The sequence below is a fragment of the Coregonus clupeaformis genome, chromosome 28 (assembly GCF_020615455.1).
Source record: "Coregonus clupeaformis isolate EN_2021a chromosome 28, ASM2061545v1, whole genome shotgun sequence".
NCBI classification, from domain to species: domain Eukaryota; kingdom Metazoa; phylum Chordata; class Actinopteri; order Salmoniformes; family Salmonidae; genus Coregonus; species Coregonus clupeaformis.
This window is the reverse complement of record NC_059219.1, coordinates 1,138,744-1,210,832: the sequence shown is the minus strand read 5'-3', so window position 1 is coordinate 1,210,832 and position 72,089 is coordinate 1,138,744. Positions and strand designations below refer to the sequence as shown.

The following is a 72,089-nucleotide window of genomic DNA, read 5'->3' as shown; positions in this document are numbered from 1 at the left end:
ATGGTGATCTTAGGCTTGTGTGCGGCTGCTCTTCCATGGAAACCCATTTCATGAAGCTCCTGATGAACAGTTATTGTGCTAACGTTGCTTCCAGAGGCAGTTTGGAACTCGGTAGTGAGTGTTGCAACCGAGGACAGACGATTGTTACGCGCGACACGCTTCAGCACTCAGTGGTCCCGTTCTGTGAACTTGTGTGGCCTACCACTTCACGGCTAAGCCGTTGTTTCTCCTAGATGTTTCCACTTCACAATAACAGCACCTACAGTTGACCGGGGCAGCTCTAGCTGGTCAGAAATGTGATGAACTGACTTCTTGGAAAGGTGACATCCTATGAGAGTGCCATGTTGAAAGTCACTGAGCTCTTCAGTAAGTCCATTCTACTGCCAATGTTTGTCTGTGGAGATTGCATTGCTGTGTGCTCGATTTTATACACGTCAGCAACGGGTGTGGCTGAAATAGCCAAATCCCCTCATTTGAAGCGGTGTCCACATACCTTTGTATATAATGTTTATATACATATAACCATATACAGGCATTCAAAGAGTCTGTATATAAACATTCATACAGTGTCTTCAGAAAGTATTCACACCCATTTACTTTTTCCACATTTTGATGTGTTAGAAAGTGGGATTATAATTGATTTAATTGTCTTTTTTTTCAAGGATCTACACAAAATACTATGTTATGGCAAAGTGGAAGAAAAATTCTAACATTTGAAAAAATAATAATGAAAAATAAAACACTAATATATTATTAAGTATTCAACCCCCTGAGTCAATACATGTTAGAATCACCTTTAGCAACGATTGCAGCTGTGAGTATTTCTGGGTAACTGTCTAAGAGCTTAACAAAACTGGATTGTACAATATTTGCACATTATTCTTAAAAAAATTATTCATGCTCTGTCAAGTTGGTTGTTGATCATTGCTAGACAACCATTTTTAAGTCTTGCCATAGATTTTCAAGCCGATTTAAGTGAAACTGTAACTAGGCCACTCCAGGAACATTCATAGGATTTTTCCTATGCTTACAGTGGGGAAAAAAAGTATTTAGTCAGCCACCAATTGTGCAAGTTCTCCCACTTAAAAAGATGAGAGAGGCCTGTAATTTTCATCATAGGTACACGTCAACTATGACAGACAAATTGAGAAAAAAAATCCAGAAAATCACATTGTAGGATTTTTTATGAATTTATTTGCAAATTATGGTGGAAAATAAGTATTCGGTCACCTACAAACAAGCAAGATTTCTGGCTCTCACAGACCTGTAACTTCTTCTTTAAGAGGCTCCTCTGTCCTCCACTCGTTACCTGTATTAATGGCACCTGTTTGAACTTGTTATCAGTATAAAAGACACCTGTCCACAACCTCAAACAGTCACACTCCAAACTCCACTATGGCCAAGACCAAAGAGCTGTCAAAGGACACCAGAAACAAAATTGTAGACCTGCACCAGGCTGGGAAGACTGAATCTGCAATAGGTAAGCAGCTTGGTTTGAAGAAATCAACTGTGGGAGCAATTATTAGGAAATGGAAGACATACAAGACCACCGATAATCTCCCTCGATCTGGGGCTCCACGCAAGATCTCACCCTGTGGGGTCAAAATTATCACAAGAACGGTGAGCAAAAATCCCAGAACCACACGGGGGGACCTAGTGAATGACCTGCAGAGAGCTGGGACCAAAGTAACAAAGCCTACCATCAGTAACACACTACGCCGCCAGGGACTCAAATCCTGCAGTGCAAGACGTGTCCCCCCTGCTTAAGCCAGTACATGTCCAGGCCCGTCTGAAGTTTGCTAGAGTGCATTTGGATGATCCAGAAGAGGATTGGGAGAATGTCATATGGTCAGATGAAACCAAAATAGAACTTTTTGGTAAAAACTCAACTCGTCGTGTTTGGAGGACAAAGAATGCTGAGTTGCATCCAAAGAACACCATACCTACTGTGAAGCATGGGGGTGGAAACATCATGCTTTGGGGCTGTTTTTCTACAAAGGGACCAGGACGACTGATCCGTGTAAAGGAAAGAATGAATGGGGCCATGTATCGTGAGATCTTGAGTGAAAACCTCCTTCCATCAGCAAGGGCATTGAAGATGAAACGTGGCTGGGTCTTTCAGCATGACAATGATCCCAAACACACCGCCGGGGCAACGAAGGAGTGGCTTCATAAGAAGCATTTCAAGGTCCTGGAGTGGCCTAGCCAGTCTCCAGATCTCAACACCATAGAAAATCTTTGGAGGGAGTTGAAAGTCCGTGTTGCCCAGCGACAGCCCCAAAACATCACTGCTCTAGAGGAGATCTGCATGGAGGAATGGGCCAAAATTACAGCAACAGTGTGTGAAAACCTTGTGAAGACTTACAGAAAACGTTTGACCTGTGTCATTGCCAACAAAGCGTATATAACAAAGTATTGAGAAACTTTTGTTATTGACCAAATACTTATTTTCCACCATAATTTGCAAATAAATTCATTAAAAATCCTACAATGTGATTTTCTTGATTTTTTTTCTCATTTTGTCTGTCATAGTTGACATGTACCTATGATGAAAATTACAGGACTCTCTCATCTTTTTAAGTGGGAGAACTTGCACAATTAGTGGCTGACTAAATACTTTTTTTCCCCACTGTAGCTCTATTCCATTTATTTTTTATCAAAAAAAAAACTCCCTTGCCAATGACAAGCATACCCGTTGCATGATGCAGCCACCACCTTGCTTGAAAATATGAAGAGTGGTACTCAGTGATATGTTGTGTTTTTTTTTTTGGGGGTGGGTTGGGTAGATCAGCTTAATATTGCAGATAGATTGTAACTTCCATCAATGTAATTGTCTGCATCACTTCCAATCCCCCATGTTTTTTATATATATACTCCTCTTTATTACTTTTTAACCCCACCATCCTTTCCCTACTTGGGGTAAATTAGTGAACAACAATGCTTAGGCCTCTACTTCCAGCTTATACTCACTATCTACATTTTTTGGACACAGTCAATTTTACAATAATTATCTTTTATTTGTTTTTGCTCCTGAACTTCTTCTACTCTCAATCTTCTATATGCCATATCTTTCTAACTGTGCTCTTTCCCAAAAGCTCCCAACATACAACCTATATACTTATTATGGACACAGTATGCTTACATTATTAGTTATCTTGTTATTATTTGTTGTTATTTGTTATTAGTCCCATCCTTCAACTCCATTCAACACCTCCCATCTATCTCTTAACACCATCCATGTAGGATTTCTATTTGCTATATACACTGCTCAAAAAAATAAAGGGAATACTTAAACAACACATCCTAGATCTGAATGAATTAAATAATCTTATTAAATACTTTTTTTTTCTTTACATAGTTGAATGTGCTGACAACAAAATCACACAAAAATGATCAATGGAAATCAAATTTATCAACCCATGGAGGTCTGGATTTGGAGTCACCCTCAAAATTAAAGTGGAAAACCACACTACAGGCTGATCCAACTTTGATGCAATGTCCTTAAAACAAGTCAAAATGAGGCTCAGTAGTGTGTGTGGCCTCCACGTGCCTGTATGACCTCCCTACAACGCCTGGGCATGCTCCTGATGAGGTGGCGGATGGTCTCCTGAGGGATCTCCTCCCAGACCTGGACTAAAGCATCCACCAACTCCTGGACAGTCTGTGGTGGATGGAGCGAGACATGATGTCCCAGATGTGCTCAATTGGATTCAGGTCTGGGGAACGGACGGGCCAGTCCATAGCATCAATGCCTTCCTCTTGCAGGAACTGCTGACACACTCCAGCCACATGAGGTCTAGCATTGTCTTGCATTAGGAGGAACCCAGGGCCAACCGCACCAGCATATGGTCTCACAAGGGGTCTGAGGATCTCATCTCGGTACCTAATGGCAGTCAGGCTACCTCTGGCGAGCACATGGAGGGCTGTGCGGCCCCCCAAAGAAATGCCACCCCACACCATGACTGACCCACCGCCAAACCGGTCATGCTGGAGGATGTTGCAGGCAGCAGAACGTTCTCCACGGCGTCTCCAGACTCTGTCACGTCTGTCACATGTGCTCAGTGTGAACCTGCTTTCATCTGTGAAGAGCACAGGGCGCCCGTGGCGAATTTGCCAATCTTGGTGTTCTCTGGCAAATGCCAAACGTCCTGCACGGTGTTGGGCTGTAAGCACAACCCCCACCTGTGGACGTCGGGCCCTCATAGAATCTGTTTCTGACCGTTTGAGCAGACACATGAGATTATCTTACTAGTTTGCTAGAGAACCAGTTCGGATTTAAGTATAATTTTTGTATGACTGAAGCTTTTAGTGATAGTTCTAATACTTTAATATTTAATCATTTCTGTCCTCCGAATTCATATTCATTATATAAATATGCCCTTTTAATTTTGTCTGGCTTGCCGTTCCAAATAAAATTGAATATTTTTTTCTCATATAATTAAAAAAACTGTTCGCTAGGCGTAGGCAAGACCATAAGCAAATAGGTAAACTGGGATAATACTAAAGAGTTAATCAGGGTGATTTTTCCACAAATTGACAGGTATTTTCCTTTCCATGGTAGTAAGATCTTATCTATTTTTGCTAACTTTCTATTAAAATGTATTGAAGTGAGATCATTTATTTCCTTTGGGATATGTATTCCGAGTATATCCACATCACCATCAGACCATTTTATTGGTAAACTACATGGTAATGTAAAAATTGTATTTTTAGTGATCCAATACGTAATATAGTACATTTGTCATAATTTGGTTGTAATCCAGAGAGGTTAGAAAATGTATCTAGATCCTCTATGAGGCTGTGGAGGGATTCTAGTTGTGGATTTAAAAGAAAACATGAATCATCAGCGTACAATGACACCTTTGTTTTTAAGCCCTGGATTTCTAATCCTCTGATATTAATATTGGATCTGATTTTAATAGCTAACATCTCGATGGCCACAATAAATAGATATGCCGATAGTGGACAACCTTCTTTCACTCCTCTTGACAGTTTAAAACTTTCTGAGAAATAGCCAGTATTTACTATTTTACACCTAGGGTTACTATACATGATTTTGACCCATTTTATAAGAGATTCTCCAAAATTGAAATGCTCCAGGCATTTATATATAAACCCCAGTCGTACTTTATCAAATGCCTTTTCGAAGTCTGCTATGAATAGCAGGCCTGGTTTCCCAGATTATCCATAGTGTTCTATTGTTTCCAATACTTGCCTTATATTATCTCCAATGTATCTTACATGTAAAAAACCTGTCTGATTAGAATGAATAATATCCGACAATACCTTTTTAATTCTATGCGCTATACATTTTGCTAGAATTTTTGCATCACAACACTGAAGTGTAAGGGGCCTCCAATTTTTTAAATATTGTTTTTCTTTATATTTTCCACTTGTATCCTGTTTCAGTAATAATGTGTTGTGTTGGTTTTGCCCCAAACATAACGCTTTTATATTCAGGACACAAAGTTCATTTATTAGCCACATTTTTTGCAGTTTTACTTTAGTGCCTTATTGCAAACAGGATGCATGTTTTGGAATACTTTTTATTCTGTACAAGCTTCCTTCTTTTCACTGTCAATTAGGTTAGTATTGTGGAGTAACTACAATGTTGTTGATCTATCCTCAGTTTTCTCCTATCACAGCCATTAAACTCTGTAACTGTTTTAAAGTCCCCATTGGCCTAATGGTGAAATCCCTGAGTGGTTTCCTGCCTCTCCGGCCACTGAGTTAGGAAGGACGCCTGTATCTTTGTAGTGACCAGGTGTATTTATACACCATCCAAAGTATAATTAATAACTTTACCATGCTCAAAGGGGTATTCAATGTCTGCTTTTGGAATTGGAAACCTCCCTGGTCTTTGTGGTTGAATCTGTGTTTGAAATTCCCTGCTTTACTGAGGGACCTTACAGATAATTGTAAGTGAGTGGTACAGAGATGAGGTAGTCATTCAAAAATCATGTTAAATACCATTATTGCACAGAGAGTGAGTTCATGCAACTTATTATGTGACTTGTTAAGCACATTTTTACTCCTGAACTTGTTTAGGCTTGCCATAACAAAGGGGTTGAATACTTATTGACTCAAGACTTTTCAGATTTTCATTTTTTAACATTTCTGAAAACGTAATTCCGCTTTGACATTATAGGGTATTGTGTATAGGCCAGTGACACACAATCTCAATTTAATCCATGATAAGTGCAGGTTGTAACACAACAAAATGGGGACAAAGTCAAGGGGTGTGAATACTTTCTGAAGGCACTGTACATGTTCACTGTCAACATGTTGAGTTTACTTTCTCTCCTCTGTGTTAAATAAGAACAGCTTCATTCTGGAACTAGAAACTTGTATTGTGCATCCTCTGTAAAGATAAGCATACAGTATAAAAGCATGCACACACAAACACACCAGACCTGGGCACATTTTCTATTTCTAACTTTAAAATACTGTAGGTAATTGAATATAGAGTTTTCAAAGGCAATACTTTTCTTTGATATTCAAATTCAGCTCTCAGAAAACCAAATAATATTTTAAGGTATTTTGAATACCTCTCAGAAAACCAAACAATATTTTAGTTATTTGAAAATAAACCAAAATATATTTATTTGTTGGCTGCCAAATATAAATTACAACAGTTAGTTGAATTAGTCCAAATACCATCAGGTCAATAGTTATTGGCACCCTTGAGCAAAAAAATCTGCAACAAAGACTGTAGAAAATAAAGAATTCAACTACTGAGCTATATTCCATGCAAAAAATGTTTTGGAAAATATATTATTGTATACTAATACAATTGCTCAGAGAAAGTAATAATAAAAAAATCTTATTGGCACCCCTGTTTTCAATACTATAGCACCTTCCCCTTGCGAGGATAATGACACTGAGCCTTTTTCTAAAGTGTTTTATGAGTTGAAGAACACATTTGGAGCGTATTTTTTTTCTGGCCAATTAACATTTTCTTTGTGGATTTGTATTAGTGTTTGGGGTTATTGTCTTGCTGGAAGATCCATTTGCTGGCAAGTTACGGCATCCTGGCAGAGGCAACCAGGTTTTTCGCTAAAATGTCAAGGTACTGGGTAAAGTTCATTATGCCGTTGACCTTAACAAGGGCCCCAGGATGAGTGGAAGCAAAATAGCCCCAAAACATCAAATATCCACCGCCGTATTTAACAGTAGGTATGGGGTGGCAGGTAGCCTAGTGGTTAAGAGCGTTAGGCCAGTAACAGAACGGTCGCTGGTTCTAATCCCCTAGGTGAAAAATCTGTTGATGTGCCATTGAGCAAGGCACTTAACCCCAATTGCTCCTGTAAATCGCTCTGGATAAGAGCGTCTGCTAAATGACTAAAATGTAATTATAAACTGGGTGTTCGAGCCCTGATTGGCTGACCGCCGTGGTATGACAAGACATTTATTTTTACTACTCTAGTTACGTTGGTAACCAGTTTATAATAGCAATAAGGCACCTCAGGGTTTTGTGATATATGGCCAATATACCATGGCTAAGGGCTGTATCCAGGCACTCCGCGTTGCATCGTGCTTAAGAACAGCCCTTGCCGTGGTATATTGGCCAAGTACTTTTCTGCATATGCTTCTGTTTTTCAACGCCAAATCCACCACTTGTGTGCTCGGCCAAAGAGCTCTAATTTTATGTCATCTGACAAAAGCACCTGTTCCAATCCAAGTGCCAATGGCATTTAGCAAACATTTTTCTAGCATTTTTTGAAAAAGGCTCAGTGTCGTTATCCTCGCAAAGTGAGGTATTGAAAGGTATTGAAAACAGGGGTGTCAATCATTTTTACCCCTACCTTTTTGAGATTTTTTGTATTACTTGTTTAAAAAATATATTTCTCTCAGCATTTATATTAGTACAATATAATATAATTTTACACATTTTGGGAGCATACAATATAGCTCAGTATTTGAAAAATATTATTTTATACAGGCATTTTTGCTCATCTTTATCAAGGGTGTCAATAATTTCAGACCCCACTGTATGTGCATAAATATATGTCAGGTGTATATCTGCGGAGAAAGTGCGGAGGCCAAGCAGGTGGTGATGGCGGTAGCCACCAAGCTGGGTTTCAGTGCCCTAGACCGGGGCTCTCTCTCAGCAGCCCGGGAGCTGGAAGACTTCCCCTTGCAGCTGTTCCCCCAGTGGAGGCTCACCCTGCGCATCACCATCGGCCTCTGTGCTGCCTTCTTCTTCTACCTGCTGATCAGAGATGTAATCTACTCATATGTCACCCAGGGCGAAGACATCTCCTTCAGAATCATGGTCTCACTGGCCAACAAGGTACTGGCCCACAGGCCCTCTGAGTGTTTGTGTTCTGTTTGTTTATGAGTGTGTTACCAGCTGTTCAAGGTGTGTGTGGGTGTTCTCTCCAGGTGTGTCCCATCGTGTCTCTGATCATGCTGTCTCTCTGTTACCTGCCTGGTGTCCTGGCTTCCTTCCTGCAGCTCTACAGAGGCACCAAGTACAGGTCAGACCTGTGTGTGTATGTGAGTGTGTTTGCATACATGTATGTTCATACAATGTTGTGTATGTACTTATGTTGATTATAAGTGTTTATGTATGTTTAACATCAGGCGCTTCCCTGATTGGCTGGACAGCTGGATGCTGTGCAGGAAACAGCTGGGTCTACTGTCGCTGGGGTTCGCCTTTCTGCACGTGCTCTATACACTGATCTTACCCATACGGTCAGTAGAGCACACACTCAAATGCACACGCATGCATGCGCACACACACACACACTGTGACATGTATCTTCCTTTAGGTTTTAGTAAAGAAACTATTGATTTTGTTCTCAGGTACTATCTGATGTTCTGGGTCACTGAAAACACTGTCTCTCTGGTAAGAACACCTACCTAGCTTTAAGGCCAAATTAAACACTTTCAAAACAGTGAACATTGAATAGACAAAAGGGTGTACAGATGTAGGATCTTAATTTGGTCATTGTTGTCGCTGAGAATTGTCCTGCGCTGCAGGATTTACCTAAATTTACACTAATACATGGCCAATTTGTAAGTCGCTCTGGATAAGAGCGTCTGCTAAATGGAAATGTTATATTAAAGAGATTCTCCTGAACTGTTGTATACATTTTAGACAGTAGTTCTGAAAGTAGCACTCACGAGCCAAAAGTGGTCCCCAAAAAACGCGTACTAAGTCACATATGTGCAGATATGTGCACCACGTCATTGGGTTCTCTCTCTCGCTCTGCTGTGGCCACTGAGCCATTGGGCCCGCCCTGCAACCTCATTGGATAATGCTGGGCAGGCCTCTTGCTAGCTGTCACTCAAATGTGAGGGGCTGAATCTCTTTGGCTAGAACTTGAATTGCTAGGGGGCTGGCCCATATTGGGGAAATGTAGGGAAAATGGTGTGGCACAGCTTCAAGAAAACAGTCGCTTTCAAACGAAGTATTCTGTGGCTAATTGAGCTAAGAAGTAATTCTACTCGTAGATTATGAATGTATGAACTACACATTGAGACATCCAGCCCAAAGTACCGGAGCATGTCCGGAGACATTTGAAACCCCACCTCTTTAAGGAATACCTGGGATAGGATAAAGTAATCCTTCTACCCCCAAAAAAAAAAAAAAAAAAAAGTGTAAAGTGGTTTTCCCACTGGCTATAGGGTGAATGCACCAATTTGTAAGTCGCTCTGGATAAGAGCGTCTGCTAAATGACGTAAATGTGCCCTTGAGCAAGGCACTTAACCCTAATTGCTCCTGTAAGTCGCTCTGGATAAGAGCGTCTGCTAAATGACTAAAATGTAAATGTAAATGTAAATGTTAACAGTATTGCACTTTTCATGTAGCCTCATTTTGGCCAGCTAATAGCCTAACCACCAATCAAGTAACATTACATTGGCGGAAATGTGTGAATGGACTAAACGTTCAAATCCTGTTGCTGCAGGATTATTTTGCTGTGACACAATACTGGTCATATTAAGACCATACATCTGTACATTGGACACACACCTACAGTATATAGCAGGATTCAGGCACTGGTTTTGATTATAAACACTGGATTATGCCTCTCCCTTGCTCTCATGCTCTCTCTCTCTCTCTCTCTCTCTCTCTCTCTCTCGCTCTTCTCTCGCTCTTCTCTCTCTCTCAGATCAGAGAGAACAGGACCACTGAGTTTGATACCACAACGGCCTGGCGTGGCGACTCCTACTTGTCCCTGGGAATTCTGGGATTTGGCCTTTACGTCCTGTTAGGAATCACATCTCTTCCCTCCGTCAGTAACGCTCTCAGCTGGAAGGAGTTCAGCTTCGTACAGGTGGGATCACAAGGACCGGTCACACTGAATGCTTAGACCAGACACAGTTGCTAGGGACATTTTCTGCCCATTTTAACTAGTGATGGGGGGAATAATTGATAGAGTTACATATCGCAATATTATTTTGGAAACATCACAGTAGAGTTGAAAAATATATGGCAAATAGAAATCCAATATGGATGGTGTTAAAAGATAGATGGGAGGTGTTGAATGGAGCTGAAGGATGGGACTAATAACAACTAACAACAACTAATAACAGCAAGATAACTAATGTAGGGCATGCTGTGTCCATAATAAGTATATAGGTTATAGGTTGAGAGCTTTTGTGAAGGAGCACAGTTGGAGAGATATGGCATATAGAAGCTAACCGGATGGACATCATGAAAATGATCGGAGAGGTTGAGGGTAGAGGAAGTTCAGGAGTAAAAACAAGCAAAATATAATTATTGTAAAATTGACTGTGTCCATAAAATGTATATAGTATGTATAAGCTGGAAGTAGAGGGCTAAGCATTGTTGTTCACTAGTTTAATCCAATTAGGGAAGGGGTGCTGGGGTTGGAAAGTAATAAAGGGAAATATATTTAAAAAAAAGGATATGTGTGTATGTGTATGTATATGTATATGTGTAAATATGTGTATGTATTTGTATGTGTGTATATATGTATGTGTGTGTATATATACAGTTGAAGTCGGACGTTTACATACACTTAGGTTGGAGTCATTAAAACTAGTTTTTCAACCACTCCACAAATGTCTTGTTAACAAACTATAGTTTTGGCAAGTCGGTTAGAACATCTACTTTGTGCATGACACAAGTAATTTTTCCAACAATTGTTTACAGACAGATTATTTCACTTATAATTCACTGTTTCACAATTCCAGTGGGTCAGAAGTTTACATACACTAAGTTGACTGTGCCTTTAAACAGCTTGGAAAATTCCAGAAAATGATGTCATGGCTTTAGAAGCTTCTGATAGGTTAATTGACATCATTTGAGTCAATTGGAGGTGTACCTGTGGATGTATTTCAAGGCCTACCTTCAAACTCAGTGCCTATTTGCTTGAAATCATGGGAAAATCTAAAGAAATCAGCCAAGACCTCAGAAAATAAATTGTAGACCTCTACAAGTCTGGTTCATCCTTGGGAGCAATTTCCAAATGCCTGAAGGTACCACGTTAATCTGTACAAACAATAGTACGCAAGTATAAACACCATGGGACCACGCAGCCGTCATACCGCTCAGGAAGGAGACGCGTTCTGTCTCCTAGAGATTAACGTACTTTGGTGCGAAAAGTGCAAATCAATCCCAGAACAACAGCAAAGGACCTTGTGAAGATGCTGGAGGAAACAGGAACAAAAGTATCTATATCCACAGTAAAACGAGTCCTATATCGACATAACCTGAAAGGCCACTCAGCAAGGAAGAAGCCACTGCTCCAAAACCGCCATAAAAAAGCCAGACTACTGTTTGCAACTGCACATGGGGACAAAGATCGTACTTTTTGGAGAAATGTCCTCTGGTCTGATGAAACAAAAATAGAACTGTTTGGCCATAATGACCATCGTTATGTTTGGAGGAAAAAAGGGGTTGCTTGCAAGCCGAAGAACACCATCCCAACCGTGAAGCACGGGGGTGGCAGCATCATGCTGTGGGGGTGCTTTACTGCAGGAGGGACTGGTGCACTTCACAAAATAGATGGCATCATGAGGAAGGAAAATGATGTGGATATATTGAAGCAACATTTTAAGACATCAGTCAGGAAGTTAAAGCTTGGTCGCAAATGGGTCTTCCAAATGGACAATGAACACAAGCATACTTCCAAAGTTGTGGCAAAATGGCTTTAGGACAACAAAGTCAAGGTATTGGAGTGGCCATCACAAAGCCCTGACCTCAATCCTATAGAAAATGTGTGGGCAGAACTGAAAAAGCGTGTGCGAGCAAGGTGGCCTACAAACCTGACTCAGTTACACCAGCTCTGTCAGGAGGAATGGGCCAAAATTCACCCAACTTATTGTGGGAAGCTTGTGGAAGACTACCCGAAACGTTTGACCCAAGTTAAACAATTTAAAGGCAATGCTACCAAATACTAATTGAGTGTATGTAAACTTCTGACCCACTGGGAATGTGATGAAAGAAATAAAAGCTGAAATACATCATTCTCGCTACTATTATTCTGACATTTCACATTCTTAAAATAAAGTGGTGATCCTTACTGACCTAAAACAGGTAATTTTTACAAGGATTAAATGTCAGGAATTGTGAAAAACTGAGTTTAAATGTATTTGGCTAAGGTGTATGTAAACTTCCGACTTCAACTGTATGTATATATACACTCCCATTCAAAAGTTTGGGGTCACTTAGAAATGTCCTTGTTTTCGAAAGAAAAGCAATTTTTTTGTCCATTAAAATAACATCAAATTGATCAGAAATACAGTGTAGACATTGTTAATGTTGTAAATGGCTATTGTAGCTAGAAACGGTTGATTGTTAATGGAATACAGAGACCCATTATCAGCAACCATCAGTCCTGTGTTCCAATGGCACTTTGTGTTTGCTAATCCAAGAAAAAGACGTATCTCAGACTGGCCAATAAAAAGAAAATATTAAGATGGGCAGTCTGAGATATGACTTTTTCTTTGCAACTCTGCCTAGAAGGTCAGCATCCCGGAGTCGCCTGTTGACGTTGAGACTGGTGTTTTGCAGGTACTATTTAATGAAGCTGCCAGTTGAGGACCTGTGAGGCGCCTGTTTCTCAAATTAGACACTAATGTATTTGTCCTCTTGCTCAGTTGTGCACCGGGGCCTCCCACTCCTATTCTGGTTAGAGCCAGTTTGCGCTGTTCTGTGAAGGGAGTAGTACACAGCGTTGTACGAGATATTCAGTTTCTTGGCAATTTCTCGCATGGAATAGCCTCAATTTCTCAGAACAAGAATAGACTGACGAGTTTCAGAAGAAAGTTATTTGTTTCTTGCCATTTTGAGCCTGTAATCGAATCCACAATTGCTGATGCTCCAGATACTCAACTAGTCTCAAGAAGGCCAGTTGTATTGATTCTTTAAATCAGCACAACAGTTTTCAGCTGTGCTAACATAATTGCAAAAGGGTTTTCTAATGATCAATTAGCCTTTTAAAATGATAAACTTGGATTAGCAAACACAATGTGCCATTGGAACACAGTACTGATGGTTGCTGATAATGGGTCTCTGTACGCCTATGTAGATATTCCATTAACAATCAGCCATTTCTAGCTACAATAGCCATTTACAACATTAACAATGTCTACACTGTATTTCTGATCAATTTGATGTTATTTTAATGGAGAAAAAAATTGATTTCTTTCGAAAACAAGGACATGTCTAAGTGACCCCAAACTTTTGAACGGTAGTGTGTGTGTATATATATACAGTGAGGGAAAAAAGTATTTGATCCCTTGCTGATTTTGTATGTTTGCCCACTGACAAAGAAATGATCAGTCTATAACTTTTATGGTAGTTTATTTGAACAGTGAGAGACAGAATAACAACAATAAATTCCAGAAAAACGCATGTAAAAAATTTAATAAATTGATTTGCATTTGAATGAGGGAAATAAGTATTTGACCCCCTCTCAATCAGAAAGATTTCTGGCTCCCAGGTGTCTTTTATACAGGTAACGAGCTGAGATTAGGAGCACACTCTTAAAGGGAGTGGTCCTAATCTCAGCTTGCTACCTGTATAAAAGACACCTGTCCACAGAAGCAATCAATCAATCAGATTCCAAACTCTCCACTATGGCCAAGACCAAAGAGCTCTCCAAGGATGTCAGGGACAAGATTGTAGACCTACACAAGGCTGGAATGAGCTACAAGACCATCGCCAAGCAGCTTGGTGAGAAGGTGACAACAGTTGGTGCGATTATTCGCAAATGGAAGAAACAAAAAAGAACTGTCAATCTCCCTCGGCCTGGGGATCCATGCAAGATCTCACCTTGTGGAGTTGCAATGATAATGAGAACGGTGAGGAATCAGCCCAGAACTACATGGGGACGATCTTGTCAATGATCTCAATGCAGCTGGGACCATAGTCACCAAGAAAACAATTGGTAACACACTACGCCGTGAAGGACTGAAATCCTGCAGCACCCGCAAGGTCCCCCTGCTCAAGAAATCACATATACAGGCCCGTCTGAAGTTTGCCAATGAACATCTGAATGATTTAGAGGAGAACTGGGTGAAAGTGTTGTGGTCAGATGAGACAAAAATCGAGCTCTTTGGCATCAACTCAACTCGCCGTGTTTGGAGGAGGAGGAATGCTGCCTATGACCCCAAGAACACCATCCCCACCGTCAAACATGGAGGTGGAAACATTATGCTTTGGGGGTGTTTTTCTGCTAAGGGGACAGGACAACTTCACCGCATCAAAGGGACGATGGACGGCGCCATGTACTGTCAAATCTTGGGTGACAGTACATGGGTCGTGGATGGGTGTTCCAGCATGACAATGACCCAAAACACACGGCCAAGGCAACAAAGGAGTGGCTCAAGAGGAAGCACATTAAAGTCCTGGAGTGGCCTAGCCAGTCTCCAGACCTTAATCCCATAGAAAATCTGTGGAGGGAGCTGAAGGTTCGAGTTGCCAAACGTCAGGCTCGAAACCTTAATGACTTGGAGAAGATCTGCAAAGAGGAGTGGGACAAAATCCCTCCTGAGATGTGTGCAAACCTGGTGGCCAACTACAAGAAACGTCTGACCTCTGTGATTGCCAACAAGGGTTTTGCCACCAAGTACTAAGTCATGTTTTGCAGAGGGGTCAAATACTTATTTCCCTCATTAAAATGCAAATCAATTCATAACAGTTTTGACATGCGTTGTTCTGGATTTTTTTGTTGTTATTCTGTCTCTCACTGTTCAAATAAACCTACCATTAAAATTATAGACTGATCATGTCTTTGTCAGTGGGCAAACGTACAAAATCAGCAGGGGATCAAATACTTTTTTCCCTCACTGTATATATATATATATATATATTTTTTATATATATATATATATATATATATACATACATATATACATATACATACATACACACACACACACACATATATATATATATATATATATATATATATATATATATATATACAGTGGGGAAAAAAAGTATTTAGTCAGCCACCAATTGTGCAAGTTCTCCCACTTAAAAAGATGAGAGAGACCTGAAATTTTCATCATAGGTACACGTCAACTATGACAGACAAATTGAGAAAAAAATCCAGAAAATCACATTGTAGGATTTTTAATGAATTTATTTGCAAATTATGGTGGAAAATAAGTATTTGGTCACCTACAAACAAGCAAGATTTCTGGCTCTCACAGACCTGTAACTTCTTCTTTAAGATGCTCCTCTGTCCTCCACTCGTTACCTGTATTAATGGCACCTGTTTGAACTCGTTATCAGTATAAAAGACACCTGTCCACAACCTCAAACAGTCACACTCCAAACTCCACTATGGCCAAGACCAAAGAGCTGTCAAAGGACACCAGAAACAAAATTGTAGACCTGCACCAGGCTGGGAAGACTGAATCTGCAATAGGTAAGCAGCTTGGTTTGAAGAAATCAACTGTGGGAGCAATTATTAGGAAATGGAAGACATACAAGACCACTGATAATCTCCCTCGATCTGGGGCTCCACGCAAGATCTCACCCTGTGGGGTCAAAATGATCACAAGAACGGTGAGCAAAAATCCCAGAACCACACGGGGGGACCTAGTGAATGACCTGCAGAGAGCTGGGACCAAAGTAACAAAGCCTACCATCAGTAACACACTACGCCGCCAGGGACTCAAATCCTGCAGTGCAAGACGTGTCCCCCTGCATAAGCCAGTACATGTCCAGGCCCGTCTGAAGTTTGCTAGAGTGCATTTGGATGATCCAGAAGAGGATTGGGAGAATGTCATATGGTCAGATGAAACCAAAATATAACTTTTTGGTAAAAACTCAACTTGTCGTGTTTGGAGGACAAAGAATGCTGAGTTGCATCCAAAGAACACCATACCTACTGTGAAGCATGGGGGTGGAAACATCATGCTTTGGGGCTGTGTTTCTGCAAAGGGACCAGGACGACTGAGCCGTGTAAAGGAAAGAATGAATGGGGCCATGTATCGTGAGATTTTGAGTGAAAACCTCCTTCCATCAGCAAGGGCATTGAAGATGAAACGTGGTTGGGTCTTTCAGCATGACAATGATCCCAAACACACCGCCCGGGCAACGAAGGAGTGGCTTCGTAAGAAGCATTTCAAGGTCCTGGAGTGGCCTAGCCAGTCTCCAGATCTCAACCCCATGGAAAATCTTTGGAGGGAGTTGAAAGTCTGTGTTGTCCAGCGACAGCCCCAAAACATCACTGCTCTAGAGGAGATCTGCATGGAGGAATGGGCCAAAATACCAGCAACAGTGTGTGAAAACCTTGTGAAGACTTACAGAAAACGTCTGACCTGTGTCATTGCCAACAAAGGGTGTATAACAAAGTATTGAGAAACTTGTATTATTGACCAAATACTTATTTTCCACCATAATTTGCAAATAAATTCATAAAAAATCCTACAATGTGATTTTCTGGATTTTTTTTCCTCATTTTGTCTGTCATAGTTGATGTGTACCTATGATGAAAATGACAGGCCTCTCTCATCTTTTTAAGTGGGAGAACTTGCACAATTCGTGGCTGACTAAATACTTTTTTTCCCCACTGTATATATTTGCGAGAGAAAGAAAACATGAGGGATTGGAAGTGATGCAGACAATTACATTGATGGAAGTTACAATCTATCTGCAATATTAAAGCTGATCTACCCCCCCCCCCCTTTGACTCCAAGTATTGATTTGTAAATTATTATTATTTTAAGATTCTTTGCTATGTAGCGTCAGCTAGCGCTAGTCGGCTGTACCGCTGGTATTTTTCATCCTATAGCTTGTTCTCCATCTTCTTTTTAAATAGTGAGCCAATGTTTTCAGCACTTATTTCCATGACTGATAAAAAAAAAACTATTTTTCTCATGCTCTCTCTTGTCTCTCTGCAGCAGACATATAGTGAACAATATGTTTGGAACATGAAATCGCAATAAAATCGAAGTATCGACTCACAATACATATAGAATCGTGAGAATTGCAATACATACCGTATCGCACCTAAGTGTCGTGATAATATCGTATCTTGAGGTCCCTGGCCATTCCAAGCCCTAATTTGTACACTTATCTCCTTCAGTGTTTCCCCTATTGACGTATTCATGTGGGTTGCAGAGCCAACATACAGGACAGAATGCAATAATACTCCAGGAAAGTAATCTGATTTTCAGCAGACAAGCCAGAGGTTATGCGCTGGGGATATGAAGCTGTATTCCGATCACTACAGGGAGCACACACACTCATTCATAAATGTAACTGGGTCAGGAGAAACTCCGGCTCATTCTCAAATTCATTCATTCCCCTCAAATTGGTGCAGTGTTTAAATGTTAAGTTATTCATCAGATATAATTTAGGAGGAATATATTAAAACAGGCCAGGAGAATTCACCTAGAGATCCTGTTAGTGTGTGTGTGTGTGTGTGTGTGTGTGTCTGTGTGTGTGTGTGTGTATGTGCAGGGGCGTCATCCGCCCCAAAAATTTGAGGGGGAACAAAGTACAGTATGTGAGGACGGCTTGGTGATGGTCCGGACGGGGCCCTGAAGTTAGAGAATTTGCCATTTTTCAGACAGATATTTCCTGTAATCTAGAACCATAATCAATATACTTAATTCTATGTAAAAAAAAAAAAATTATTTGTTTTCTCTGCGTATCTAAGCATACCTCTTGAGCTGTCTGTATCCTCCAGACTGGTGGTTATTGTTTTTAAAGAAACAATATATGTTTTTCTGCATCTCTGCTCAAATCTGGATAAAACCTTGCCAGCAGGTGTGACAGCTAAGATAGTTAGACAAGCTAGCTACACTAACTTGATTGATAGCCTGAAATAGCTTATTGGTGGCTAGTTATGAGGTTGTGAGATTGGGAACCTATCTGGGCTAGCTAAAGCCAACTTCATAAAGGGGTGGGGGAGGGGACATTTTCCAAAATAAAAAAAATAGAAATTAGCTAGTTTGATGGGCAATTCATTTATACAACAATAGAGAAAATAGACAAAAATGTTTCATTTCTCATAGGAGGGCAAAAGGGCAGGTGCTCAGGCACCCTTAGACCTATATCTGTGCACGTGCCTGGTGTGTGTGTGGTTCATGTGTTTGTGTTATTTTCTCCCCCACCAGTCCAAGCTGGGTCACCTGACTCTGCTGTTGTGTACGGCTCACACCTACCTGTATGGTTGGAACAGGTTCCTGAGTTCCTCCATCTACAAGTGGTACACCCCACCGGGCTACATGCTGTGTCTGGTCCTTCCCTCTGTGGTGCTGCTGCTCAAGCTGCTGCTCATCACCCCCTGTGTGGACCGAACCATCACCCGCATACGCCAGGGCTGGGAGAGGGGGGCAGACCAGAGGAACCCTAAAGACAGCAAACCACTGATCCCTTAGAGGACACACATACACACAGAGACACACACACAGACACAAAATAACAGTGTGATGACAGCTTTGTCATCGAGGCATGAACTCTTGTTTCTTTGTTCTGGCTATCATACCCTCAGAGGTTGGCTACCATTCAATCATCGGTTGCCATGTTTCTGGGATCAAAAACCAACAATAACATTTAATTGATATGCAGTTGTATTTCTTATTGTACACTGTAAACATTGTTGCATTTTAATACATATATTTTCAACCATACGTAAACCAGACACTAGTTCTCTCTCTTATGTAAAGATAATGGTGAAAGCTCTCTCTCTCTCTCTACTGGACCATACTGTTTAAATGTACCTTCTAATTTGTTTATGCTCAAAAATGTTTGTTTACACATTTTAAGTGTTCTGTCGATTTGTTTGATTCCCTTTCTGTTGTTTTAGCCTAATCTCCCTTTCTTTCATTATGTACTTGGTATAATGCGCTTTTTATTAATGTGTTTTGTGAGTGCTTGTAAAGTACTTAGGGTTGCAATTTTATCAATGTTATATCAAAACTTGTGACTGCCATTGTTCACCTGGATCAAATAAATGTTTATATTTTTATATTCTTCAATACATATCTACAGTGTTAATGAAAACCCTGATGTGAAATTCCCGGTTTAGGAATAATTTATTGACGAAATCTAAAAATGCTAAGATCTATTCAAGTTCAAGTTGTCTATTATACTGATGTTTCCTCTTGTGTCAGTATTTCTATGAGGAAGGGAACTGGTGAATAATAATACAGTTGAAGTCGGAAGTTTACATACACTTAGGTTGGAGTCATTAAAACTCGTTTTTCAACCACTCCACATATTTCTTGTTAACAAACTATATTTTTGGCAAGTTGGTTATGTCATCTACTTTGTGCATGACACAAGTAATTTTTCCAACAATTGTTTACAGACAGACTATTTCACCTATAATTCACTGTATCACAATTTGAGTGGGTCAGAAGTCTACATACACTAAGTTGACTGTGCCTTTAAACAGCTTGGAAAATTCCAGAAAATGATGTCATGGCTTTAGAAGCTTCTGATAGGCTAATTGACATAATTTGAGTCAATTGGAGGTGTACCTGTGGATGTATTTCAAGGCCTACCTTCAAACTCAGTGCCTCTTTGCTTGACATCATGGGAAAATCAAAAGAAATGCGTTCCGTCTCCTAGAGATTAACGTACTTTGGTGCGAAAAGTGCAAATAAATTCCAGAACAACAGCAAAGGACCTTGTGAAGATGCTGGAGGAAACAGGTACAAAAGTATCTATATCCACAGTAAAACGAGTCCTATATCGACATAACCTGAAAGGCCGCTCAGCAAGGAAGAAGCCACTGCTCCAAAACCGCCATAAAAAAGCCAGACTACGGTTTGCAACTGCACATGGGGACAAAGATTGTACTTTTTGGAGAAATGTCCTGTGGTCTGATGGTCCTCTGTAGCTCAGCTGGTAGAGCACGGTGCTTGTAACGCCAGGGTAGTGGGTTCGATCCCCGGGACCACCCATACATAAAAATGTATGCGCGCATGACTGTAAGTCGCTTTGGATAAAAGCGTCTGCTAAATGGTATATTATTATTATTATTATACAAAAATAGAACGGTTTGGCCATAATGACCATCGTTATGTTTGGAGGAAAAAGGGGGTTGCTTGCACGCCGAAGAACACCATCCCAACCGTGAAGCACAGGGGTGGCAGCATCATGCTGTGGGGGTGCTTTGCTGCAGGAGGGACTGGTGCACTTCACAAAATAGATGGCATCATGAGGAAGGAAAATGATGTGGATATATTGAAGCAACATTTTAAGAAATCAGTCAGGAAGTTAAAGCTTGGTCGCAAATGGGTTTTCCAAATGAACAATGACCCCAAGCATATGTGGTGTCAAGAACAACGATGCTGCGATGATGTGTTGATAAGAAATCCGCTGACACTGTACTTTGATTATAAAGGTTTATTATATCAAAGATTTCAGCATCAATTTAGACTCTGCAGAATCTGGAGAGCAACGAAACCAATCCCAAATATGATCACTCTCCAATTATTTTGTTAAAACATGGTATATATATCATATGCTTTATGTAACATAAGGTGGCGTGATTTGAATAGACCAATCCCTGGCCTCCACATAGCAGAATCTCCTCTGTTTTAGGGGGCCCCTATAGTAACACTTTCCAGACAGGAACATTCTCTCATGGCCCCTCTGCCCCAGGCGACCACCTAAGTACTCCAGATCAATTTATAAATCTTTATCAATGCATTTTAAGCTATGGTGCAATCGAATACACGTGAAAGCCTCAGAAAACAAAATAAAATAAAATAAAATGTCCACATTCAGGCTGGTCGACCCATCGGACCCTCCCGTGGATTCTCTCTGTCCCTGCCTAGACCCAATATCCCTAAGCGTCAAAGAAAAAAGAAAAACATCTGAGGTCCCCACATGTACCCAACAACAGAAAACATCATTCTTCAAAAAATGTATACAGAAAGAATATGACACAAATTATGTATTACACATGCAAATATGTATATATATATATCAGTGCAGACACTGGAATGTAGTCCACTACACTGCAGCTCCTCAGCAGTGTCGACTTTCAATGCAACGTCGATGATGGAATCTGAACATTTCCACACCGTCCTTGTTCAACTTCCTCCAGTCCATTCATATTGTCCTTGTTTGAGTATTTGAATCCCACTCTGCACATTCCCCATATGCTTCTGGAAGAAAAGAAAACACCAACCAGTATCTTTTGCAAAGCAACACATGAAAATTAAAACATCAATATCAAAAATAATATGTGCAAATGCAGAGTAATATCAAATACATCAAAAATAATATATAAAAATGATACATTTCCCCCTTTGATTCATAAGAAAACACTAAATATCACAACAATATGCAAAGAAATGTGAAAATTATCGCACAATCAGATATTCAAAATGGATATCTATCCATCAATACTCCATCCAGTACCACTTGTTCATCTCCATCTAGATCAGTCACGGTTAACAACGGCATCTGAGTGTTGTCTCCAGGCATCACAACTCCAACCCATCTCAATATCATAGCCTTCGCAAAAGTCAATAAAGTACAAAAGCAAAACATCGCACACAGCACTACAAGAGCTGCTACTAAAATCGGAACTACCACTGCTCCCACTGGGCCTAACTGATCTTGCAACCAAGCATTCGCTGACCATCCAGCTCCTTCAGATCGACCAAACGCATCCCTTATACTCTTCAATGCATCTATAACACTAGTGATATTATCGGAACTATCGGGGATCAAAGTATAACAATCGTCCCCCGTCAAGTTCATAGCCACACATAAGCCACCCTGTTTGGCTAAAATATAGTCAAGAGCCATGTCATGTTTCAACAGCGTCAGTCTGTGACTTCTTTGAGTATTTGACAGAAGGTTGAAACCCTCGTATCGTTTCGTTTGCAAAACCCTGCAAGGTATAGGTAATATTATCAATGTGATCTGCCAAAAATGTTACACCATACCATGGAAAAAGTCCAAGTCCCCACTCCTAGACTTATCCTCCAATGGTAGGATTCCAGATTATGAAATTGCGCCATTTCCCTTTTCACCCTATTTCCAGAACTAGAATCAGATTGAGCTGTGTCCGGTGCTTCCCATTTTTGAATGGTAAAAACCTCATATGGAAGCTTCAACGTCGACATGTAACAACATCCTGTCCATCCATAGGGTAAGAATATATAGGCCTTATCACCACAAACCCACCAAATATCTCGAAAATTCCCTATAGTCACATTGCCAGGCAAAAGCTGATCTTTTACCATCAAAGTCCTGCTCATTTTACTAAATGCAACAGAAAAAGTTACTTTATATGTCTCATCACTAACCTTACGTTCATGCTTACCTAAAGTCATCATATAATCATCACAATCTGATATTCCCATAAACATACCCGGTCCATCATATGTTTTATTTGAACAAAAACAGCTTTTAGCCCTCACGGGTTTCACCTCCAGTGCTTCAGGAATCGCTGTTAACTTATTTTCCTTCCGATCTAACAAATTCACATAGGGTAATTCATTTAACCACAAACAATTAAACCTAGGCCTAAACAAGTGCTTCGACAAAGACATCACTATATCTGTTAATGATTGTTGCTGATACAACAGCCATGATAAAGCATAAGATTGACACGCAGTTGATAGAGGTTGAGCCACCGTCTCTAAAATGTAATCCCATGTGCCTGGTGCTGGAATTCTCAACAGACATGGACCATCCAGTTTCCTAACTGATCTTACAGAATGAGAGATTCCTACCTGCCCATCCATCTGTAATTTGCAAAACAGAAGAATCAAATCCATATGCCTTCCATTTAGTTTCTCTCTTCCGTAACGAGCGGTATTGATCAGATATATCTTCTGGTGTTCCATCAAAATTAAAGAACTCATCCTGTACATCCGGGATAGTATTCTGCACTATTTCAGATGAATCTTCATCATTCTCTGCTACCATCTGCTCTCCTATTTCAACACTGTCCTTACTACCATTTACACCAATCTCCATCTGTATCGTAGACCTCTGAGTTACATTTACTACATCCTTTAATTTCAGAAAAGTTGTTGTTGGTCTCTGTGTCACATTTACGAAATTTGTTATCGCCGTCTTAACATTCATCTCTTTCAGAGTTACTGTTAAAATATTGGCTTTAGTTGATGTATTAACACTCTTAATTGTTTCCAAGGGCAAAGTGACAGATGTCCTCTGTGTATTATTTACTCTTGGAGTGACTACTGTAATATACTGCTCCTGAACTCCTTTGGTGACTGTGGAATCTTCAACAGGCTTTAAATCTTTCATCATAAGCGTCACCTTATGAGTTACATAGCCTTCTATCCAGTAATTCTTAACCGGAACAAATTTGAATGCTGGCTCTAAATAGGTACACGTATATTATCCCTGATCTTCCCATGTAGCATTACGCAAAAGAAGTGAGCAATCACTCATAACCCTTTTTCCACTTCATATCGTTGTACAAAATATATTTCCTTCGACTAGGGGGCACAGCTTCTACTTCTGGTCCTGATAACAACACTTCTTCTCCGTAATTATCTCTCCACGTGGGAGGAATGTCACCACCCCCACTCCGTCTCTCACATCTACAAGGAAGATGAGCTGTTCCACCCATCCTAACCCTAATCACAGTCTTTTCTAAAATTGGTGTTGGAGCGATCGTCCAAGGCGCCATTGTAGTCAAATGTGATACATTTATAGCTTTAGTAACTGTCAACGTTAAAAGAGTAGAATTGCTTCTCACTGTTGTTGTGTTAGGCTGAAGTGTTGATGTCATTGTTGTTGATTCTGCTATTTTCCCTACAGCTTGGAGCTCTTTACTTGTATTTCCATATATCACCAATAGTGTCACTACATTAACTCTGAGTCCCGACTCTAAACCCTCACTTTCAAACTGTGAATTATAAAAAGTACATTTACAGTGGGGAAAAAAGTATTTAGTCAGCCACCAATTGTGCAAGTTCTCCCACTTAAAAAGATGAGAGAGGCCTGTAACTTTCATCATAGGTACACGTCAACTATGACAGACAAAATGAGAAAAATAAATCCAGAAAATCACATTGTAGGATTTTTTATGAATTTATTTGCAAATTATGGTGGAAAATAAGTATTTGGTCAATAACAAAAGCTTCTCAATACTTTGTTATATACGCTTTGTTGGCAATGACACAGGTCAAATGTTTTCTGTAAGTCTTCACAAGGTTTTCACACACTGTTGCTGGTATTTTGGCCCATTCCTCCATGCAGATCTCCTCTAGAGCAGTGATGTTTTGGGGCTGTCGCTGGGCAACACGGACTTTCAACTCCTTCCAAAAATGTTCTATGGGGTTGAGATCTGGAGACTGGCTAGGCCACTCCAGGACCTTGAAATGCTTCTTACGAAGCCACTCCTTCGTTGCCCAGGCGGTGTGTTTGGGATCATTGTCATGCTGAAAGACCCAGCCACGTTTCATCTTCAATGCCCTTCCTGATTGAAGGAGGTTTTCACTCAAAATCTCACGATACATGGCCCCATTCATTCTTTCCTTTCCACGGATCAGTCGTCCTGGTCCCTTTGCAGAAAAACAGCCCCAAAGCATGATGTTTCCACCCCCGTGCTTCACAGTAGGTATGGTGTTCTTTGGATGAACTCAGCATTCTTTGTCCTCCAAACACGACGAGTTGAGTTTTTACCGAAAAGTTATATTTTGGTTTCATCTGACCATATGACATTCTCCCAATCCTCTTCTGGATCATCCAAATGCACTCTAGCAAACTTCAGACGGGCCTGGACATGTACTGGCTTAAGCAGGGGGACACGTCTCGCACTGCAGGATTTGAGTCCCTGGCGGCGTAGTGTGTTACTGATGGTAGGCTTTGTTACTTTGGTCCCAGCTCTCTGCAGGTCATTCACTAGGTCCCCCCGTGTGGTTCTGGGATTTTTGCTCACCGTTCTTGTGATCATTTTGACCCCACGGGGTGAGATCTTGCGTGGAGCCCCAGATCGAGGGAGATTATCAGTGGTCTTGTATGTCTTCCATTTCCTAATAATTGCTCCAACAGTTGATTTCTTCAAACCAAGCTGCTTACCTATTGCAGATTCAGTCTTCCCAGCCTTGTGCAGGTCTACAATTTTGTTTCTGGTGTCCTTTGACAGCTCTTTGGTCTTGGCCATAGTGGAGTTTGGAGTGTGACTGTTTGAGGTTGTGGACAGGTGTCTTTTATACTGATAACAAGTTCAAACAGGTGCCATTAATACAGGTAACGAGTGGAGGACAGAGGAGCCTCTTAAAGAAGAAGTTACAGGTCTGTGAGAGCCATAAATCTTGCTTGTTTGTAGGTGACCAAATACTAATATTTTCCACTATAATTTGCTAATAAATTCATTAAAAATCCTACAATGTGATTTTCTGGAATTTTTTTCCTCAATTTGTCTGTCATAGTTGACGTGTACCTATGATGAAAATTACAGGCCTCTCTCATCTTTTTAAGTGGAAGAACATGCACAATTGGTGGCTGACTAAATACTTTTTTCCCCCACTGTATAATCACCTTGATCCTCCTGCTGGGAATTGTACACATAGAGACTGCAATCACCTTCAATCTTCAGTCTTCTTTTATCATTCAGCAACGCATACTTTCTCAATGCAACTGCTCCTAACAGATCTAAACTCCTGCCATAGCTATCTTCCCACTGAACTCTAAATTTCCCTTCACCACTGTTCTCTCTCGTACACTGACATGGGAGCTGAGCTGACTTTCCTAGAGTTACTTCAACCCTAGTTTTCGTAACGTTTTGGTCTGACTTTTTTCCGAACTGGTCTGGGGCTACTTTGTCTAACCGAATCACCGGCTTCTCCTGTAACAGAGTTGCCCTTGGTGATCTCTGCGGTTTCACATTCCACTGAAATATGCCCTGTTGTTTCTGGGACGTATTGAAAATCAATGTCCCCAAATCTCCTTTCCTGTCCATCCATTGCAGAGTCGTGTCTGACATCATCAGAAGTGTACACATGATCATCAACGTTGTCCACAGCATGGACAATCTCTCCTTCTGCGTTTTGACTCTGGATATTGTCATGCATCTCTCCTTCTGTCTGTTCTTCCCTATCTTCATCCTGCTCTCTTGAGCCTTCAACATCTTGGCTCTCTGTGCGTGGCACCTCTTCTCTAGGCGCTTTAACACAATGTGACAAATGATACCACGTCGGAGACCCTTTAACCTGGACAGCCGTTCCAGTACTACGAACAACTTCAAATGGTCCCTCACGGCGTTCGTTATACCACTTCCTTCTAAATACCTTCACTAACACCTTGTCCCCAGGTTGCACTGTACTCCTTTTTTGCTCATCGAGCTTCTCCTGCACCTCTTATTTTCTTTGCCTGTCAGAAACATATGTGGATAACTTTTTATGAAAATTGGCCATATATGTAACATATGCTCTCATTTCATCTTCCAAAAGAGCCAAACTTGGACCCTTTCCGTTTGTTCGCAAACAAGGCGTAGGCATACTTCTTCCTGTGACTAGTTCATGGGGTGTCATACGTAGATCACGCAACTCACTTGAGCGACACACCATTAATGCTAAAGGGAGCGCCGCTATCCAGTTTAGACTCGTATGCTGGCAAATCTTGACAATGCGATTTTTCAAAACACCATTAATTTTTTCACAAATCCCTTGACTTTGTGGGTGATAAACTGCTCCTAGACGTTGCTCAATTCCCAATTTTTGCTAAATCAATTTCACTGATTTATCCACAAACTCTTTCCCATTATCTGAGGATATTCGATCAGGAAGTCCCCACCTGCTTATGACTTCTTTACACAAGAACTTGGCAAACGACTGAGCATCTTTTCGCTTGGTTGGACAGGCCTCCGGCCATCGTGAAAATCTATCCACAACCGCCAGCATGTATCTTTTCCCTTCAACTGGTTTTATCATATCAACAAAGTCGATAACCAACTCACGCATAGGACCTCTCAGTGTTGGAATGTGACCAGGAAGAACAGTCACACCCCTGCGAACATTATTTTTCAGACAGGTTGTGCACCTGCCTATGACATAGTCAACCTGTTCAAGCAAATATGGTGCCCAAAAACCATACTCCTTTGTGATCTTTCTCCTAACCTCCCCCCTTGCAACATGAGCTAACCCATGTGCTTCCTGATTCATCAGACCTAATCGGTCTAGAGGTGCTACTATCAACCCCTCATGGTTTCTCCAAAGACCCGTAGCATCTTTGACGGCACATTGGTCTAACCATAATTGTTTGTCAATCGTAGAAGCAGCTTCCTGCATCAAAATCACATCCTTAAGCGTAATTTTGTCTTCCAAGTCCACTCCATGAGTGACCAGAAAAACCTTGCCCAATCCGCTCCTGTGATGGCTTTTGCAGCTTCATCAGCAGCTTTGTTCCCTTGCGTGACTTTTGACACATCTGTTTTATGAGCTGCACACTTAGCTATCGCTATCTCTTTAGGCTTCATCATAGCATGCAACAGTTTCATTATTTGCGCATGATGTTGTATCGGAGAACCATCCGTTTTCTTAAACCCTCGACCTTTCCACACTGCTCCAAACAAATGACATACATTATGTGCATATGCAGAATCAGTATATATCGTCACTCGCTTTCCTTCTGCTAACAAACACGCTTCTGTTAGCCCCACAAGTTCAGCAAGTTGTGCGGACGCAGGCTGTGGTATTACTTCAGCCTTTTCAACAACAAATCCAGTTCCTTGGGCTTTAACTACTGCATAGCCAGCACACAATTTATCTCCCACACGATAACAAGACCCATCAGTCCAATACTCCAGGTCTGCCTCATGTAATGGAAGGGCTTGCAAATCTGATCTAAGCCCCAAGTATTTCTCTGCTTCTTGAACACAATCATGTGGCTCACCATCCTCTGAAGTTGGCAAATTCTCAGCTGGATTCACCGTATCACCCCTCACTAGGGTGACATCTTCCTGCTCTAAGAGCCTATGATAGTCTCTGAGCCTAGGCATAGTCAATGTATGTTTTCCATAGTTCAGAAGATTTCTGAGACTATGATGGGTAAGAATTGTTACTGGGTAACACATCGTAACAGATTATGCTTTGTCATACATTAAATATACTCCCACCATTGCTCTGTAGCACAGTGGTAGCCCTAGTTCTACTTCTGAATAGGCAGTAGAGTAGTAGAAAATAGGTTGAGGATTCGTCCCTGTACCTGTCGGCTGACAAGAACTGCACATGCATATTTACCTCCAGTAGAAGTAGACACATATAGCAAGAAATTCTTAGAGTAGTCAGGTAGTGTGAATGCTGGTGCCTCTTGTAACCTCTGTTTGATCGTTTCAAATGCTACAAGGCCTTCCTGTGTCCAGGAAAGATTGCTATGGAGTTGACCATTCCCAGTATCTTTAACCATAGCTCTCAAAGGTCCCGTCAAACTAGCATTGCCCTCAATCCAGGCTGAAGAATAACCAGCAATACCAAGAAATGTCATCATCTCTCTGACAGGTCTAGGCTTCGGAGCCTTACGAATAGCTTCCAATTGACTGTCAGAAATGCTTCTGTGTCCATGCGTTATTTTCTGACCCAAATAAACAACCTTCTCCTGGCAATATTGCAACTTTTTCTGTGAAACCTTATGCCCCTTTTCTGCCAATATCTGTAGCAATTTAATTGAGTCTTTATGACATGTTTCCTCATTCTGTGAACAGATAATTATATCATCCACGTACTGAATGACAGTGCTTTGCAATATCTAATCTATCCCTACCAAATCGTCCTTCAGTACTTTATTGAAAATGTGAGGACTATGTTTGAACCCTTGTGGCAATCGCCTGTACTCATAGAACTGTCCATTATATGTGCACCCAAATAAACCCTGACTTTCTACACTAAGTGGAACACTAAAAAATGCATCACATAAGTCTAACACCGTGAAATGTGTCGCATCAGGAGGAATTTGGGCTAACAAGGTATGCGGGTCTGGCACTTCTGCTGGAATATCAGTTACTACTTCATTCACTGCTCTCAAATCATGAACCATACGATAAGTCTCATCGGGTTTCTTCACAGGCAACAAAGGCGTGTTACTCTGAGGATTTTTTGTTGTCTTCAAAACACCTGCTTTTGAAAGTCCTTCAATTTGTGGTTCGATCCCTTGGATTGCTACATCTTTCAATGGATACTGATTCTTCCAAGGAGGTCTGGCTCCTGGTCGAAGTTCAACTTTCACCGGTTGGGCTGATTTCACAAGTCCAATATCGGTACTTTGTTGAGACCACAAACATTCTGGAACTTGTTGCAACATCTCCTCTTTCATAGGGTTTGAATCCATCTTCGCACTGCAAATAGATTCGTGTCCACCATACAGCTTGTGGCTGTCCTTGTCCTTGAGCCGAAATCATGATTTTGAGAAATCGCTGATTTTCACTCCTCCAAATCACCAAATTATCTTTCATCGGTACAAAAACAGCTTTCTCTGCTTCTGTCATAATTTCTCCTATATGCTTCTGCTCATAGTCTTCAGAAACCAACAAGGTCACATGTGGCACACTCTTCTCAATCTCAAATTCTTTATCCAGATAATCGTCTGTGTTTATCTTCATAGCTGCTCCTTGTGGTCCTAAAATTATGCAACATGAGTGTCAGGTCGTGTTGTAGGTGTGGTGTAGGAATCAAACGCAGGAAGCAGACTGAATTCCAAAAAGCTGTATTCCTGCCTAAACACAGGCAACAGGACGAAATAAGCCTGACAGCAAAATACGCACGAAGGCGAAAAGACAATGCGCACAAACAGGTGCGTCAGGATGAAATAAGTGCACAACCAAGTGCAACGAACGCTCCAGCAAACAGTGGAGAAAATAACGCTCAACCGAGCAATACACAGACTGACGGTAACAATCACACACAACACAAGACAAACACAACGAGAAATTTATAGGACACTAATTACTACAAAACAGAAACAGGTGTAGAAACAAACAGACAAAAGCAAACGAACATGAAACATCAATCGGTGGCAGCTAGAATTCCGGAGACGACGAACGCCGAAGCCTGCCCGAACAAGGGAGAGAGGCAGCCTCGGCCGAAACCGTGACAGTACCCCCCTTGACGCGCGGCTCCAGACGCCGCGCTCGACTCCCGGCCTTGGGGACGACCCGGAGGCCGCGGCGCAGGGCGCGTCGGATACCCCCGATGGAATTCCGTCAGGAGCGACGGGTCCAAGATGTCTCTCCCTCGGCACCCAGCACCGCTCCTCCGGACCGTACCCCTCCCACTCCACTAGATACTGAAGACCCCCTCTCCGACGTCTAGAATCCAAGATGGATCTCACGGTGTACGCCGGTACCCCCTCGATGTCCAACGGGGCCGGGGGGTCTCCAAGATCTCATGTTCTTGGAGTGGGCCTGCTACCACCGGCCTGAGAAGGGACACATGGAACGAGGGGTTAATACACTTATACTCAACTGGTAACTGTAATCTATAACATACCTCGTTCAACCTTCTCAGGACTTTAAATGGCCCTACAAACCGCCGACCCAGCTTCCGACAGGGCAGGCGGAGGGGCAGGTTTCTGGCAGAGAGCCAGACTCGATCTCCAGGTGCGTACACTGGCCCCTCACTGCGGTGTAGGTCGGCGCTCGTCTTCTGTCGACGTATGGCACGCTGCAGATGGACGTGTGCAGCGTCCCCACGTCTCCTCCGAGCGCCGCACCCACTCATCCACAGCGGGGGCCTCGATCTGGCTCTCATGCCATGGTGCCAGAACCGGCTGGTACCCCAAAACACACTGAAAAGGGGTTAGTTGGGTGGAGGAGTGGCGGAGAGAGTTCTGTGCCATCTCGGCCCAGGGCACATATCTCGCCCACTCCTCCGGCCGATCCCGGCAGTACGTTCTGAGAAACCTACCCACATCCTGGTTTACGCGTTCCACCTGCCCATTACTCTCCGGGTGGTAACCCGAGGTGAGGCTCACCGAGACCCCCAACCGCTCCATAAAAGCTCTCCAGACTCTGGAGGTGAATTGGGGACCTCGGTCAGCCACAATGTCCTCGGGCACCCCGTAGTGCCGGAACACATGGGTGAATATAGCTTCGGCGGTCTGCAGGGCAGTAGGAAGACCCGGCATGGGGAGCAAACGACAGGCCTTAGAGAACCGGTCCACAACGACCAGGATGGTAGTATTCCCTTGAGAGAGGGGAAGGTCAGTTATAAAATCCACCGAGAGGTGGGACCATGGTCGTTGTGGAACGGGCAGGGGCAGTAACTTACCCCTAGGCAGATGTCTAGGCGCCTTACACTGGGCGCACACCGAGCAGGAGGAAACATAAACCCTCACATCCCTGGCCAACGTGGGACACCAATATTTGGCACTAAGACAGTGCACTGTCCGGCCGATACCCGGGTGTCCAGAGGAGGGTGACGTGTGAGCCCAATAGATCAATCGATCCCGACACTCGAGCGGAACATACTTCCGACCCTCCGGGCATTGTGGTGGACTAGGGTCGGTGCGTAATGCCCGCTCGAGCTCAGAATCGAGCTCCCACACCACCGGTGCCACTAGACACGACTCCGGCAGTATGGGAGTGGGCTCCACGAACCTCTCCTCCCCGTCATACAGCCGAGACAGCGCATCTGCCTTCCCGTTTTGTGACCCAGGGATGTAGGTGATCTTAAAAGAGAAACGGGTCAAAAACATACTCCATCTAGCCTGCCGAGGGTTCAGCCTCCTCGCTGCCCCGGATGTACTCCAGGTTACGGTGGTCCGTCAAAATGAGGAAAGGGTGTTGAGCCCCCTCAAGCCAGTGCCTCCACACCTTAAGGGCCTGTACCACAGCTAACAGCTCCCTGTCCCCTATGTCATAATTTCGCTCCGCCGGGCTGAGCTTCTTGGAATAGAAGGCACAGGGGCGGAGTTTAGGTGGCGCGCCTGACCGTTGTGAAAGCACGGCGCCAATACCGGCCTCAGACGCGTCCACCTCTACCTGAAATGGTAAAGAGGGATCCGGATGCGCCAGCACCGGAGCCGAGGTAAACAGGTCCTTCAGCCTCCCCAAACGCCCTGTCCGCCTCGACTGACCACTGCAGACGCACCGACCCCCCTTCAAGAGAGACGTGATGGGAGCTGCCACTTGCCCAAAACCCCGGATAAACCTCCGGTAGTAATTCGCAAACCCCAAAAACTGCTGCACCTCTTTCACAGTGGTTGGTGTTTGCCAATTACGCACGGCCGACGCTCGGTCTACCTCCATCTTCACCCCTGACGCGGACAACTGATACCCCAAAAAGGAGATAGACTCCTGGAAAAACAGACACTTCTCTGCCTTCACATACAGGTCGTGCTCCACCAGCCTCCGCAACACTCTGCGCACCAGGGCCACATGCTCGACATGGGTAGGTGAGTACACGAGAATGTCATCTATGTACACAACGACTCCCTGTCCCTGCATGTCCCTGAAGATCTCATCCACAAATGATTGGAAAACCGACAGAGCATTCATCAACCCGTATGGCATGACTAGATACTCGTAATGGCCCGAGGTGGTACTAAAGGCTGTTTTCCATTCATCATCCTTCTTGATGCGCACCAAGTTGTACGCGCTCCTGAGATCTAATTTCGTGAAGAACCGCGCCCCATGCAACGACTCAGTCATGGTCGCAATCAGCGGGAGTGGATAACTATACTTCACCGTAATCTGATTGAGACCACGGTAATCGATGCACGGACGCAAACCACCATCCTTCTTCTTCACGAAAAAGAAACTCGAGGACGCGGGGGAAGTGGACGGCCGTATGTATCCTTGTCTCAGCGATTCGTCTATGTAAATCTCCATAGCTTTCTTCTCCTCCTGAGACAGAGGATACACATGACTCCGTGGGAGCGCAGCTCCTGCCTGAAGGTTTATCGCACAATCCCCCTGCCTATGGGGTGGCAACCGCGCCGCCCTCGCCTTACTAAACGCGATAGCCAAATCCCCATACTCAGGTGGAATGTGCAATGCGGGCACCTGGTTTGGACTCTCCACCGAGGTAGCCCCTACGGAAACGCCCAAACATCTACCCACACACTGAGCAGACCACTCCATCAGAGCCCTCTCCTGCCACGAAATCACTGGGTTATGGGTACTCAACCAGGGCATGCCCAGCACCACCGGATACGCAGGAGAGTCAATCAGGAACAGCTGAATCATCTCCTGATGATCCCCCTGCGCACACATCCTAAGTGGCGCCGTGACCTCCCTGATCAAGCCCGTACCCAACGGACGACTATCTAGGGCGTGAACGGGAAAAGGAACATCAACAGGAATGAGGGGAATCCCTAACGCTAAACAAAACTTTTTATCAATAAAATTCCCAGCTGCGCCTGAATCTACCAGCGCCTTATGCTGGGCATGAGGTGCTACCTGTGGAAAACATACAGGCATACAGAAATGGGCAACAGAGAGCTCTGGGTGAGTGGGCGCCTACTCACCTGGAAGGAATCCCCAGTGCGGGACCTGTCGTCATCTCCCCTAGGAGGCCATCCCCAGCACCTAGCCGCGGTGTGTCCTCCCCCGACCACAGTTGGTGCAGTGGATGGACCCCCTAGTCTGCCGACTCCTCCTATCTCTAGCGCCAGCGCCCCCGAGCTCCATAGGACACGGCTCGGATGCGCTGGAGGATGGAATGGACGGACCCCCTCAGGACGTCCGCGGGTAGCCAATAGGTTATCTAACCTGATTGACATGTCGACCAGCTGGTCGAAAGTGAGACTGGTGTCCCTACAGGCCAGCTCCCGCCGGACGTCCTCTCTGAGGCTACATCGGTATAGATCGATGAGGGCCCGCTCACTCCACCCTGCATCTGCCGCTAGAGTACGGAATTCGAGTGCGAATTCCTGGGCACTCCTCCTCCCCTGCCTGAGGAAGACCAGACGCTCCCCGCCGCTTTCCCCTCCGGGGATGGTCGAACACCGCCCTAAAGCGGCGGGAGAACTCGGTGTATGTAATAGTCGTGGCGTCGATCTTCCTCCACTCCGCGTTGGCCCACTCCAACGCTTTACCGGCCAGGCAGGGAGATCAGGGCGGACACGCTCTCATGCCCTGAAGGTGCCGGATGTACTGTGGCCAGGTACAGCTCTACCTGGAGCAGGAATCCCTGACACCCAGCTGCGGTCCCGTCGTAGGACCTCGGGAGAGATAGTCGGACTCCGCGAGGTTCCGGCGCTGGACTGGGTGGGCTGGCCGATGGTGCTGGCAGGGCGGCTGGCGGTGGAGGCGGACCCCAGCCTCGGAGGGTGGTCATCACCTCCTGCAGGGCGGCCCCCATCTGCAGGAGCTGCTCTTGCTGTTCCCGAACCTGGGTTTCCAGTCTTGAATGTGCTGCTTCGGCTCCTGCTGATTCCATACTGTAAGGTGTGTGATTCTGTCAGGTCGTGTTGTAGGTGTGGTGTAGGAATCAAACGCAGGAAGCAGACTGAATTCCAAAAAGCTGTATTCCTGCCTAAACACAGGCAACAGGACGAAATAAGCCTGACAGCAAAATACGCACGAAGGCGAAAAGACAATGCGCACAAACAGGTGCGTCAGGATGAAATAAGTGCACAACCAAGTGCAACGAACGCTCCAGCAAACAGTGGAGAAAATAACGCTCAACCGAGCAATACACAGACTGACGGTAACAATCACACACAACACAAGACAAACACAACGAGAAATTTATAGGACACTAATTACTACAAAACAGAAACAGGTGTAGAAACAAACAGACAAAAGCAAACGAACATGAAACATCAATCGGTGGCAGCTAGAATTCCGGAGACGACGAACGCCGAAGCCTGCCCGAACAAGGGAGAGAGGCAGCCTCGGCCGAAACCGTGACAATGAGCTGAGTTGAACTTTCTTTGGTTGATGACTCAACCATTCCTCTGAGTTCGATTGGGCAGCATTCTTGAAATACTTGAGCGTACAATGAAATGGATATTCCGGAAGCCTCGCATCTGGCATGTTTGCCACAATGAATTTCTCCCATATCTTAGCCGGCTTCAAAAAATCTGCACTGAGATTTCCAATCCAAAATACTGAAGAAGAGTCAATCTCTGTCGTCATCAACAATTGGTAAACCGTTTCTTTTGGCACTTCTACCAGACAGCCGTCTGGCGTACATTTTATTGTACAATTCAATCTACACAATGCATCTCTTCCCAACAATGCAATAGGTGTATGTTCCGATACCAGTATGGGTATTGTAGTTTTCTGATTTTTATAGCAGAGCTCAATTGGTTCCGTAAGAGGAATCAGCTGTTTCACTCCCTCAAACCCGATTGTCCGAATCAGTTGATTGGACATGGGGAGATGTGTAGCATCTTCAGGCCGAACACAGGTGAAAGCAGCTCCGCTATCCGCCATCACTTCCAATGGTCGGTTGTTTACTTTCACCTCAATTGTTGGATATTTTTCCGGTCCTGATGCTACCAGCTGACACCCCCCTTTCGGATCTTCTGGGCACCTCTAGAATCCTGGCTCCGGGCCCCTATAAGGGTTCACCGGTCCTCCAAATGATCTTGACTGGCCCCTGTATCTTCCTCTGAAATTTCCTCTGGTGTTTCCTCCTGGCCCATTACACTCACGGGCAAAGTGACCAACCTGTCCACAATTATAACACACTTCTGAAGATTGCTGGAAGTATGGATTAAATCATCCTCCTCTTCCTCTTCCTAAGCCTTCTCGTCCTCTTCCTAAGCCTTCTCGTCCTCTTCCTCTCCAATTCTGTGTCTGTCCGGAAACTGCCTGTGGATATGAAACAACTGGTACCACTAGTGGTGGCTGGGACAATTGCGGTTGGAACTGGTTCGGTTGAAGCTGTGGCAATGATTGTTGATTTGGTGAACACTGATTCTGCATAACCAAAGCCTGTTTCTTCTCCTTCTTCTTATTCTCCACCAGTTGTATTTGATTGAGTTTTCTGAGAGTTTCTTGGTCCTGTTCTTTCTGGTTGTGTTCCTTTTTACTGTATAGATCCACTTGATGGGCTATATGATCTGTATAGATACCTTTTGCCATGCTTCCAAGTCCAACCACCTCTGCCAGTTTGCTCTTACTGGTGAGGGAAGCCCCATCTGCAGTTTAGCTCGCAAAATTGACTGCTAAATTTGACTCACATCTGGATCATTTCCGGTAATATTTCTCCACACTTGATGAGCTCTTGACACATAGGCTCTCGGATTTTCTTGTTGTCCTAGTGGGTCAATCAGAAAGTTGTCAGGATGCACATTTGTTGGAAACGTATCTTTCAGTGCTCTCCACAGCCGATTTCTACTTGCAGCTAACAACTCAGGATCATTCACCACAGTCTCCACATATCGATTAAGTCCAGCTCTCTGAAAAATTTCTTCCATACCTGGAATCCCAAGGAGATTAGCCAAAAGTCTCTTAATGTCTCCTATGGCAGACTGTATTCCCACCGTAATTTCTTCCAACTTTGAAATCCAAGGATGTGCTCCATCTTGAAGAGTAGGCAGCTTCTCAAGTATATCTGACATATCAGTATTCTGCAAAGGCTTATACTCCAGGTTCTGTCCTTGGATTATCACTGGCATCATCTTCTTACTTGTGCTCCCTTTTCTTGGGCGCAATGTATACTTCCTCTCCAATTTTTGGGATCCTTTTTTCAGCAGTTTTTCCTTCTGTATCTTCAGCTTCTCGAGTTGTTCTTCCAATTCTCTTACTTCATCTAAATTATTCGACTTATCCAAGCATGATATGCATCGATCCATATCTCTTTCTATTTCTTCTGTGCTAGTCATTGTAGGATAAAATCCTCTTGAACATGAAGCTCCTTTAATCTCCAAATCTTCATCGCTGTCTCCATCTTCACTTTCATCAGAGGTCGAATCTCTTGTATCCTTCTTCTTCCAACTTCCATCACCCCTTCTTTCCGCTCTAGCCAACCTCCGTCTGATCACAGGGTCATATCCACCCATGATCTCTTCTGAATCACTCTGATCATCATCATCATCATCTTCTAATTCCATCCTCCTGAACCTCACTCTACCCTTAGTTTCCAGACGTGTCGTTTTCTTCTTACTTTTGGAGTTTGGATTAATCTTTATGGTCGTTTCTGCTTGTCCTCTCTCTATTATTCGTTCATTTTCATCTCTGATGCAATAATCACCCTCCTGAATGATCACTGGAAGCTGAGGATAGACGTCCTTAAACTCTACTTCTTCCTCGTAAGGTGGGGGTCTTTTTGCTGAATGTGAGAAAGGTGTATTGACTTCTGAAATTTGTTTTTCTGTTACCTTCGCCTCTTTTGCCATTTTCTCTATACCTCTGTCTCTTATCTTTTATCCGTTTTTGTCCCTCATTTTCAAACAACTTAAGAACACCCAGCTCTCTTTGTCTCTTTTCTTTACGCTGTTCCCCTTTTTTCCCCTTCTTTTGATCTGCCTTATACGTGGACACAAGCACTTGCATTATTTTAATTACGTCTGGGTTAAGAGTCCCTTCCACTGGCCATGATTGTTCAATGTCAGGCCAACGTTTATGCCATTTTCCAGATAACCTCGCAATACCATTAACTAGAGGGTTACTCTTTTGTACTACATCAACAGGAGTAATTACTTTCGTAGTTTTGATGTCCTTTTTCCGCATTGTAACAACTCTTTTATATTCCTTTATTGTGAATTATTTTATTATTATTATTATTTTAAACTAATTAATTTGTAAACCCAAAAATACTTTAAGCTATGTAGCTTATCTTTCCCTCCTATTTAATTTTTTATTTTTTTTATTCTACCAAATTATTGATTAGTGGCAATCTTACCACATCTGATTAAGAAAAGTAAAGGAAACTAGTCAACTTCAGAGCAATCAAAAAAGAAAGACTTGTAATCCAGCAACACTACAGCGCCCACAAACCAATTGCTTAATAAACACCCAATCACCTTAATTGTACAGAATAATCTCAGTGCTGGATTTCCAACACAACTCTAATAAAAACAACCCATGCACAAAGAAAACTCCAATGTGTAATTCTCAATTACATCAATTGATCAGTCTGTTGCCAAGTCCCCTGCTAAATGGTCACAACATTAAATATTTTAGGCATACACAAACAGATAAATGCCCTTCATCGAGAAATGTGTCTATAATATCCTGTAAGGGAAAGTAAGTTTGTGGATAGAACAGTACTGGCCTTAATTGGACTGGATCCGGGACAGCACACACTGGTCAGCACCTCCTCCTTCTCGTCTCTCACACCACAGGAGAACAAAAGAAACAGACAACAATTTAGTATTTTATGTACTCACTGGGTTATTTCAACCATACAATACAGATATTAAACTATTGGAGTAATCACCATATATGTTTTCTTATCCTTTTAGACATACCTATGTTCACAATTGCGCTAAGAAATAAGCAAGCAGCTTAACTCAGGAATATTTTAATTAGCGCAATAACATTTTTTTATTTTTGTTATTTCAATTTTTTTATTCCGTTAACATAGCTCTCATTTATAAATTCAATGGATCTCAATCAAATAGTTTCATAGTCAAGCAACAGCCGCTTAACAAACAGAATACTTTATTTGTGTGTACTCAAGTCTCCCCCTCCTTCTCTTTGCATCTATAAGTCTGCGTGCCACAGCAGCTCAGTGCAGGCAGGGGAGTGGCCTATTCGTTCTGTGTAACTGTAAACTCCTAGAATTCCACACATGCGCAGTTCATTTATTAGTGTGACTTCAGAGTGAGATGAGTACTCCTGCAAGTAATTTTTCTCTAAGTCAAACAGCAGACAGACCAGCTGTCCCTCCGTTTTTTCCAACAAACCACATTTACCACACAGACAAACAGTAACACTGAACAAAACGCACAAACCAACACAAAACATAGAACACAAATCCTACTTCGAAGTTTCTTACTTTACTATAGTCTATTTTCTCTCTCTTCTTTCTTCACTTATTCCACTCTAATGTGCAGACGTATACTTATTTGCTTATCCATTACAAATCCTCTCTATACAATCATAACGTCCTCCCGGGGGTTCATAGATTTTAACACATTTGAAAACGTTCTCTCAAATGGAGACTCATAAGGTTTTAACCGTAATTAACAGATTTCCTTACAAAAAACTAAAACCCCTGTTCTCAACCAAAACATATATATGTATATATATCTAACATAAAATCTTATCATAGCATGAGTCGAGCATATAAATCTCTGCACAATCCACACAGCTCAAACACAGCAGAGACATCTTTCTTTCCACACACACTCACACACACACACACTCTCCAATCAACAAGAACGCATTCATAGTAGAGGCAGCTCCTGTTTTCTTTGCAACTTGCGGTAACTCTCTGTGGTTCTAAATCAATAGTTGTTTAGTAATCCGAAAATGTCGGAAACATTAACTTACTTGACCATTCTTTAGGCCACGTAACGGTTTGTTACATGTAATATGCTTTGTGGACTTCACCAGACAGAGGTTGCTCTCCGGTTTTGTGATGAAACAAAGGTGTGATTGAATTTATTCTGCCACTGTGTCATCTTATTGTCTCGGCCTTAGGCCTATATATCACGGTCGCAAGGCATATGACCTAACAGGTTAGAGAGCAAACAACACAATTATTACAACACATAGGTTGTAATATGGCTTTTTTTCTGGCTTAGCTTCCTTCCCCAGTGATTTTACCCATGCACAGTTACTGGTTTACTGTAAACTAAGCCCAGTCTAAAGCTTGGGTTCACTAATTCTACTGTGCTCTGACACCAAATCAAGCATTTAGATTTTTATTGCTTTGAAGAAACCAGTGTTTCAAGCCACATTTGACCTGCTGTATTTGGGAAACACTGTTCATGGTGATGTGACACATTTCTTCTGGTATTTCACATTCTGTGCTTTGTGGAGTTACAAGCTTATTGTTGCACACAATGGAATGTTGTCACATCTTTGAGCAAAAGCCATCTGAGGTAAGGCAGCTTATGAAGACGGTAGTATTACAACAAACCAAAGTGCAGCTGCTGTTGTGTTATTGTCCTGAACTGTGAAAGGACCTGTGCTTGTGTGAACCCAGAAAGACCACAGTGATCTGGCATCTCTCCCGGTCTGGTATTCCACTATTATGTAATTCCCTGCTTCCCAGAAACACTACAGAGTGAGTGCCATGGGCTTTCCTGCACACACACACACACACAAATACACAAGCAAAAACACACCCTCTTCGAACTGAGTTTCCAGCTTGGCAGAGAGACTACTCCCTTCCCTCCTCCCTCCAGGACCGTGCCCAGACACAAATAGACACTCAGTCAGTAGTGTCTCAGTCAGACATTCCTCTTGATAACTCAGAGGAGCTGCTCCAACTCTGAAGACTATTGTTTTGTGACATGTAATGCAGAGAACAGTAAGCTGTCCTAGCATTGATTGACAGTGCTCTGTCTGGACTGTAACACTCCGTCTAGAGGTGTCTGCTGAAAAACCTTGCGAAGTGAAAGGGACGTTCATCCTGCGAGCTCCATTTATGTGGATGTGCTTTTTCTGTAATTGCAACTTCAGGAAGGTATTTTAAACTCTTTGGTCTTTCTGACACTTTCTGTTGACTTGAGGAGATCTTTGCCTGTCTCTGTTCAGGCATGACGGGTCAGGAGAGGAGTGAGAAGAGTGAGTGTGTGTCCCTGTCTCCGATGAGGGAGGCTGTCCCTGCCCCACCTGAGTATGAGAGGGTGTGTGTGTTTGGGACGGGGGACATGGGGCGCTCTCTGGGCCTGCGTCTGCTGCAGGCGGGGTACGGGGTGGTGTTCGGCAGCCGACGGCCCCAGAGCAGCAGCCTCCTACCACACAGAGCACAGGTACAAAATAAAGTAGATCTGGTTTCATGTGGTAATATGTTAAATGTGGATATGTGTTTTTACTGTGTTGTAAATGTATTTGAATATATTTGTTTATGTTTGAAGGAGTATATGTGAATATACTGTATGTGTGTTTATGTGTGTATCAATATGTTGATGATGTATATGCAGGTCCTGGGCCATGCTGCAGCTGCCCAGTCAGCCCATCTGATCTTCATCGCTGTCCAGAGAGAACACTACGACTTCCTCGTACCACTGGCCAATCAGCTAAAGGGGAAGGTAGCATATATATTTTATTACTTCTGCTATACAGTGAGGGAAAAAAGTATTTGATCCCCTGCTGATTTTCTACGTTTGCCCACTGACAAAGACATGATCAGTCTATAATTTGAATGGTAGGTTTATTTGTACAGTGAGAGACAGAATAACAACAAAAAAATCCAGAAAAACGCATGTCAAAATTGTTATCAATTGATTTGCATTTTAATGAGGGAAATAAGTATTTGACCCCTCTGCAAAACATGACTTAGTACTTGGTGGCAAAACCCTTGTTGGCAATCACAGAGGTCAGACGTTTCTTGTAGTTGGCCACCAGGTTTGCACACATCTCAGGAGGGATTTTGTCCCACTCCTCTTTGCAGATCTTCTCCAAGTCATTAAGGTTTCGAGGCTGACGTTTGGCAACTCGAATCTTCAGCTCCCTCCACAGATTTTCTATGGGATTAAGGTCTGGAGACTGGCTAGGCCACTCCAGGACCTTAATGTGCTTCTTCTTGAGACACTCCTTTGTTGCCTTGGCCGTGTGTTTTGGGTCATTGTCATGCTGGAACACCCATCCACGACCCATTTTTAATGCCCTGGCTGAGCGAAGGAGGTTCTCACCCAAGATTTCACGGTACATGGCCCCGTCCATCGTCCCTTTGATGTGGTGAAGTTGTCCTGTCCCCTTAGCAGAAAAACACCCCCAAAGCATAATGTTTCCACCTCCATGTTTGACGGTGGGGATGGTGTTCTTGGGGTCATAGGCAGCATTCCTCCTCCTCCAAACACGGCGAGTTGAGTTGATGCCAAAGAGCTCCATTTTGGTCTCATCTGACCACAACACTTTCACCCAGTTCTCCTCTGAATCATTCAGATGTTCATTGGCAAACTTCAGACGGGCATGTATTGTTACGGTTCGGCACTGTTGTTCTTGTTCCCTCTTGTTTTCCGTTTCCCTTTTTCCCTGTGTGTGTGTGGTCTGTGTCTGTCTCCCCCTGCTGTGCAGCCCAGTCAGAGGATCTAGGTCAGGGGGCGTGGCCATTCTCTCTCATGCTCAGTTACCTCAGCTGCGGCTCATTGTCACCAATCAACCAGCAGTCATCTACCCGGGCTGGACACCTCTCCAGCGCCAGTTCGTTCCTTCACCACCTGTGGTAACTTGGCTCCGTACAGGAGTCTCAGTTTAGTTGATACTCTCTTAGCTTTATAGTTGTCTCTGCCAAGTTTGTAACCTGTTTTCTCCTTCGACCAGATCCCGTCTATTCCTGCTGCCTGCCTGCCTGCCACTCCCACGCCGCAACCCGCTCGTCAGTTGTCTGTTATCCTCGGCATCCAGCTCTCGGTGCTACTGGCTCTCCTCACCACGCAGCTCCTACCCCGGTCTGAAGCTGCTCCACCCTGCACTACTCCTCTCTGCCAAAACCCCCTGAATAAACTACATCATATTCACCCTCTTTGTCCGTGTGTCCGTCTCTGCGCCTGAGTCCCCACCTAATCTAACAGAACGAACTGGCCAAACATGGACTCAGCAGAGACGCCACATGAAACAACGGGTGATGGCGTACAACGCGCCCTCCATTCACAGGGAATGTTATTGGGACAACACGACCAACTCATCGGGTCTCTATGGGATAACAACCAGCGGTTGTTGGATCAAGTATCTCAGCTCACCTCTCAGGTAGCTAACCTGGTAACACTCACTACTCTTCCTCCCTCTGCTTCTCCTCCGCCTGTTCCTCCTACAGTTGCTCCAGGCTCGGTTTTCGCTCCTGCCCTTCGGGAACCCCCTACGACCTCACCCGAACCTTTCACCGGGGACCTGAACAAATGCCGTGGTTTCCTGCTTCAGTGCCGCTTGGTGTTCCAACAGAAGCCCCTGTCGTTCTCCACGGAATCCTCAAAGGTACATTACGCTCTGGGGTTACTAAGGGGCAAAGCTTTGATTTGGGCAGAAGCGGCTTGTTCTACTCAGCAGATTGCCAGCCTGTCGTTTGACGATTTTTCCTCTCAATTGGAAATTGTGTTTGATCACCCGGACCATGCCGGGACCGCCACAAAGAGACTATTGAAGCTACGACAGGGCATGGGTAGCGTGGCTGAATACGCCATTGATTTTTGGACCTTGGCAGCCGATTCCAAGTGGAATGACGACGCTCTTCAGGGAGCGTTTGTTAACGGTTTGAGTGACACAATTAAGGATGAACTAGCTGTTCGTGAGGAGCCTGCTAACCTTCATTCTCTCGTTTCTCTTGCTACCCGTATAGACAACAGGCTACAGGAGAGGAGCGGTCGGGTCCGCACTGCAGGCGGGGGCCTCTCGCTTTCTGCAACCCGAGCTACACCACCACTCGGACACCGCCCATACACCTCAGCGGATCCCTCCACGGAACTAGACGAGCCCATGCAGCTGGGCCGTGCTCGTCTGTCCCCTGCCGAAAAGGAACGGCGCATGCGGGCTGGTGAGTGCGTGTACTGTGGGGGCCGCACTCATTTTCTGGTTAACTGTCCGGTTCGCCCCAAGAGACAAAGCTCGCAGGTAAACGTGGGGCGTACTTGCAAGTGTTACACCTGACTCCATGCCCACAGCACCCCGTCTAGTTATCCCAGCTACAGTCCAGTTCAGGAATCTGTCTCTCCCTTTAGCTGCTTTCATTGACTCTGGTGCTGAGGATAGTTTCCTGGACGTTAACCTGGTTACTCAGGCTGAGATCCCTGTTAAGCCCCTGCCTAAGCCTATAACAGTAACCGCTATTGACGGTCATCAGTTTGCCAACATCACCCACCAAACTGTCCCCGTTTCTCTCATACTGTCCGGCAATCACAAAGAAACCATCCAGTTTAAAGTAGTCTCCTCCTCTGCCTCCCCTCTTATCCTCGGTTTCCCTTGGCTTAGCCTTCACAACCCCCCATATTGACTGGCAAAACCACAAGATACACAGTTGGAGCACTCACTGCCATTATGCTTGCCTTGGGTCGGCTATTCCGCCCTCTGTAGGTTCCCCTGCATCCCCTGTCAAACCCCCAGACCTCTCTTCAGTCCCTGACGAGTACCTGGACCTGGCCGAGGTATTCAGCAAGTCCAAAGCACTTTCACTACCACCTCATAGGCCATACGATTGCGCCATTGAGTTACTGCCTGGAGCCCCTTTGCCGTCCAGTCGGCTTTTCAATCTGTCCCGTACTGAGAGAGAAGCTATGGGAAACCTACATAGGCGACTCTCTAGCCTCTGGCCTCATTCGTCCCTCATCTTCCGCTGTTGGAGCGGGGTTCTTTTTTGTTGAGAAGAAGGACAAAACATTACGCCCCTGCATTGACTACAGAGGACTTAATAACATCACAGTCAGAAATACGTACCCCCTGCCTCTCATCAACTCAGCATTTGAACCCCTTCATGGAGCTACCGTGTTTACCAAACTCGACCTGCGTAACGCTTACCACCTCGTTAGGATCAGGCAGGGAGACGAATGGAAAACTGCGTTCAATACCCCTCTCGGACACTTTGAATACTTAGTCATGCCATTCGGTCTCACTAATGCCCCAGCAGTGTTTCAGGCCATGGTTAACGATGTGTTGAGGGATTTTCTACACCGTTTTGTGTTTGTCTATTTGGATGACATTCTTATATTCTCTAAGTCACAGGATGAACACGTCTCCCACGTCCGTCTGGTTCTCCAACGCCTCATGGAAAATAAACTGTATGTGAAGGCAGAAAAGTGTGAGTTCCACCGGCAGTCCGTCCCCTTTTTGGGTTTTATTATCGAGCGGGGACAAGTGTCACCAGACCCTGACAAGATCAGAGCGGTTGCGGAGTGGCCCACACCCACGTCCCGGAAGCAGCTACAACGCTTCCTGGGCTTCGCCAACTTCTACCGACGCTTCATCAGGGGTTTCAGCCAAGTGGTTGCCCCCTGACCAAGCTCACCTCCCCAAAGGTGCCATTCCTGTGGACGCCGGAGGCCGAGTCAGCCGTGAGTACACTGAAGGAACTGTTCACCACCTCACCTGTTCTTATTCATCCAGATGCTAGTTTGCAGTTTATTGTGGAAGTGGACGCCTCTGATTCGGGGGTGGGGGCTGTCCTGTCACAACGTTCCCCCACGGACCAGAAGATCCATCCTGTGGCCTTTTTCTCCAGGAGATTGACCCCTGCGGAGAAGAACTACGACGTGGGTAACCGGGGAGTTGCTTGCTGTTAAGTTGGCGTTGGAGGAGTGGAGGCACTGGCTAGACGGAGCAGAGCAACCCTTCATAGTCTGGACAGACCACAAGAACCTGGCTTACATCCAGTCATCCAAGAGGCTAAACTCCCGTCAGGCCAGATGGGCCCTGTTTTTCAGCAGGTTCAAGTTTACTTTAACATACCGTCCTGGCACACGCAATGTCAAGCCTGATGCTCTCTCTCGCCAGTTTACAGACAATGAAGACTCCAGCAATCCTGAACCTATTCTGCCCGCTTCCTGTTTGGTGGCGGCTGTTCACTGGGAAATCGAGTCCCTCGTCCGATCGGCTCAAGAGTCGGAACCTGGACCGGCCGATGGCCCCTCCGACCTTCTCTATGTTCCCGCAGCCGTGCGGCCGCAAGTGCTCAACTGGATCCACACCTCGCGCTTCTCCTGCCACCCTGGTATGAACCGTACACTGTCGCTACTGAAGAGGCACTTTTGGTGGCCATCTGTCGAGGCTGACGTCCGGGAGTACGTGGCGGCCTGATCCATCTGTGCCCAAAATAAGGCTTCCCACCGGGCTCCTTCGGGCCTGCTGCGGCCTCTCCCAGTCCCGAGTCGTCCTTGGTCTCACGTGGCCTTGGACTTCGTCACTGGACTTCCTATGTCGGAAGGTAATGACACCATACTCACCATCGTGGACAGATTCTCTAAATCTGCCCATTTTGTTGCATTACCAAAATTACCGTCTGCCAGTGAGACGGCCGACCTCTTTGTCCTACATGTATTCCGTCCCCATGGAATTCCTGTGGACATAGTGTCCGATAGAGGTCCACAGTTCATTTCTCGGGTATGGAAGGAGTTTTGTTCTGCTCTGGGTGCCTCTGTCAGTCTCTCATCAGGTTTCCATCCCCAGTCCAATGGCCAGACTGAGAGGACCAATCAGGACCTGGAGGCTGCTCTACGCTGTGTGACATCCCAGAACCCGTCCACCTGGGCCAAACACCTCCCGTGGGTCGAATATGCCCACAATTCCCTCACCTCATCTGCCACTGGTCTCTCACCATTTGAGGCGGCTTTGGGATACCAACCGCCATTGTTCCCGTCTCAGGAAAAGGAGTTAGCCGTCCCATCAGTTCAGGATAACCTTCGTCGCTGCCGCAAGGTGTGGGTGGACACCCGTGAGGCCCTTCTACGGACAGCAGAGCGCAACAAGAGAGTGGCGGACAGACACCGGATAGTCGCTCCCCAGTTCCAGCCTGGTCAGCGAGTCTGGCTCTCCTCCAGCAACATCCCTCTACGCACTGACTCCCGTAAGCTGTCGCCCCGGTATTTGGGTCCTTTCGTGATCGACTCCATCATCAACCCTTCGGCTGTTCGGTTGAAGCTTCCCCAGGCCATGAGAGTCCATCCTACATTTCACGTGTCCCAGCTTAAACTGGTCTCCTCCAGCCCTTTGTGTCCGCCGGTGGATCCCCCTCCGCCACCGCGTATTATTTGACGACCATCCAGCCTACACGGTGCGGAGACTGCTGGACGTCCGGAGGCGTGGTAGAGGTTTTCAGTACCTGGTGGACTGGGAGGGATATGGTCCCGAGGAGAGGTCCTGGATTCCCCGGCGGTTTATACTGGACCCGCAGCTGGTGGCTGACTTCCATAGGGACCACCCTGACAAGCCGGGGGGGTCGCCGGGTGGCGCCCGTTGAGGGGGGGGGGTACTGTTACGGTTCGGCACTGTTGTTCTTGTTCCCTCTTGTTTTCCGTTTCCCTTTTTCCCTGTGTGTGTGTGGTCTGTGTCTGTCTCCCCCTGCTGTGCAGCCCAGTCAGAGGATCTAGGTCAGGGGGCGTGGCCATTCTCTCTCATGCTCAGTTACCTCAGCTGCGGCTCATTGTCACCAATCAACCAGCAGTCATCTACCCGGGCTGGACACCTCTCCAGCGCCAGTTCGTTCCTTCACCACCTGTGGTAACTTGGCTCCGTACAGGAGTCTCAGTTTAGTTGATACTCTCTTAGCTTTATAGTTGTCTCTGCCAAGTTTGTAACCTGTTTTCTCCTTCGACCAGATCCCGTCTATTCCTGCTGCCTGCCTGCCTGCCACTCCCACGCCGCAACCCGCTCGTCAGTTGTCTGTTATCCTCGGCATCCAGCTCTCGGTGCTACTGGCTCTCCTCACCACGCAGCTCCTACCCCGGTCTGAAGCTGCTCCACCCTGCACTACTCCTCTCTGCCAAAACCCCCTGAATAAACTACATCATATTCACCCTCTTTGTCCGTGTGTCCGTCTCTGCGCCTGAGTCCCCACCTAATCTAACATGTACAGTGGGGAAAAAAAGTATTTAGTCAGCCACCAATTGTGCAAGTTCTCACACTTAAAAAGATGAGAGAGGCCTGTAATTTTCATCATAGGTACACGTCAACTATGACAGACAAATTGAGAAAAAAAAATCCTGAAAATCACATTGTAGGATTTTTAATGAATTTATTTGCAAATGATGGTGGAAAATAAGTATTTGGTTACCTACAAACAAGCAAGATTTCTGGCTCTCACAGACCTGTAACTTCTTCTTTAAGAGGCTCCTCTGTCCTCCACTCGTTACCTGTATTAATGGCACCTGTTTGAACTTGTTATCAGTATAAAAGACACCTGTCCACAACCTCAAACAGTCACACTCCAAACTCCACTATGGCCAAGACCAAAGAGCTGTCAAAGGACACCAGAAACAAAATTGTAGACCTGCACCAGGCTGGGAAGACTGAATCTGCAATAGGTAAGCAGCTTGGTTTGAAGAAATCAACTGTGGGAGCAATTATTAGGAAATGGAAGACATACAAGACCACTGATAATCTCCCTCGATCTGGGGCTCCACGCAAGTTCTCACCCCGTGGGGTCAAAATGATCACAAGAATGGTGAGCAAAATCCCAGAACCACACGGGGGGACCTAGTGAATGACCTGCAGAGAGCTGGGACCAAAGTAACAAAGCCTACCATCAGTAACACACTACGCCGCCAGGGACTCAAATCCTGCAGTGCCAGACGTGTCCCCCTGCTTAAGCCAGTACATGTCCAGGCCCGTCTGAAGTTTGCTAGAGTGCATTTGGATGATCCAGAAGAGGATTGGGAGAATGTCATATGGTCAGATGAAACCAAAATAGAACTTTTAGGTAAAAACTCAACTCGTCGTGTTTGGAGGACAAAGAATGCTGAGTTGCACCATACCTACTGTGAAGCATGGGGGTGGAAACATCATGCTTTGGGGCTGTTTTTCTGCAAAGGGACCAGGACGACTGATCCGTGTAAAGGAAAGAATGAATGGGGCCATGTATCATGAGATTTTGTGTGAAAACCTCCTTCCATCAGCAAGGGCATTGAAGATGAAACGTGGCTGGGTCTTTCAGCATGACAATGATCCCAAACACACCGCCCGGGCAACGAAGGAGAGGCTTCGTAAGAAGCATTTCAATGTCCTGGAGTGGCCTAGCCAGTCTCCAGATCTCAACCCCATAGAAAATATTTGGAGGGAGTTGAAAGTCCGTGTTGCCCAGCGACAGACCCAAAACATCACTGCTCTAGAGGAGATCTGCATGGAGGAATGGGCCAAAATACCAGCAACAGTGTGTGAAAACCTTGTGAAGACTTACAGAAAACGTTTGACCTGTGTCATTGCCAACAAAGGGTATATAACAAAGTATTGAGAAACTTTTGTTATTGACCAAATACTTATTTTCCACCATAATTTGCAAATAAATTCATTAAAAATCCTAATATGTGATTTTCTGGAATTTTATTTCTCATTTTGTCTGTCATAGTTGACGTGTACCTATGATGAAAATTACAGGCCTCTCTCATCTTTTTAAGTGGGAGAACTTGCACAATTGGTGGCTGACTAAATACTTTTTTTCCCCACTGTATATGTGCTTTCTTGAGCAGGGGGACCTTGTAGGCGCTGCAGGATTTCAGTCCTTCACGGCGTAGTGTGTTACCAATTGTTTTCTTGGTGACTATGCTCCCAGCTGCCTTGAGATTATTGACAAGATCTTCCCGTGTAGTTCTGGGCTGATTCCTCACCGTTCTCATGATCATTGCAACTCCACGAGGTGAGATCTTGCATGGAGCCCCAGGACGAGGGAGATTGACAGTTATTTTGTGTTTCTTCCATTTGCGAATAATCGCACCAACTGTTGTCACCTTCTCACCAAGCTGCTTGGCGATGGTCTTGTAGCCCATTCCGGCCTTGTTTAGATCTACAATCTTGTCCTTGACATCCTTGGAGAGCTCTTTGGTCTTGGCCATGGTGGAGAGTTTGGAATCTGATTGATTGATTGCTTCTGTGGACAGGTGTCTTTTATACAGGTAACAAGCTGAGATTAGGACCACTCCCTTTAAGAGTGTGCTCCTAACCTCAGCTCGTTACCTTTATAAAAGACACCTGGGAGCCAGAAATCTTTCTGATTGAGAGGGGGTCAAATACTTATTTCCCTCATTAAAATGCAAATCAATTTATAACATTTGACATGCGTTTTTTCTGGATTTTTTTGTTGTTATTCTGTCTCTCACTGTTAAAATAAATCTACCATTAAAATTATAGACTGATCATTTCTTTGTCAGTGGGCAAACGTACAAAATCAGCAGGGAATCAAATACTTTTTTCCCTCACTGTATTTATGAATGTCTGGTTTGTCAATATGTAACTGTATAGTTGAATTGCAGGTGTTGGTGGACCTCAGTAACAACCTGAGGAAGAATCAGTACCCAGAGGCCAATGCGGAGTACCTGCAAAGGTGAGAGCTATACAGTGTGTTGTTGTTATTATGTGTATGTTTTTTTGTTAATTAGGAATGTTTTTATATGTTGATGTGTATCTACAGTATGTGTATGTTGCTGTACTGTAAATGTGGATATATGTACCTGAGCAGCCTGGTCCCTGGAGCTGAGGTGGTTAAAGGATTCAACACCCTGTCTGCCTGGGCTCTGCAGAATGGACCTTCAGATGCCAACAGACAGGTACACAAATGAGGTTCAAGCCATGTCCATGAAACCAATGAACTACTAGATTAAAGTATATATACACTACACGAACAAAAGTATGTGGACACCTGCTCGTCGAACATCTGATTCCAAAATCATGGGCATTAATATGGAGTTGGTCCCCCCTTTGCTGCGATAACAGCCCCCACTCTTCTGGGAAGGCTTTACACTAGATGTTGGAACATTGCAGCGGGGACTTGCTTCCATTCAGCCACAAGAGCATTAGTGAGGTCGGACACTGATGTTGGGCAATTAGGCCTGGCTCGCAGTCGGTGTTCCAATTCACCCCAAAGGTGTTCAATGGGGTTAAGGTCAGGGCTCTGTGCAGGCCAGTCATGTTCTTCCACACCGATCTCGACAAACCATTTCTGTATGGACATCGCTTTGTGCACAGGGACATTGTCATACTGAAACAGGAAAGGGCCACAAAGTTGGAAGCACAGAATCGTCTGGAATGTCATTGTATGCTGTAGCGTTAAGAATTCCCTTCATTGGATCTAAGGGGCCTAGCGCGAACCGTGAAAAACAGCCCCAGACCATTATTCCTCCTCCACCAAACGTTACAGTTGGAACTATGCATTGGGGCAGGTAGCATTCTCCTGGCATCCGCCAAACCCAGATTTGTCCGTCGGAGTGCCAGATGGTGAAGCATGATTCATCACTCCAGAGAAAGCTCCAGAGTCCAATCGCAGCGAGGTTTACACCACTCCAGCCGACGCTTGGCATTGCGCATGATGATCTTAGGCATTTGTGCGGCTGCTCGGTCATGAAAACCCATTTCATAAAGCTCCCGACGAACAGTTATTATGCTGACGTTGCTTCCAGAGGCAGTTTGGAACTCAGTAGTGAGTGTTGCAACCGAGGACAGATGATTTTTACGCGCTACGCACTTCAGCACTCAGCGGTCTCGTTCTGTGAGCTTGTGTAGCCTACCACGTTGCGGCTGCGCCGTTGTTGCTCCTAGATGTTTCCACTTCACAATAACAGCACTTACAGTTGAACGGGGCAGCTCTAGCTGGGCAGAAAAAGTAATTTTTAACAAATCTGAAAAAGATAGGGTTCAAAATTATTGGCACCCCTGTTTTCAATACTCTAGCACCTTCCCCTTGCAAGGATAATGACAATGAGCCATTTTCAAAAATGTTTTATGAGTTAAAGAACATTAAGTTAGCTGGCTAGCCAGTTCAAATAATGACCATATCATATACAGTGCCTTGCAAAAGTTTTCATCCCCCTTGGTGTTTTTCCTATTTTGTTGCATTACAACCTGTAATTTTAATGGATTTTTATTTGGATTTCCTGTAATGGACATACACAAAATAATCAAAATTGGTGAAGTGAAAATAAATAAATAACTTGTTTAAAAAAATTCTAAAAAATAAATAACGGAAAAGTGGTGCGTGATTATGTATTCACCCCCTTTGCTATGAAGCCCCTAAATAAGATCTGGTGCAACCAATTACCTTCAGAAGTCACATAATTAGTTAAATAAAGTCCACCTGTGTGCAATCTAAGTGTCACATGATCTGTCACATGATCTCAGTATATATACACCTGTTCTGAAAGGTGTCTGCAACACCACTAAGCATGGGGCACCACCAAGCAAGTGGCACCATGAAGACCAAGGAGCTCTCCAAACAGGTCAGGGACAAAGATGTGGAGAAGTATAGATCAGGGCAGGGTTATAAAAAAATATCCTTAACGTTGAACATCCCAAAGAGCGCCATTAAATACATTATTAAAAAATGGAAAGAATATGGCACCGCAACAAATCTGCCAAGAGAGGGCCACCCACCAAAACTCACGGACCAGGCAAGGAGGGCATTAATCAGAGGCAACAAAGAGACCAAAGATAACCCTGAAGGAGCTGCAAAGCTCCACAGCGGAGATTGGAGTATCTGTCCATAAGACCACTTTAAGCCGTACACTCCACAGAGCTGGGCTTTACAGAAGAGTAGCCAGAAAAAAGCCATTGCTTAAAGGAAAAAATAAGCAAACACATTTGGTGTTCGCCAAAAGGCATGTGGGAGACTCCCCAAACATATGGAAGAAGGTACTCTGGTCAGATGAGACTAAAATTGAGCTTTTTGGCCATCAAAGAAAACGCTATGTCATCACCCCGAGAACACCATCCCCACAGTGAAGCATGGTGGTGGCAGCATCATGCTGTGGGGATGTTTTTCCATCGGCAGGGACTGGGAAACTGGTCAGAATTGAAGGAATGATGGATGGCGCTAAATACAGGGAAATTCTTGAGGGAAACCTGTTTCAGTCTTCCATAGATTTGAGACTGTGACGGAGGTTCACCTTCCAGCAGGACAATGACCCTAAGCATACTGCTAAAGCAACACTTGAGTGGTTTAAGGGGAAACATTTGACTTAAAGATTGTTGTACACCAGCGGAACCCATTCAACTTGAAGGAGCTGGAGCAGTTTTGCCTTGAAGAATGGCCAAAAATCCCAGTGGCTAGATTTGCCAAGCTTATAGAGACATACCCCAAGAGACTTGCAGCTGTAATTGCTGCAAAAGGTGGCTCTAAAAAGTATTGACTTTTGGGGGGGTGAATAGTTATGCATGCTCAAGTTCTGATTTTTTGTCTTATTTCTTGTTTGTTTCACTTTAAAAAAATATTTTGCATCTTCAAAGTGGTAGGCATGTTGTGTAAATGAAATGATACAAACCCCCACAAAAAAACAATTTTAATTCCAGGTTGTAAGGAAACAAAATAGGAAAAATGCCAAGGGGGGTGAATACTTTCGCAAGCCGCTGTAGCTGACAACATCTTCACTTTAGCTCATTTGTCTTCATTATTACAGGAAAATACACTCACAACAAGATCTTTATTTACAAGTTGGTGAGCCAATTACAGAAAATAGCTTACGGTTGTGAGTGTGACTAAATAAAAGCAGGGCATTCTACCGGAGCATTTTAGAACTTGGACAATGTCTCGTTGGCCTAACATTATACCCTAAGTTGACTTTGGTGTAGGTCATGTTCTTCACATTACCGTCTCTGGTAAACACATACTATATCAAATAAAATCAAAGTTTATTTGTCACATGCACAGGATACAAAAGGAGTAGTGAAATGGTTACTTGCATAGTGGAGTCTTTTGTTTAGACATGTAGCTAGCTAGTCAGCTAGCTAACTAAACATTGAACCATAATCCAAACTCATAAAGTCACTACCCTGCATGAATCTGCAGGTAGCTAACCAACCAGGTTCAATGTTAGCTAGCTAGCTAACGTTAGGCTATAACTAGCAATGCAAATGTATCTGAGATACGAATAATATTACTACACAGATCATACACGTAACGTTAGCTAGCTAGCGAGCCAGCCAGCTAACGTTAGCTAGCTATCTAACAGTCCACTTTAACTTGAAATGAAAACAACTTTCTGACAGGCCCTGTAGCCCCCAGTATCACTTCTACTCCCCAGGCGCTATCAATTGTTGACTTCTGTAACCGTAAAAGCCTTGGTTTCTTGCATGTTAACATCAGAAGCCTCCTCCCTAAGTTTGAGTTATTCACCGCGTTAGCACACTCCGCCAACCCTGATGTTCTAGCAGTGTCTGAATGCTGGCTTAGGAAGGCCACCAAAAATTCAGAAATGTGCATCCCCAACTACAATATTTTCTGTCTAGATAGAACTGCCAAAGGGGATGTAGTTGCAATCTACTGTAGAGATAGCCTGCAGAGCTCTATCATACTATCCAGGTCTGTGGCCCAAACAGTTTGAGCTTCTACTTCTAAAAATCCACCTTTCCAGAAATAAGTCTCTCACTGTTGTCGCTTGCTACAGCCCCCCCTCAGCCCCCAGCTGTGCCCTAGACACCATAAGTGAATTGATTGCCCCCCATATCCTCAGACTTCGTACTGCTTGGTGACCTAAACTGGGATATGCTTAACGCTCCGGCCGTCCTACAATCTAAACTAGATGCCCTCAATCTCACACAAATTATCAAGGAACCTACCAGGTACAACCCTAAATCCGTAAACATGGGCACCCTCATAGATATCATCCTGACTAATTTACCCTCTAAATACACCTCCGCTGTCTTCGGCCAGGATCTCAGCAATCACTGCCTCATTGCCTGCATCCGTAATGGGTCCGCGGTCAAACGACCACCCCTCATCACTGTCAAACGCTCCCTAAAACACTTTAGCGAGCAGGCCTTTCTAATTGACCTGGCCCGGGTATCCTGGATGGATATTGACCTCATTCCGTCAGTAGAGGAATGTTAGTTGTTCTTTAAAAGTGCTTTCCTCTCCATCTTAAATAAGCATGCCCCATTCAAAAGATGCAGAACTAAGAACAGATATAGCCCCTGGTTCACTCCAGACTTGACTGCCCTTGACCAGCACAAAAACATGCTGTGGCGTACTGCATTAGCATCGAACAGCCCCCGCGATATGCAACTTTTCAGGGAAGTCAGGAACCAATATACATAATCAGTTAGGAAAGCAAAGGTTAGCTTTTTCAAACAGAAATTTGCATCCTGTAGCACTAACTCCAAAAAGTTTTGCGACACTAAAGTCCATGGAGAATAAGAGCACCTCCTCCCAGCTGCCCACTGCACTGAGGCTAGGAAACACTGTCACCACCGATAAATCTACGATAATCGAGAATTTCAACAAGCATTTTGCTACAGCTGGCCATGCTGTCCACCTGGCTACCCCTACCCCGGCCACCAGCTCTGCACCCACTGCTGCAACTTGCCCATGCCCCCCCCCCCCGCTTCTCCTTCACCCAAATTCAGACAGCTGATGTTCTGAAAGTCCTGCAAAATCTGGACCCCTACAAATCAGCTGGGCTAGACAATCTGGACCCTTTCTTTCATAAATTAGCCGCCGAAATTGTCGCAACCCCTATTGCTAGCCTGTTCAACCTCTCTTTCGTATCGTCTGAGATCCCCAGAGATTGGAAAGCTGCCGTGGTTATTCCCCTCTTCAAAGGGGGTGACACTCTAGATCCAAACTGTTACAGACCTATATCCATTCTGCCCTGCCTTTCGACAGTATTTGAAAGCCAAGTTAACAAACAGATCACTGACCATTTCGAAAATCACCGTACCTTCTCCGCTATGCAATCTGGTTTCCGAGCTGGTCATGGGTGCACCTCAGCCACGCTCAAGGTCCTAAGCGATATTATAACAGTGATTGATTTTTAAAAAACAGTACTGTGCAGCCGTCTTCATCGACCTGGCCAAGGCTTTCGACTCTGTCAATCACCACATTCTTATTGGCAGACTAGATAGCCTTGGTTTCTCAAATGACTGCCTCGCCTGGTTCACCAACTACTTCTCAGATAGAGTTCAATGTGTCAAATCGGAGGGCCTGTTGTCTGGAGGGCAGTCTCTATGGGGGTGCCACAGGGTTCAATTCTCGGGCCGACTCTATTCTCTGTGTATATCAATACCCACCATTGTGACCTGTACGCTCTCGTTGGCTGGCCCTCACTACATATTCGTCGCCAAACCCACTGGCTCCAGGTCATCTATAAATCACTGCTAGGCAAATCCCCGCCTTATCTTAGCTCATTGGTCACCATACCAACACCCATCCGTAGTATGCGCTCCAGCAGGTATATCTCACTGGTCATCCCCAAAGCCAACACCTCTTTTGGCCGCCATTCCTTCCAGTTCTCTGCTGCCAATGACTGGAACGAACTGCAAAAATCTCTGAAGCTGGAGACTTATCTCACTCACTAACTTTAAGCATCAGTTGTCAGAGCAGCTTACCGATCACTGCAGCTGTACACAGCCCATCTGTAATTAGCCCACCCAACTACCTCATCCCCATATTGTTATTTATTTTTCTCATTTGCACTCCAGTATCTCTATTTGCACATCATCTTCTGCACATCTATCACTCCAGTGTTAATACTAAATTGTAATTATTTTGCACTATGGCCTATTTATTGCCTTACCTCCATAACTTACTACATTTGCACACACTGTATATAGATTTTCTATTGTGTTTTTGACTGTATGTTTTGTTTATCCCATATGTAACTCTTTGTTGTTGTTGTTTTTAATCGCACTGCTTTGCTTTATCTTGGCCAGGTCGCAGTTGTAAATGATAACTTGTTCTCAACTGGCTTACCTGGTTAAATAAAGGTAAAAAAATAAATAAAAATAAACGTATAACATGTGAAAATGTAGCTAGCTAGACTATCTTACCCGTATACATGGATGGACGCTTCTCCCTGTCTGTCACGGATGCCATGGTTGCCCTTAGTTTGAAGATGTAATCCGGAGACAGGTGTTTTATACAACAGCCTTCTGGGTGTTCTCTTTTCGACTCCTGCATATTTGCAATCAAACGGCAGAATTTCTTCTTAGCGATCATCATCTAATTCCACAGGGCACATTCCACTGATTTCAAAACTCGGTCCTCCAGAAAGTAGAGAACAACACTTTTGCAGTTCTACTACGTGATATCTTTCAAAAAAGCAGCGTTAGAAAGGATTACCTACACATACTGGCCAGCTCATGTTATAGACAGAAGCGTCCTACATGGCAACCAATCCGAACTCATCTCTCGGCATGTCCAGCCCATCCATTATCTCAGCCAATCATGGCTAGGGGGAAGGTTCCTGTCTTTTTCCGTACCTAAACCAACTTGGCTCGTAATTTAACAATTGTATTTGTATTTACAGATGGCATACAAGTTTGTTATTAAGGCACATGAAAGTTCATATGTTCCAGAAGGCATTTCTGCCACAAAACTATTATTATTATTTTTTGTTTGTTTGTTTACATTCAAATGCCTCTCCTGTGAAGTAGTGACGTGTGACGTATGCCTAGTGTCCTGAAACTAGTCAAATATTGGGTTTGAAGTACTTTTCTGCATATGCTTGTTTTTCAACACCAAATCTACAACGTCATCTGACAAAAGCACCTGTACCAATCAAAGTGCCAATGCCATTTTGCAAACTCCAGGCATTTACATTTTTTTTTAACAGGCTCAGTGTCGTTATCCTCGCAAAGTGAGCTATTGAAAGGTATTGAAAACAGGGGTGTCAATAATTTTGACCCGTACCTTTAAAAGATTTTTGTATTACTTGTTAAATAAAAAATATTTCTCTGAGCACTTGTATTAGTATAAAATAATATAATTTCCCACATTTCTGGAGCATACAATATAGCTCAGTATTTGAAAAATATTATTTTATATAGGCATTTTTGCTCCTTTATCAAGGGTGTCAATAATTTCAGACCCCACTGTATGTATATGTATATATTCCCACATATATGTCAGGTGTATATCTGTGGGGAAAGTGCGGAGGCCAAGCAAGCGGTGATGGCGGTAGCCACCAAGCTGGGTTTCAGTGCCCTGGACCGGGGCTCTCTCTCAGCAGCCTGGGAGCTGGAGGACTTCCCCTTGCAGCTGTTCCCCCAGTGGAGGCTCCCCCTGCGCATCGCCATCGGCCTCTGTGCTGCCTTCTTCTTCTACCTGCTGATCAGAGACATCATCTACTCATACATCACCCAGGGCAAAGACATCTCCTTCAGAATCATGGTATCACTGGCCAACAAGGTACTGGCCCACAGGCCCTCTGAGTGTTTGTGTTCTGTTTGTTTCTGTGTGTATTACCAGCTGTTCAAGGTGTGTGTGTGTGTTCTCTCCAGGTGTGTCCCATCGTGTCTCTGATCATGCTGTCTCTCTGTTACCTGCCTGGTGTCCTGGCTTCCTTCCTGCAGCTCTACAGAGGTACCAAGTACAGGTCAGACGTGTGTGTGTATGTATGGGAGTGTGTTTGCATACAATGTTGCGTACGTATGTACACTACATGACCAAATGTATGTGGAAACCTGCTTGTTGAACATCTCAATCCAAAATCATGGGCATTAATATGGAGTTGGTCCCACCTATGCTGCTATAACAGCCTCCAATCTTCTGGTAAGGCTTTCCACTAGATGTTGGAACATTGCTGCAGGGACTTGCTTCCATTCAGCCACAAGAGCATTAGTGAGGTCGTCACTGATGTTGGGCGATTAGGCCTGGCTAGCAGTCAGCGTTCCAATTCATCCCAAAGGTGTTCCATGAGGTTAAGATCAGGGCTCTGTGCAGGCCAGTCAAGTTCTTCCACACCGATGCCGACAAACCATTTCTGTTCGGACCTCGCTTTGTGCACAGGGGCATTGTCATGCTGAAACAGGAAAGGGCCTTCCCCAAACTGTTGCCACAACGTTGGAAGCAGAATGTAATTGTATGCTGTAGCGTTAAGATTTTCCTTCACTGGAACTAAGGGGCCTAGCCCGAACCATGAAAAACAGCCCCAGACCATTATTCCTCCTCCACCAAACTTTATAGTTGGCGCTATGCAGTCGGGCAGGTAGAGTTCTCCTGGCATCCGCCAAACTCAGATTTGTTCGTCGGACTGCCAGATGGTAAAGCGTGATTCTTCACTCCAGAGAATGCGTTTCCACTGCTACAGAGTCGAATGGCGGCGAGCTTTACACCACTCCAGTCGACCCTTGGCATTGCAAATGGCTTCAGCACTCGGCGGTCCTGTACTGTGAGCTTGTGTGGCCTACCATATTGCGGCTGAGCCGTTGTTGCTCCTAGACATTTCCACATCACAATAACAGCACTTAAAGTTGACATGGGCAGCTCAATTAGGGCAGAAATTTGACTAACTGACTTGTTGGAAACGTGGCATCCTATGAAAGTGCCACGTTGAAAGTCACTGAGATCTTAAGTAAGGCCATTCTACTGCCAATGTTTGTCTATGGAGATTGTATAGCTGTGTGCTCGATTTTATACACCTGTCAGTAAAAGGGGTGTCCACATACTTTTGTATATATATTGTACTTATGTTGATTATAAGTGTTTATGTATGTTTAACATCAGGCGCTTCCCTGATTGGCTGGACCGCTGGATGCTGTGCAGGAAACAGCTGGGTCTACTGGCGCTGGGGTTCGCCTTTCTGCACGTGCTCTATACACTGATCATACCCATACGGTCAGTGGAGCACACACTCAAATGTACACAAACACGCATGCGCGCACACACAGTGAAATGTATCTTCCTTTGGTTTTTAGTAAAGAAAGCATTGATTTTGTTCCCAGGTACTATGTGAGGTTCAAGTCCACTGAACGCACTGTCTCTCTGGTAAGAACACCTACCTAGCTTTAAGGCCAAAGTAAACACTTTCAAAACAGTGAACATTGGATAGACAAAATTGTGTACAATTCTTAATTTCATTGCTCTGTTGTCACTGAAAATGTTCCTGCATTGCAGGATTGACATAAATTCATGCTAATACATGGTTATATTAAAGAGATTCTCCTGAACTTTTGTATACTTTTTAGGCAGTAGTTCTGAAAGTAGCACTCATCAGCCAAAAGTCGTCCCCGAAAACGCATACTATGTCACATATGTGCAGATATGTGCACCACATCATTGCTTACTCTCTGTCTCTGCTGTGACCACTGAACCATTAGGCCCGCCCTGCAACCTCATTGGTTAATGCTGGGCAGGCCACTTGCTAACTGTCACTCAAATGCAAGGGGCAGAAACTTTTTGGCTAGAACTCAAATTGCTAGGGGGCTGGTCCACATGGGGGAAATGTAGGGAAAATGGTGCGGCACAGCTTCAAGAAAACAGTCACTTTCAAACTAAGTATTTCATGGCTAATCAAGGTAAGAAAGTAATTATTCTCATAGATTATGAATGTATGAACTACACATTGAGACATCCAGCCCAAAGCAGGAGGTTAAAAAAATATTTTCTTAGTCGCCAATGCACCAGAGCATATTTTAACAGTATAGCACTTTTAATGTAGCCTAATTTTGGCCAGCTAATAGCCTAACCACCAATCAAGTAACATTACATCGCCTGAAAAGTGTGAACGGACTAAACGTTCAAATGCTGTTGCTGCAGAATTATTTTGCTGTGACACAATACTGGTCATATTAAGATCAAACATAGGTACATTGGACACACACCTACAGTATATAGCAGGATTCAGGCACTGGTTTTGATTATAAACACTGGTTTACGCCTCTCTCTTGCTCTCACTCTCTCTTTTTCTCTCTCTCTCAGATCAGAGAGAACAGGACCACTGAGTTTGATACCACAATGGCCTGGCGTGGCGACTCCTACTTATCCCTGGGAATTCTGGGATTTGGCCTGTACGTCCTGTTAGGAATCACATCTCTTCCCTCCGTCAGTAACGCTCTCAGCTGGAGGGAGTTCAGCTTCGTACAGGTGGGATCACCAGGACTGGACACACTGAATGCTTAGACCAGACACTAATTCTAGGCACTAATTTTCTGCCCATTTTTACTAGCGATGGGGGAATAAATCGATACAGTTACATATCGCAATATTATTTTGGACGATATTATATTGATACTTTGACTCCCATGTATCGATTCGTTTTTTTTGCTAGGTAGCGTTAGCTAGCACTAGTTGGCTGCAGTGGCGGTTCTAGACCATTTCAACTGGGGGGGCCAGTTACATTAGACATTATTGTTGTCATATTGTTTTCTTCACTGCATTGCAGGCATTAATAGGCAAAAGACCATGTTTATAATCATTCAACAATTTTTATTTGCATTATTTTTACATTTGCATTACTTATTCAGTATCAGTTACATCAACTGTATTCTACGTTTTTTGTGGTTTCTTGCAAAAAGATCAGCAAATTAATCTAGATTCAAGGCCTTTGCCCTCCTTGACTCAACACACCTAAATTGCTTAATCTCTCATCTGACATTGTGGACCTAAGATACGTTTTCACCAGCTTTAGTGCAGAAAAACTCTTCACAAGAAGTGGTACTAACAGGGATTGAAACAGCTATTTTGCAGTTTAAAGAGCTCAAAGAAAACTTCTTTATGAGGCTCAATGAATAATGCTAGCTCTACTACACTGGAGGGTCTCTGCATGCCACTCTGTATTTTCCTTTGTAACAACCTTCTGGACTTATGTAGTTCATGCCCCAAGTCCTCAATATTTGATTCATACATTCTAGCAAATGGAAACAGTGACTTCTCTTTGAGACATGCATCACTTTTGGGGTTTAAAGTTTGGATGCCATTCATTATGTCACAGTTTTTGCTAGAGAACCTTCTGTTAAGCTCATCTGATCTAAGACAGGGTAGAAAAAGGTTGTAAGAAAACTGTCTTCATCTATTTCTGAATCTGACCTCCTGTACTGAGTACACAGTCTCCATTAAATTGAGAGCTTAGCTTTTTTGGTCGTTTTGCAGGGGGCTGTATTGCAGTTTCACATTGCTCAGCTGTGTTCAACACTTAATTCCATAGGTCATCAAAAAATGACTCATTTGACTCATTAAAAGTTTGAACTACGGCTTCAACTAAATCAACAGCCTTTGACAGGTCAAGTGATGAAGACTGTAGCATATCTGATAGAAATGTTGCTTCTCCAAAAACTTTATGGAGCGTAACAAGGCACACAATGAATTGTAAATCCATCTGTGCAAGCAGACCTCGTGCCAACAGATCTGTCACCATTGTGTTCTTGGACTATGTCTTGCAGGACTCGCTTAATGGCAGGCAATCTATCCATAATAGTATGTAGAGCCATATATTGACATGCCCAGCGAGTGTCACTTAGTCTCTGAAGCGCTCTAGGTGCACCTAGGTACATCTCTCTTTGTACGCTAAGCCATTTTTGATGCACATATGACCCAGATGTGAAGACATACAGTCTTTCTAGTAAGGAGAAGAACTGTCCTACCTCAGGGACAGGTTTGACTGGATCCACTAAAACTAAGTTTAGACAGTGCACTGCAGTGGATGTAAAAGGCATGCTTTGCTTGTTCTTTAATGCATGCTTGGATGCCTGAATGCTTGCCACTCATAACTGAAGCACCGTCATATGCTTGGCCTACTAGGTTGTTTTTGTATTCGAGACCATGACTTTCTAATATGTGTATGATTTTGTCAGTAAGCCCTGCTGCATCTAGTTGATCAGCCGATTCAAAGTGGAGAAAGCTCTCATGGACAGCTCCACTGAAATAGTACCTGAGTACTAGAGATATCTTCTCCTTTTTTTTTTTTTACATCTTTTGTTTCGTCTGCCATTATGCTAAAGACCTCACTGTCTTTCACTTCTTCTATAATTTTTGTTCGAACCATGTCTGCCAAACAACTCAGAACGTCATTCTGAATCCCTTTGCTTGTGTATTTTGCATTATGAATGGAAGTCAACCTTTTTTTCACAGTTGTGTCATGCTTAGCTATTGTTTCTAGGATTGCCATGAAGTTCCCTTTATTATCAGACTCTGCAAACTCATCGTGTCCTCTTTGTGCAATGTTTTGAGTGGCTGTAAGTAGTAGTATTTCTATTGTTTTAATATAGTCCCGATTTTCTTGAACCTGTTTGTTGTGTTCCTTGTTTAGGGCATTTACCAGCGTTGCATTACTTTTTACCGCTTTCTGATAGTCTCTCCATGTAATCATTGCTTGTTTGTGCCGCTCAGACCTTGCATGAATTGCAAATCCCCCCCTCTTTGTAAGTTGCCTTCTTCCAGTTGTTAAAACCCAATTTTTAATCAAATACAGTCTCAGACTCTGGGAGGGCTAAAATGCCTGCAGGCGTAACAAAACACAGAGTCTGATTTTTTAAAATATTCAAGCCAGGTGTGGATGTTGTACCAGGCCGCCTTGAAGCTCCTCCTCCTGTCCCCCATCAGAGTTATTGGGTACATGTCCATCACTGGCTGGTCCTCACGGAATTTGCTGATATCTGTCGAAGAAAACAAAACTATAATTAAAAGTATCTATTTGGGTAATTTTAGACACATACCATAGCCATCAGACAACTTCTGAAATCCATCTGATATCTGTATCACATGCCCAATAGCATGTTAAATGAGATCATTAATTTCAATCATAAACCAACACATTTCTATACACCATATAAAATGGACTAATTGCACTGCTTTACAAGTAACCACAGATTTATTCAACATCCCAAAGCTGATGGCCCACTGCTTGTGGACGCACATGGCTCCTCTGTAGGTGTCTCACCTCTACGTCCCCCTCAGCCTCAGTCTCTCCATCTGTCTCACTTTCCTGCTCTACTATGCCTTCTGTCTGACTTTCTGCCTTGTTTTTTCTTTGGAAGAAGGACATGTCCTTTTTTCTATTCATTTTGGTGAGAACTACAGAGCAAAAGCAATGGGGACCAAGCTTATTAATTAATTTACTGAAAATAACTGACTTGCTAGGTAGCTAGCTGTCATGTCTAACCTTTTAACATTACAATGCGTTTACTGAGTGTGGTTTAAGTAAAAGCACTCAGCACCATGCGTTTTTGATCAAATATTATATCCTTTTTCATATTACCATACATTTTCGATGCCTGACTGTTAGAATTAGCTACAACACTAAACCAAAAACAATGCAAACGAATACATAGCCCAGGATTCAAGCCAATTCATTAATTAATTCACAAAGAAAGTAACAAACGGACAGGTTAACATTAGCTGATCTAACGTTACACTTCTGAAACGCATTTAATAGTTAACTATGTTACAAATACAACATATAAAACATTTTGCACACCTGTCTTTATTTCCTTCTTCTTGCTTGAACTATATTATTCGCGCCGAATACTGTTGTGTTCCGCCTATAGGAGTCCCACTAGAAAATGTGTTGGGTTACTTTAGTGTTCCGCCTTGCCACTGTTTAATAACGGATGTAAAAAAATAAAAATAAAAAAAAGTTTAAAAAAGAACATGATCGCTAAAATTTATTCTGTGATAATTATTTCAGACTCCGCATTTAGGGGGGCCACAAGGGGGTCCAAGCTTGTTGTCACAGGGGCACTGGCTCCCCCAGAACCGCTAGTGGTCGGCTGTGCCTCTGGTATTTTTAATCCTATAGCTTGTTCTCCATCTTCTTTTTAAATAGTGAGCCAATGTTTTCAGCACATTTATTTCCATGACTGATAAAAAAAACTATTTTTCTCATGCTCTCTCTTGTCTCTCTGCAGCAGACATACTGTATAGTTGAACATGTTTGGAACATCAAATCCCAATAAAATCAAAGTATCGAATCACAATACATATAGAATTGTGGGAATTGCAATACATACCATATTGCACCTAAGTATCGTGATAATATCGTATCGTGAGGTCCCTGGTCATTCCCAGCCCTAATTTGTACACTTATCTCCTTCAGTGTTTCCCCTATTGACTTATTCATGCGGGTTGCAGAGCCAACATCCAGGCCAGAATGCAATAATACTCCAGGAAAGTAATCTGATTTTCAGCAGACAAGCCAGAGGTTATGCGCTGGGGATATGAAGCTGTATTCCCATCACTACAGGGAGCACACACACTCATTCATAAATGTAACTGGGTCAGGAGAAACTCTGGCTCATTCTCTAATTCATTCATTACCCTCAAATTGATGCAGTGATTTAAATGTTAAGTTATTCATCAGATGTAATTTAGAAGGAATATATTAGAACAGGCCAAGATAATTCACCTAGAGATCCTGTTAGTGTGTGTGTGTGTGTGTGTGTGTGTGTGTGTGTGTGTGTGTGTGTGTGTGTGTGTGTGTGTGTGTGTGTGTCAGGGGCATCATGCACCCTAAAAAATATGAGGGGGCACAAGGTACTTGAGGATGGCTGGGTGATGGATAGGCCCCCGTCTGGAAGTTGGAGAATTTCGCATTTGTCAAACACCTTAATTATATGTAATATATATACAGTGGGGAGAACAAGTATTTGATACACTGCCGATTTTGCAGGTTTTCCTACTTACAAAGCATGTAGAGGTCTGTAATTTTTATAATAGGTACACTTCAACTGTGAGAGACGGAATCTAATCTGTTAGTTTTTCATTAAGAAGCCCTCCTGTTCTGCACTCATTACCTGTATTAACTGCACATGTTTGAACTCGTTACCTGTATAAAAGACACCTGTCCACACACTCAATCAAACAGACTCCAACCTCTCCACAATGGCCAAGACCAGAGAGCTGTGTAAGGACATCAGGGATAAAATTGTAGACCTGCACAAGGCTGGGATGGGCTACAGGACAATAGGCAAGCAGCTTGGTGAGAAGGCAACAACTGTTGGCGCAATTATTAGAAAATGGAAGAAGTTCAAGATGACGGTCAATCACCCTCGGTCTGGGGCTCCAAGCAGTATCTCACCTCGTGGGGCATCAATGATCATGAGGAAGGTGAGGGATCATCTCAGAACTACACGGCAGGACCTGGTCAATTACCTGAAGAGAGCTGGGACCACAGTCTCAAAGAAAACCATTAGTAACACACTACGCCATCATGGATTAAAATCCTGCAGCGCACGCAAGGTCCCCCTGCTCAAGCCAGCGCATGTCCAGGCCCGTCTGAAGTTTGCCAATGACCATCTGGAAGATCCAGAGGAGGAATGGGAGATGGTCATGTGGTCTGATGAGACAAAAATAGAGCTTTTTGGTCTAAACTCGTGTTTGGAGGAAGAAGAAGGATGAGTACAACCCCAAGGACACCATCCCAACCGTGAAGCATGGAGGTGGAAACATCATTCTTTGGGGATGCTTTTCTGCAAAGGGGACAGGACGACTGCACCGTATTGAGGGGAGGATGGATGGGGCCATGTATCGCGAGATCTTGGCCAACAACCTTCTTCCCACAGTAAGAGCATTGAAGATGGGTCGTGGCTGGGTCTTCCAGCATGACAACGACCCGAAACACACAGCCAGGGCAACTAAGGAGTGGCTCCGTAAGAAGCATCTCAAGGTCCTGGAGTGGCCTAGCCAGTCTCCAGACCTGAACCCAATAGAAAATCTTTGGAGGGAGCTGAAAGTCCGTATTGCCCAGCGACAGCCCCGAAACCTGAAAGATCTGGAGAAGGTCTGTATGGAGGAGTGGGCCAAAATCCCTGCTGCAGTGTGTGCAAACCTGGTCAAGACCTACAGGAAACGTATGATCTCTGTAATTGTAAACAAAGGTTTCTGTACCAAATATTACGTTCTGCTTTTCTGATGTATCAAATACTTATGTCATGCAATAAAATGCAAATTAATTACTTAAAAATCATACAATGTGATTTTCTGGGTTTTTGTTTTAGATTCCGTCTCTCACAGTTGAAGTGTACCTATGATAAAAACATTTCTCAAAGGACAAAAGGGCAGGTGCTCAGGCACCCTTAGACCTATATCTGTGCACGTGCCTGGTGTGTGTGTGGTTCATGTGTTTGTGTTATTTTCTCCCCCACCAGTCCAAGCTGGGTCACCTGACTCTGCTGTTGTGTACGGCTCACACCTACCTGTATGGTTGGAACAGGTTCCTGAGTTCCTCCATCTACAAGTGGTACACCCCACCGGGCTACATGCTGTGTCTGGTCCTTCCCTCTGTGGTGCTGCTGCTCAAGCTGCTGCTCATCACCCCCTGTGTGGACCGAACCATCACCCGCATACGCCAGGGCTGGGAGAGGGGGGCAGACCAGAGGAACCCTAAAGACAGCCAACCACTGATCCCTTAGAGGACACACATACACACACAGACACACACACAGACACAAAATAGCACCCTCAGTGTGATGACAGCTTTGTCATCGAGGCATGAACTCTTGCTTCTTTGTTCTGGCTATTATACCCTCAGATGTTGGCTACCATTCAATCATTGTTTCTGGGATCAAAAACCAACAATATAATTGCATTTGTATTTCTTTTTGTATTACACTGTAAACATTGTTGCATTTTAATACAAATATTTTCAACCGTACGTAAACCTGACACTAGTTTTCACTGGGTGAAACAAGTTGTCTCTCTTATGTAAAGAGAATGGTGAAAGCTCTCTCTCTCCCTCTCTCTCGCTCTCTCATATCCTCTCTTCTATCCTCTCTCTTCTTTGACTGACTGTATAGTTATCCCCAGATGAAATACAGGTTTCAGAGACGTATAAAAGTTTTTCAATATATATTTTGTGTCTGTCTGATACATCTCCAGGGGCAGGTCAGACACATAAAAACATATATTATATCAATGGGATCCTCTCTGGGGCAGAGTGTTGTTATTTCCTCCAGAAAACAGACTCTCTGAATCCCACCAACAGGCTTCCCTTTCATCACTAGATAGACAGAGTGGCCCACAGTGTCTTCTGTTATGGGGAGCACTTCCATTTGCTCATGTGGCAAAAGTGACACACCTTCAGTGGCGACCCATCATTCAGGGCAGATCCCCACCTGTTTTGAGCCCCACCTGTTTTTTGTTGTTGCCTGTTTTGCATGTTATTTTGGCATTTATACGTGTCACATATCAGTTTGCAAACAATGTAAAAAAGAATCATTGAGTTAATAAAGCCGCATAAAAACATGGTCTCTTTTTTGCTTTCTTGAGTAAGGCAGCTCCAAAATGTAGGTGTTTCAGCCTAGCTCAGTGGTTTCTGTGGTGGTGGGGCAGCCAGCGGAAAATACAGTGTAGGGGTTGGTAATGTTCTCTAGTTGCGCCATGATTGTCTCAGTGTTCTGTCACTCATGGGGACACTACGTCACCGCAAAATCTACGGGGAGAGCTCGAAAATTCAAGCCCCTTGGAGCTGTCATAGATTTACATTAGAAGTGCCCATCCAAGAAGCCTCAAGGTCATTGGCCACAGATAAAGTGATGTAAAATCATGTGAACCATGAAGGACTGATTCACACAGTCTCCTCTGAACAGTTGATGTTGAGATGTGTCTGTTACTTGAACTCTGTGAAGCATTTATTTGGGCTGCAATTTCTGAGGCTGGTAACTCTAATGAACTTATCCTCTGCAGCAGAGGTAACTCTGGGTCTTCCTTTCCTGTGGTGGTCCTCATGAGAGCCAGTTTCATCATAGAGCATGATGTGTTATTGCAACTGCACTTGAAGAAACTTTTAAAGTTCTTGAAATGTTCCGTATTGACTGACCTTCATGTAATAATGGACTGTTGTTTCTCTTTGCTTATTTGAGCTGTTCTTGCCATAATATGGACTTGGTCTTTTACCAAATAGGGCTATCTTCTGTATACCCCCCTCCCTACCTTGTCACAACACAACTGATTGGCTCAAATGCATTAAGAAGGAAAAAAATTCCACAAATTAACTTTTTTAAAGGCACTCCTGTTAATTGAAATGCATTCCAGGTAACTATCTCATGAAGCTGGATGAGAGAATGCCAAGATAGTGCAAAGGTGGCTATTTGAAGAATCTCAAATATAAAATATATTATGATTTGTTTAACACTTTTTTGGTTACTACATGATTCTATATGTGTTATTTCGTAGTTTTGATGTCTTCAGTATTATTCTAAATGTAGAAAATCGTAAAAATAAAGAAAAACCCTTGAATGAGTAGGTGTGTCCAAACTTTTGACTGGTACTGTATACTTTACTTGCATAAAAAGGTTGGATGGAAACCTGGTTTATGAGGAAACTAAAAATGCACAGGTGAATAATGCAGGCTATTTAAAATGTTTAAAATGGACCATACTGTTTAAATTTACCTTTTAATTTGTTGATGCTCAAAAAAGTTTATTTCCACATTGTAGCGGGTGATGAGGACAGAGTAAGGCACAGGAGGTGTGAATCACAGAATATGGTTTATTCGTCCAATGCAGCAGTTCGCAGCAATGCGAAAACCAAATACAGTGCGACTTCAATGCGCACTGGGAAAACAAAACACATGGGTGAATATCCCGGCGACAAAAGTAACATGAATGCTCAACCGAGCTAGCCACACCTCCACATGGAAACAATAACACACAAAGACAATGGGAGCAGAGGGAATACTTATACAGAGACTGATGAGGGGATATGAACCAGGTGTGTGTGAAAAACAAGACAAAACAAATGGAATGATGAAAAGAGGAGCGGCATTGGCTAGAAGGCCGGTGACGACGAAAGCCGAAGCCTGCCCAAACAAGGAGAGGAGGCAGCTTCGGAGGAAGTCGTGACAGTAACAGTATCCCCCCTTGACGAGCAGCTCAAGCAGCATGCCGACACCGGCCTCGTGGACGGCCAGGTGCGGATGGCAATGGTGGAAATTCCGCAACAGGGAGGGATCGAGGACATCCTTCACCGGGACCCAGCACCGCTCCTCCAGACCGTACCCCTGGTTGAAGGTCAGAGTGGTATCCCGGCAGGCTAGCTCCCTTCGGACGTCCTCACGCAGGATGCATCGGAAATGGTCGATGAGGGACCGAACTCCGAAGCCTGCCCGAACAAGGAGAGGAGGCAGCTTCGGAGGAAGTCGTGACACACATTTTAAAAGTTCTGTCGATTTGTTTGATTCCTTTTCTGTTGTTTTAGCCTCATCTCCCTTTCTTTCATTGTATGTACTTGGTATAATGCTCTTTTTATGAATGTGTTTTGTTATATCAAAACTTGTGACTGCTATTGTTCACCTGGGTCAAATAAATGTTTATATTTTTATGTTCTTCAATACATATCTACAGTATTAATGAAAACCATGATGTGGAATTCACTGTTTAGGAATAATTTCTAGAAGAAATCTAAAAATGGTAAGAACTTTTCAAGTTGCAAAAGTGTCTATTATGCTGATGTTTCCTCTTGTGTCAGTATTTCTATGAGGAAGGGAACTGGTGAATAATAACACCTGTTTAGGTCAATAATACCTGTCATGTCTGTATAATATACCTGTTTCCTTTTTGTGTCATAACTGCTGATGATAGAAATGAATGAGGAAACAAGTAGAAGATACATATTCAGCTCTCTCCCTCACACACACCAACAAGACACTCTGACAACCCACAAGGTAAGATCATGTATTTTTACTAATTGATGTTAAACCATTGCCCTGTGTAGGGTGCCGTCTTTCGGATGGGACGTCAAACCTATGTGAGAATGCTATTCATTGACTACAGCTCAGTGTTCAACAACATAGTGCCCTCAAAGCTCATCACTAAGCTAAGGACCCTGGGACTAAACACCTCCCTCTGCAACTGGATCCTGGACTTCCTGACGGGCCGCCCCCAGGTGGTTAGGGTAGGTAACAACACATCCGCCACGCTGATCCTCAACACGGGGGCCCCTCAGGGGTGCGTGCTCAGTCCCCTCCTGTACTCATGTCTGCATGGCTAGGTAGGTACGACTCCAACACCATCATTAAGTTTGCCGATGACACAACAGTGGTAGACCTGATCACCGACAACAATGAGACAGCCTATAGGGAGGAGGTCAGAGACCTGGCCGTGTGGTGCCAGGACAACAACCTCTCCCTCAATGTGAACAAGACAAAGGAGATGATTATGGACTACAGGAAAAAGAAGAGGGCTGAGCACGCCCCCATTCTCATCGATGGGGCTGTAGTGGAGCAGGTTGAGAGCTTCAAGTTCCTTGGTGTCCACATCACCAACAAACTAACAAGGTCCAAGCACACCAAGACAGTCGTGAAGAGGGTAGGACAAAACCTATTCCCCCTAAGGAGACTGAAAAGATTTGGCATGGGTCCTCAGATCCTCAAAAGGTTCCCATGGCACTTGTCGTAAAAGTAGGGGTATTAACCCGTGTCCTGGCTAAATTCTCAATCTGGCCCTCATACCATCATGGCCACCTAATCATCCCCAGCTTCCAATTGGCTCATTCATCCCCTCTCTTCCCCCATGTAACTATTCCCCAGGTCGTTGCTGTAAATGAGAATGTGTTCTCAGTCAACGTACCTGGTAAAATAAGGATTAAATAAATAAACAGCACCTTGAATCTAACTGAAGTGGTCTGCTTATTAGCATACACGGCAAATGTTTTTCATCACAGCTATGCTAAATGGTATATTACTGTTCTGCTCAGTAGCATACAGGGCAAATGTTTTTCATATGCATTAGAAAAAGTTAATTGATTAAGACAAAATAACCGTTTTTTTATTCTTACCAGAAAGAGAAATTCCTACTAGTACTCAGTGGCGGCTCCTGAAAAAATTCTCAGGAGGGGCAATTTTTCTGATGATTTAGGTGACCTACACACATTTAAAAAAAGATATGTCCAGCAACAACATGAAGACAGGGGCAGCATATAAGTCAATACCAGAAGCATTTATTGACTGATCTCAAAAGTGTTGGCTTACCAGGGTTGGTGGAGCCCTCAGTTTCATCTTTGCCTCGCAAAGCTAACTCAAACACTCCGCAAAACTTCACACACTGGATTAGCCGGCTGAGGATGTGGCGGTTCTTGCTAATGTCGTAGTAAATATATTTGTTATAGTGAATATGGAATATGATATGTTGAGTAAAATGTTGTGCTAAGATCTATTTAGGTCAGGAGCTGGTTATAAGTTCTGTTCCTATCCAATAACAATGGACAAAAGGGTCCTATCTTGTCAGCCTTGTCAGCAGGTGGCCAAGGACAACACCCACGCCATAGGCCTCTCAGTTCTTCCAACTCACGAGTTCTTGCTCTGAGGACACACACACACACAAACACACACACACACACATCATCACTGTTAAACACACACACACACA

General features: G+C 43.8%; 2 protein-coding genes across 6 annotated transcripts in view; both read left to right on the top strand.

Moving 5' to 3' along the window:
- The window catches only part of LOC121570076 (metalloreductase STEAP4-like), a 21,694-nt gene extending 2,275 nt beyond the window's left edge, over positions 1–19,419 (top strand). For 2 of the 3 annotated variants that reach the window (XM_041881547.2, XM_041881548.1), the window contains 6 exons: positions 8,015–8,293; positions 8,386–8,480; positions 8,587–8,697; positions 8,809–8,851; positions 10,119–10,283; positions 18,556–19,419. In XM_041881547.2, coding sequence (XP_041737481.1) covers positions 8,015–8,293; positions 8,386–8,480; positions 8,587–8,697; positions 8,809–8,851; positions 10,119–10,283; positions 18,556–18,819 — 957 coding nt within the window. In that variant the 3' untranslated portion in view covers positions 18,820–19,419. The remainder of the gene's footprint in view (positions 1–8,014; positions 8,294–8,385; positions 8,481–8,586; positions 8,698–8,808; positions 8,852–10,118; positions 10,284–18,555) is intronic. The other variant, XM_041881550.2, reaches the window with a different exon arrangement.
- A 21,186-nt stretch (positions 19,420–40,605) lies between these two features.
- On the top strand, positions 40,606–67,573 carry LOC121570077 (metalloreductase STEAP4). Of its 3 annotated transcripts, none has more exons than XM_041881551.2 (11): positions 40,606–40,894; positions 40,986–41,203; positions 41,375–41,482; positions 50,339–50,409; positions 50,545–50,632; positions 57,922–58,200; positions 58,293–58,387; positions 59,518–59,628; positions 59,736–59,778; positions 60,712–60,876; positions 66,873–67,573. In XM_041881551.2, exons 1-11 carry the CDS (start codon positions 40,876–40,878, stop codon positions 67,134–67,136), a joined length of 1,461 nt encoding a protein of 486 aa, XP_041737485.1. In that variant the 5' UTR covers positions 40,606–40,875; the 3' UTR covers positions 67,137–67,573. The 3 variants fall into 3 exon arrangements, with proteins under 3 accessions (XP_041737485.1, XP_041737487.1, XP_041737486.1); XM_041881553.2 differs by having other exon boundaries at positions 40,607–40,914; XM_041881552.2 differs by having other exon boundaries at positions 40,607–41,203.
- Positions 67,574–72,089: the final 4,516 nt, after the last annotated feature.

Bases quoted from the DNA above. Each gene is read 5' to 3' on its own strand.
- LOC121570077 (XM_041881551.2), top strand. The intron at 58,201-58,292 runs GTACTGGCCCAC...TGTTCTCTCCAG, and splicing joins TGGTATCACTGGCCAACAAG to GTGTGTCCCATCGTGTCTCT. The intron at 59,629-59,735 runs GTCAGTGGAGCA...TTTTGTTCCCAG, and splicing joins ACACTGATCATACCCATACG to GTACTATGTGAGGTTCAAGT.